The sequence below is a fragment of the Triticum urartu genome, chromosome 5A (genome assembly GCF_056163025.1).
Source record: "Triticum urartu cultivar PI428250 chromosome 5A, HENAU_Tu73, whole genome shotgun sequence".
In the NCBI taxonomy this organism is placed as follows: Eukaryota; Viridiplantae; Streptophyta; class Magnoliopsida; order Poales; family Poaceae; genus Triticum; species Triticum urartu.
The window spans coordinates 134,122,749-134,194,837 of NC_141877.1; the positions used below are offsets into that span (position 1 = coordinate 134,122,749).

Genomic DNA, 72,089 nt, shown 5'->3' on the forward strand with positions numbered 1-72,089 from the left:
AATATGGCTTTGTGGCTCTGGGTCTGAGTTTTTTTTGCATAAAAACTGGTTTTATTCCCTACATCAAAGGAATATCAGGAGTCTGTACTACGGAGTTTTCTATCATGACATGGTTCCGCCAACCGATGTCTCATACCCAAATCATCATAAGTTGCCCACAATTATGTTATCAGTCCGGTGTTGAGAGTTCCGATATAGATCCAAGTCCAGAGGCTCAAATTGTCCGTAACCGGGGACACGGCTAATCGATTAGGTTTTAACCCTCTGCAGAGGTTTGTACACTTTACCCGCAAGATTCGATCCCTCTTTTTATGTTCTCGCACTTCAGGTTGTTTGAGAACAAGACGACCGAAACATGGTCTTCCGAAGAGTTCCCCTGACCACTGTCTGGTGCTCATCCAATCCTACCGTAGTTCTACATCTGCTAGCACCGTCCCAACATGAGTCACAACTAAGGTTAACCAAGCCAGAGCCCATAGTGACTTGCGGTTGCACAGGTAAGCTTCCGGGCATGAAGTATTCTTCCGTCTCTTTGAATCTGGGTGAAGATTTCCGCAAGATGTCATGGCGCTTCTCCATGCATCCCGACCAACCACTGGTTTCTCCAGGGTGCCCGTCAACCATCCTTCACCCAGTAGTGTGTATTGAATTCTTGTCTCGAGTCTCGAAATCTCGAGGTCTTGAAGTCTTGAGGCCTTAAAAATGCAGTCCATGCAAATGCCATCATGGAGTTGTCATCATTGGCGTAGAGTCCTCCATTCTCACACCCCTCTCGTGCACTCATACCAAACCTCGTCTACTATAGCGTAGCATTAAAACTATATAACGTCCCGGGCTTGGTAACAGGGAGATGGGTTTCTACATCATGCATTCTACTCAACTACAAGATTAAATAACACTATTGGAGGGATTGTTGAAAGTGTGCTACTACATGCAAATAAAACATAGGTATGGTAAACATGGTCAAAGTGAACTTGCCTGGTAAGTTGATGAAGATAAATACGCTCTCAAAAATAATGACTTGTAGAACTATTCGTCACTCCGTTGGAATCTATATAATCAAACGTAGTATTCACATAAACAATCAATTCTAGCAATCAATACTATCAATCAAAATAACACTCAACTAAATAAAATAAATAAAGAAAACAATAATGAAATCAAAGAAGACCAAAATAAATATCCAAAGAAAACTTTAAAGAAAACTAGGGAAAACCAACACACTATCAACCAATAACTTTCATAACCACACTAAATGAACCTAAACAATTTCTTAACAGAAAATACCATCTATTTCCATTAAAACAACAAAAATAATTTATCTAAAATAATTTCTACCAAAAATAACTACAATACTAGGTATTACATACACTATATACTAGCTATGCTAAATTGAAATACTAAACAGTAGCAAAACTAATAAAAATAATTTCTAAAATTATGTACTGCAGTCTAACATATGTATATTTCAATCAACAAAACTTTTCAAAAAGAATTAATTAAATCTAAACAAAACTTACTAAGTTACAAGCAAAACAAAACTACATAGAAAACAGTATTTTTTTTGCTAGAACCCTAATTTAAATAAACTAATAATAAATAACTACATGCTTCTAGATAGACAATACAACAACAAAACGGCAGCAAAAAGAATCAATCAAAAATCTATTTTAGAATTCAAACTAGAGCCAAAATAGTGTTTGAAGCATATTTGAAATAATTCAAATTTAGACTACTCAAATTTGAAAACTAAGTACGCAAACAAAAACTTCAACAAATTTGTGACACAGGGCAAAAACAATCACTCAATTTGGATATAAAACATAAAAGTTACAAGTGATCTAAAATCAGAACTGTTTCTGTAAATTAAAACAGAAAAAAACAGAAGCGCTACAAATCGGCCACTGCTACGTGGCGGCTTCTGACTAGCTACGGGCATGCGCTGCTAGAGCTAAACGGGCGGATGGCCACTGTTTAAAAAAAGGTACACGACGCGACTAAAAGAAAAACCGATGAGGCCGGTTCGATCTAAGCCATAGAATAAACCGTACTGAACCGATTTAATCTAAAAAAACTACCCGTCCGCTGCGATCTAATCTACAACGTCGAAGGGAGATCGGACGGTCGAGGGCTTACCACAGCAGTGGAAAAGCTCTGGCGAGGTCGTCGCCGGCGGTGGCCGCTCGCGGATGACGCAGGCGAGGCCTCCGGTGGTCCTCGGCGACGGAGAAGGAGATGGGCGGCCGCGGCGCATCGCTGTGGTATTAATGGTGGTGGAGTTTGTCTCTTGGGAGGTCCGAGGCGAGCGAGGCGAGTTTGGAGGGCTTCGGCTCCGGTGGTGGGCGCCGGTGGTGTTGCGGAGCACGGGCTCTAGTGCTCCTCGAGCTCCGGGAGATGGTCGAAGTGGCGCAGAAGGTCAAGGGAAGGCCGTGGGTGAGCGTTGGAGGTGATGGGGAGTTGTGGGGTGCTCGGGTGGGCGGAAATGGCGGCGGTGGCCGAGGTGAGCTCCGACGAGCGATTGGGCGAGGCAGAGGGCACGGGGAAGAGGGGTTTTGCGCACAGAGGGTCGAGGGAGCGTCCTTATATAGAGGGGGGTCTTCTTGGAGGAGGGGGCGAGAGGGATTCGGGACCCCGAGAAGATCGGGATTTCCGGCAGCGCGGCGGCGGTGGGCTCTACCCCGCGTCTTGGAGAAGAAGAAGGTGGGCGCGAGGTTTCGTGCGGACAGGTGGGCCCCGCAAGTTAGCGTCAGTGAGAGAGAGAGAGAGGAGGTAGCGGGCGACCGGGGCGAAGCGGTTACGGGAGCGAGGCCGTGGGGAACGTGGCCATGGGCCAGCCTGGTGCGGTAGGGCAGTGGGACTCAGGCATTTTTTTGTTTTTTTAACCATAGCAAGGAAAACTAAAACAAAGTAAATATAAGAAAAATTATATATAGGAATATTACGTCAAAGTGTTCAGAAAATAAATCCTAAAAGATGAAGATTTCTAAAAGGTCAAATAAAATACATAAAAGTATAAATAAAACAAACAGTGCTACTGTTGCATTAAAACCGAACAAAAATCATTTTGAAAATACCAAAATTATTTCAAATTTATTTTCTCCTAATTTTTCATGGAAGGGAATCATTTTACCCTTATTTCAATATATTTTATTTTTGGAGAAAATAATTTGAATAAAAACCAAATAGCTACAAATTGAAAAGGGGTTTTCAAAATACTTCCAAATGACTTTCAATTTGATTCTTTGTAACTTCCAACTCATATTTTATATAACTGAAGAAGTCATTTTATCTTTTCTCATGAAAATCATTGAGTTGCATAAAGTTTGTGAATTTGAAATATTTTCAAGTGGAATTCAAATCCTTTCAAACCCCTTTTCATTTCTTTAAATGGAAGAAGTCATATTATCTTCACTCTAGGGTTTTGCGATGAAATCAATTTGAATGCATGGAGATCAAAATGGAAGGATGAAAGTTTGGGAAAGTCATTTCATTCCTTCTCATTCAACTTTCAAAAAGTTTCAAATTCCATTCAAATTCACGCAATCAATCACACAAACAATCAAATCTATTTAATTAATATAAAATTCCAAAATTTAGAATTTTGGGATGTTACAAAGAATCAACGCGAGAAGGTGCCCGAGGGGGCCACGAGGCAAGGGGGCGCGCCCCTGACCCTCGTGGGCCCCCCGTAAGGCGGTTGCTGCTCTTCTTTGGCCACAGGAAAGCTAATTTTTGGGGGGAAATCTTGGCAAAGGTTTCAATCCAATCGGAGTTACGGGTCTCCGGATATATAAGAAGGCGGCTGCTACAAATCAGGCGGATGATTTCCTAGAGAAATCATCCGCCCAGGCAGCAGTTCGATCCTGCACCGATGCCCGTTCGATCGAGCCACCACAGGTTGGGCCTTTCTCCTCTAATCCCCATCCATCTAATTCTTGTATAGAGCAACACTGCCTGATGCAAGCGCAGCATCCCCTCCCCTCCAGCAGCCCGCTTAGGTGACCTCGCGTCACCGGAGCCGCCGGCAGCTGCTGCATTGCAGCTACAAGAGTCGCCGGCAACCACTACATCGCACCACTGGGAGCCACCGGGTGCTGCTCCATAGCAACATCGAGCGTGATGAAAAAACTTGGATGCAGAACCGACGAGCTCCAGCGAAGCTTCATTGACGCACCGGCGAAGCTTCATTGGAGCTCCGGCGAAGTTTCATTGGAGCATCGCTTGCTACGATGCAGCTCTGCCGCCCTCCATGGCAGCAGCTCATAGCTCTCTTCTGCTGCAACGCAGCTTCACCATCGTCATGCAGCAGCGCAGCTCTGCGGCCGGCCATGGCAGCAGATTGTAGCACCTCGGCACCTCCTGCTCCAACACAGCTCCGCCGTCGACATGGCTACATTGTCGTCGGGCATTGCCTGCTGCAAAGCAGCTTTGCCACCGGCCATGGCAGTAGCGTCCTCTCAGCCTAGCCCTACAGCAAACACGAGGTGAGGGACGACTTGGATTGCAGGAGAGCGCCATCCCTTGGGAAAGTAGGTTTGCAATGATGACGACGGTTTGCAGCAGCGGTGCAGCGACGCGATCGACGGCGGTTTGCAGTAGCGGTGCAGCGACGCGAGCCACAACAGTTTTGCAGCAGCGATGCGGAGCGTTGGTAAGGTAGGGACAGCCGATGCAGCAACACGAGTCGTGGCGGCGCCGGTCTATGACGACGGGCAATGATGCTAGTGTGTTTTGTCGTGTGCTCGGAGGAAGAAGAAAGGGAGGAAAATAAATGAGTGGCTCACGCTTCTTCAGGGAAGAAGATAGGATAAGGGGCGAGCGACCCGCGGGACACGTGGCGCTCGTCAGAGGCGGTTTACATCTGACGAGAAATCAATCGGATGATTTTAAACGTTTTCCATATAAGAAACGGTGAAAGGGCAGAATCCCAGAACGCAGAAACAGAGAGAGACAGAGAGATAGATCCAATCTCGAAGGGGCTCTTGCCCCTACCATGCCATGGAGACCAAGGACCAGAGGGGAAACCCTTCTCCCATCTAGGGAGGAGGTCAAGGAAGAAGAAGAAGAAGAAGGGGGGCCCTCTCCCCCTCTCTTCCGGTGGCGTCGGAACGTCGTCGGGGCCACAATCATCACCGTGTTCTTCACCAACACCTCCGTCATATTCACCAACATCTCCATCACCTTCCCCCCTCTATCTACAGCGGTCCACTCTCCCGCAACCCGCTGTACCCTCTACTTGAACATGGTGCTTTATGCTTCATATTATTATCCTATGATGTGTTTCCATCCTATGATGTCTGAGTAGATTTTCGTTGTCCTATCGGTGATTGGTGAATTACTATGATTGATTTAATTTGCTTGTGGTTATGTTGTTGTCCTTTGGTGCCCATCATATGAGCGTGCACGTGGATCACACCATAGGGTTAGTTGTATGTTGATAGGACTATGTATTGGAGGGCAAGAGTGATAGAAGCTTCAACCTAGCATAGAAATTGATGCATACGGGATTGAAGGGGGACCAATATATCTTAATGCTATGGTTGGGTTTTACCTTAATGAAAGTTAGTAGTTGCGGATGCTTGCTAATAGTTCCAATCATAAGTGCATAGAATTCGAAGTCAGGGATGACATGCTAGCAGTGGCCTCTCCCACATAAAACTTGCTATCGGTCTAGTAAAGTAGTCAATTGCTTAGGGACAATTTTGCAACTCCTACCACCACTTTTCCACACTCGCTATACTAACTTTATTGTTTATTTACCTAAAACAGCCCCTAGTTTTTATTTATGTACTCTTTATATTCTTGCAAACATATCCAAAAACACCTACAAAGTATTTCTAGTTTCATACTTGTTTTAGGTAAAGCGAGTGTCAAGCGTGCTTAGAGTTGTATCGGTGGTCGATAGAACTTGAGGGAATATTTGTTCTACCTTTAGCTCCTCATTGGGTTCGACACTCTTACTTATCGAAAGAGGCTACAATTGATCCCCTATACTTGTGGGTTATCAAGACCTTTTTCTGGCGCCGTTGCCGGGGAGCAATAGCGTGGGGTGAATATTCTCGTGTGTGGGTGTTTGCTTTATCACTAAGTAGTTTTTATTTGCTATTCTAATTTGTTCTTTATCTTTAGTTATGGATATGGAACACGAAATACCAAAAAAATTTAGGTGTACCTGCTACTCATGGAGATGGGGAACCTCCTAAAACCCTCGATGCTGGTTATGTGAAAAAATATTATGTGCTACTTTGATAATCCTGAGAAAACCCCATTCAATTATGTAATGGGAGACATGTTGGATCAACGTGAATACTTTAGGGATTATCGCTTGACTCAAAAAGGGAAACTATTATGGGATCAAATTCATATGTTGCATTGGTATGCTCGGGAACTATGCTTGAGATATGATTATACTTGTTGCTCTAGGATGAAGGCTCCACACCTTCCCTTTTCATGCAAATTTAATGATGATAAAACCTTGGCTTCTTACGTTAATGGTATATATGATTACTATGATGTGGAACAAATAGAAGAATTTGTTGCTTTTATGGGTGCTTGCGAAACTGAATCTTTGTTTAAAGAGTGTGAAAATTTTGATGATTCAGTTTATAGACCTGAAAATTTATCTATCCTTAAATATTGCTATGAGAATTATGAATTCAATTCCGATATTGGTGATTTTATTGAGAGAGTCTCCGCTGTCCAAGATGAGACTAATATTTTGCAGGAGTCTATGGAAGAAGAAATTGATGAAACTGTGAGCTCATTGGATGAAAAAGATGAGGATGAGAGCGAAGAACAAAAGGAGGAAGAGCGTATTGATCACCCGTGCCCACCTTCTAATGAGAGTAACTCTTTATCCCATACAATGTTTAATTTCCCTTTGTGCTTGCCGAAGGATGAATGCTATGATGATTGTTATGATCCCGTTGATTCTTTTGAAATATCCCTTTTCGATGATGCTTGCTATGCCTGTGGCCAAGATGCCAATATGAATTATTCTTATGGAGATGAAATTGCTATAGTTCCTTATGTTAAACATGAAATTGTTGCTATTGCACCCACGCATGATAGTCCTATTATCTTTTTGAATTCTCCCAACTACACTATATCGGAGAAGTTTACCCTTATTAAGGATTATATTGATGGGTTGCGTTTTACTATTACACATGATGATTTTTATAGATATAATATGCATGTGCTTGCTTCTCCTACTTGCAATTATTATGAGAGAGGAACTACATCTCCGCCTTTTTATGTTTCCAACACGAAAAAATTGCAAGAAACTGTTTATACTATGCATTGGCCTTTACTTTGTGTGAATGAATTGTTCTTTTATGACATGCCAATGCATAGGAAGAGAGTTAGACTTCGTCATTACATGATATATGTTACTTTGTGCTTACTACTAAATTACAAATCATTGTTAATTAAAATTGGCTTTGATATACCTTGGGATCCGGGTGGATCCATTACTTGAGCACTATATGCCTAGCTTAATGGCTTTAAAGAAAGCACTACCAGGGAGACAACCCGGAAGTTTTAGAGAGTCATTTATTTCTGTTGAGTGCTTTCATATAGTTTAAAAACAAAAAAAATAAAGAGGGGAACCCAAAACTTTTCAAAAAGGAAACTGAAAGTGAGAGAGAGACAAGCATTGTTGAAGTGGGGGAGCTCCTTGAACTTTGTTCATGCTCACGGGAACTTTGTGAATCTTGATTACAGAAACTTTTCAACAAAAATAATTATCCCATTTTACAATTCCATTGTATTATAAAAATAATGTGCCAAGGTTTGCCTTTAGGATGTTTACAATGCTTGTTGGTTTGTACGGTGCAGGACAGAAACTTTTGCTGTAGTGCACGATTTTACATTTTCTTACTGGAACGTCAAACGGTTCACAAACTTTTTGCACTATCTTTCTATACGAATTTTTTATTTTTGCTAATTTTGGTAGAATTTTTGGAGTACCAGAGGTATGGTGAACGTTCAGATTATTACATACTGCTCTGTTTTACACAGATTCTATTTTTGATGCATAGTTTGCTTGCTTTGATGAAACTATCAATTTATATCAGTGGATTAAGCCATGGAAAAGTTATATTACAGTAGCTAAAATGCAAAAACAAAATATGAATTGGTTTGCAACAGTACTTAGAGTAGTGATTTGCTTTATTATACTAACGGATCTTAGCAAATTTTCTGTTGAGTTTTGTGTGATTGAAGTTTTCAAGTTTTGGGAGAGATCACGATGGATGAAGGAATAAAGAGTGGCAAGAGCCTAAGCTTGGGGATGCCCGAGGCACCCCAAGGAAATATCCAAGGACTCCCAAGCAACCAAGCTTGGGGATGCCCCAGAAGGCATCCCCTCTTTCTTCTAATGATCATCGGTAATTTTACTTGGAGCTATATTTTTATTCGTCACATGATACGCGTAAATCTTGGAGCGTCTTTTGCATTTAGTTTTCACTTTTCTTTGATGCACCATGCTGGTATGAAATAGTCCTTGGTTGATTTATAGAATGCTCATTGCACTTCACTTATATGTTTTGAGTATGGCTTTATAGAATGCTTCATGTGCTTCACTTATATCATTTGAAGTTTGGATTGCCTCTTTCTCTTCACATAGAAAACTGCCATTTATAGAATGCTCTTTTGCTTCACTTATATTTGTTAGAGCGTGGGCATATCTTTTGTAGAAAGAATTAAACTTTCTTGCTTCACTTATATCTATTTAGAGAGATGACAGGAACTGGTCATTCACATGGTTAGTCATAAAATCCTACATAAAACTTGTAGATCACTGAATATGATATGTTTGATTCCTTGCAATAGTTTTGCGATATAAAGATGGTGATATTAGAGTCATGCTAGTGGGTAGTTGTGGATTGTAGAAATACTTGTGTTGAAGTTTGTGATTCCTGTAGCATGCACGTATGGTGAACCATTATGTAATGAAGTTGGAGCATGAGGTATTTATTGATTGTCTTCCTTATGAGTGGCGGTCAGGGACGAGCGATGGTCTTTTCCTACCAATCTATCCCCCTAGGAGCATGTGCGTAGTACTTTGTTTCAATGACTAATAGATTGTAGGATCGAAAGTATGTCTAGAGGGGGGTGATTAGACTACTTGACCTAATAAAAATCTAGCCTTTTCCCAATTTTAATTCTTGGCAGATTTTAGCAACTTAGCACAAGTCAAGCAAACAACCTACACATGCAATTCTAAGAGTATAGCAGCGGAATGTAAAACAATCGCATATGAAGGTAAAGGGAGGAGTTTGGAGGGAGCAAACGCAATGTAGACACGGAGATTTTTGGCGTGGTTCCGATAGGTGGTGCTATCGTACATCCACGTTGATGGAGACTTCAACCCATGAAGGGTAACGGTTGCGCGAGTCCACGGAGGGCTCCACCCATGAAGGGTCCACGAAGAAGCAACCTTGTCTATCCCACCATGGCCATCACCCACGAAGGACTTGCCTCACTCGGGTAGATCTTCACGAGGTAGGCGATCTCCTTGCCCGTACAAACTCCTTGGTTTAACTCCACAATATTGACGGAGGCTCCCAAGTGACACCTAACCAATCTAGGAGACACCACTCTCCAAGAGGTAACAAATGGTGTGTTGATGATGAACTCTGTGCTCTTGTGCTTCAAATTATAGTCTCCCAACACTCAACTCTCTCTCATAGGATAGGATTTGGTGAAAAGATGATTTGAGTGGAAAGCAACTTGGGGAAGGCTAGAGATCGAGATTTATGTGGTTGGAGTGAAGTATCTTGACCTCAACACAAGTGTAGGTGGTTCTCTCTCAGAAAATGTATGTTGGAAGTGTAGGCATGTTCTGATGGCTCTCTCCACGAATGAAGAGTGGGTGTAGGGGTGTATATAGCCTCCACACAAAATCTAACCGTTACACACAAATCACCAAACTTGGTGGGACCGAATCATATAACTCGGTCAAACCGATTTAGTTCATAATGTGACCGTTAGGGTTTTTGGTGGGACCGACATGTCAACTCGGTGGGACCGATATCATTAGGGTTAGGGCATAACGTAATATCAGTGAAACCACTTACACAAACTCGGTGAGACCGATTTTGGTAATAGACTAACCAGAGAGTTGGTCAGGCAATCTCGGTGGGACCGATTCGCTCTCTCGGTAGGACCAAAACGTTATGGAAGGGAAACAGAGAGTTTGCATTGCAATCTCGGTGCGACCGATCGCTCATCTCGTTTGGACCAGAACGTTACGAAGCAAAAACAGAGATATTACAATCCCATCTTGGTGAGACCGAGATCCCTATCGGTGGGACCGAAAAGACTAGGGTTTGTGGCAGTGGCTATGTCAAGTAAACTTGGTGGCGCCGGCTAGATCAAATCGGTGGGGCCGAGTTTGAATTTTGGTTTGGGATATATTTGGATATGAGAAAGTGGTTGAGGATTGTGGAGCATATCACTAAGCACTTTGAGCAAGAACCTCATTAAGCATCACCTCATCCCCTCTTGACAGTATTGGCTTTTCCTATGGACTCAATGTGATCTTGGATCACTAAAAATGAAATGTAGAGTCTTGTGCTTTTGAGCTTGAGCCAATCCTTTTGTCCTTAGCATTTTGAGGGGTCCACTTTCTAATCCCTGACATGCCAATCATTGAGCTTTTCCTGAAATATTTATCTTCAAGTAGCATTAGCTCAATGAGCTATATGTTGTTAGGAATTACCAAGACCACCCAGGGATAGTTGCACTTTCAATCTCCCCCTTTTTGGTAATTGATGACAACATATAGATCAAAGCTTCACAAAGATTATAAGATTGAAAAACATCGTCACTTTGAGAAGTATGTGATAAGCAAGAGCTCCCCCTAAATTTGTGCATTATTTAAAATTTGCTTTTGAATGCAAATGCACAATCGATTAGGATCATGGGTTACTCTTCCATGTCACATACATTTTGGTGGAACGCTCAAATGATAAAAATTAAAAACATGCACTCATCACCAAGCAAGTGAATGTTCATATATGGAATATAAAGGATAGCATCATTCAACCAAACATTAAGGTAGCATATGATCAACCACATGATCATATAAGTATCTCACAAGGACATAAAGTATCTCACACAAGCACACAATAAAGTAGTTCAACCAAAATAGCAAGAGAGATAAAAAGCAAGGCACTCTCTCTCAAAGCCTATGATCTATACATATTTCTCCCCCTTTGGCAACAAGTTACCAAATTTTTTTGAAAATGCATAGTGCTATGCATCTCTCAGGCTTGGTCTTCGGGAGGTGGTGTAGATAGAACTCCAAGGACGAAGGCTTCCGATGAAGTAGTTGGAGCTGATGGAGTGGGTGCTTGAGGTGGCACTAGAGCTGTAGTTGTAGGTGCTGACACTGAAGCTCTAGCATCTGAGACTGGCATTGCAGCAGAACTTGGACCTCGTGGCACACGCTTAAAAGCTAGTGGTTGCTTTTCCTCTCCTCTCCTCTGCTTCTTCCTGAAGCTGCTCAACTGCAGTCTGAATCTCAGTCACCTTCATATCAAGATCATAGAATTTTGTTTCCACAATCCTCTCCAGGCTCTCCTGATTCTGAGTCAGGGTGGCCAAGCCCTTCTCAATCCTTAGTGTAGCTTGAATCAGATGGCCTAACTGATCTTGCTTGCTCTTCAGGAAGACTCGAGATGCCTCTTCAACACTTGTCATCTGGGCAGCTTTCTTAGCCTTTTCCTTGGCTCTCTTCTCCTGGACTTGAGCTGATGATGGTTCTTCCTCATTCATCACAATAGTGTTGTCTTCAAACTTAGGATATAGAGGTAGATGCTCCTTGTCCAGCAAGTAAGTCCTTGTGCCCATTTTAGAGTTGATGAGCTCCTGAATGTGCGGAGCATATCCACAACTCCTCTTTTCATCAGCAGCAGTCCTTTTGATCGTTTCTACAATCAAGCTCATTACTTTGAACTTCTGGGGGACATCAAAAATTTGCGGCATGTTGATGGAGTGTCCTCTGATCATCTTGTGATCTCCTGACTTGGGTAGCAATGTGTGCCCTAAGATCCAGTTAATGGTAGGCAGACCAGACAATAAGAAATGTACAGATCCAAACTTATGTGTTTCTAAAGCCTTATCAGGGATCTCCTTGTACATGTTTGCCATTGAGTTGTGGTCTTTCTTCTTGGTGGCATACACATCCAAGTCATCTTCATGTTCCTTTGGGGAATTAATTAGCTTGGCCCATTCATCAACTATAGACTGGTACCTAGTACCCTCAGACATCCAAACTATCCTCCCATCTGGATAGAAGTGGGCAGTGGAGTAGAACTGCATGATCAACTCATCATTCCATTTGGTGAGCTTTTGTCCAACGAATTCATCTACTCCACAAGCCTTAAAGCTGTCATACACTCCAGGGAAGTGATCTTCATTTTCCCGGATGAACTCCCAGTCCACCCATTTCATGTCACACACTATGGGCTTCTTGTCAACCAGAATGGTCTCATAGAAATCTTGTTGTTCCTTTGTGTGGAACCTGTAGTCAACTGCAGTCCTCCTCCTAACAGCATAGGGATCAGAATGTCTCCACAACCTTAATCCTGCATCTTTCCTGATGTGCATGTCCTCAGCGACTGGGTGAGCATCATTGTGGTCGGGAATTTTGGGCTTCAACTTCCTCAAGACAAGAGAATCTTCTTCTTCTTCTTCAGCTTCAGGCACTAGGGCCTTGTTCTTCTCCTCAGCAGGTATACTCCTGGTGTTCCTCTTGGGTTTTGGGGGTTTCTGAGCAGCAGCCTTGGGAGCAGATTTGGGCTTATATGGAGCAGCCCCTGACTTGATTACATCTCCCATAAGTTTCTGAGCCTTAGGAGCTGGTGCAACATCCTCTTCCTCCTCCTCTTCTTCTGAATCTCTCATAATGGAGGATCTACCAAGTACTCTGGCAGTGGTCTTCTTGACCCTTTCTTTTCTTTTCTTTCCTTCTCCAGCAGCCTCTCCAGTTGGCTTGGAGGTTTCAACAGTTGAGGCTCTAACTTTTAAGGTTGGCACCCTCTTGGCAGGGGCTTTTGTGCAATCCAAGCTTAGTTGATGCAACTGTGCCATACTCTTTCTTCAGCACCTTTTTCTTTGAGCTGACTTCTTCCTCAATAGCCACATAATCCTCATCCTCAAAATCTGAGGTCTTCTTCTTCCTTGTTCTGGTGGCTGCCTTGGGCAAGTTGCTTGGTGTGCTCCTTCTGCCCTCATCAGAAGTGCTAGAGGGACTAGTGCCCTCACTCATATGAACCTGCTCCTCAGACTTGTTCTGGCTGTCACTTTGATCAGACATCTTGCAGGCAAACTGTCAGTAGACCCTGTGAATAGATTGTAGATGGGGTAGAGTAGATGAGCATCACAAAGTGCATAATTTTTGCAAAACAGATGACTTAAAAACTTAGTTTTAGTTCTTCACGTAAAGCATTTCGGATATACCGATTTGTAAACTCGGTGATACCGAAGCAGCTTTTGGAACCTAAACTAGTAAACTCGGTTAGACCGAGTCACAATTTGGTGGCACCGAGACTGCTATGGTTTCACAGAGAATCGAACTCGGTCACACCGATTTGCAATTTTTGGTTAGACTGAAAATGCATGTGCAATGGCCTAAGCCAAATCGGTGAGACCGATTTCTACAACTCCGTCGGTCCGAATGAGTCCAGCGGAGACCTAACCCTAAAATTTCAAATAAAATCTAATCTACGGGATGCTTTCGCTGGACAGGATGATTTCATACGTGGCAAGAATCATGGCAAAGCAATGTGCTATGAATCGGAGTTAAGGAATAGCACAAAGATCAAGTTCATACCCTACTTCGGCGGTGAACTTTCTACGGTGGCAACGGCGGGGCAGATTGCCGTTGACGGCGGCAGAGACCAGCGGCAGGAGGTTGCTGGCGGCGAGAGGACGATCCGGAGACCCGAGGAGGCAGAGCAGGTCACGTGTAGGTGAAAGGTTTCGTAAAAAATTCCAAAATTTGACCCATCGTCAGTATATATAACCTGACCTTGTCGGTGTGACCGAGTGGAACAACTCGGTGGCACCGAGATGCAGAACTGCAAGCGGTTACTGCAACTCGGTGTGACCGAAAAGTTCTAATCGGTTGCATCGAGATTGAAAACCTAGATCAACTCAGTGATCTCTGTGGGACCGAAATGGATGACTTGGTCAGACCAAAGTGCACAAAGAGGTTTTGGAAGTTTAAGTCTATGATGAATCAGGGACTCCGAGTGCTCCTCACACAGAGTGGTTCGAATCTGACTTGATCAAACTTTGTGATGTAGCATGAATAGAGTTTGAGACGAGGAAAGAGTAGATAGCTAGAGGGAGTTCTTAGGCATTCTTGTCCATCCATTTGGCAAAATAGAAAAAGCCAAACAATCAAAGCAACAAATGGATGTCCTTGAATGAGTAAAATATGCAACCAACATGCTCACACAATAAGATGGCAAAACAAATATGTGACAAAGCATGCACAAATAGTCTAGCATCTATCAAGCAATTTGGCGATGACTAGGTCATCTATATATGAGTATATTGACTTAGGAGTCAAATGAGAACATTTGATCGTAGTTCTACTCATCGTTTAAGCACAAGTGGGGTTGCCACTTTTACATAAAGCATTGTTGTGTTCACACCATTAGAGTTGCTTTAGCTCAATTGATTAGAGTAAAGCTCCCCCTAGATGTGATATCCCCCTTAAGAGGGATGAACTAACCTTTGGGTTTTGTCGATGATGACTTCATGTAGGTGTTGACGATGTAGATGCTCAAAGTTGATGTAGATCCTTTGGAGCAATCCTTTGAAGTGAGTTGCACTTTCAATACCTACACGGGTTAGTCCCACAAGGAACAAACAAGGATATACATAGACATAGAGTGATATTCACATGAGATAATGTCCATGAATGCATTAGGTTACCTTGTCCCTTGTCTTACCAACAAGAGGGTTTGTGACTCCTTGAACTAGTTCAAGATATGGAAGTTGTTTGCACTTGTCCTCGCCAAAATGATATGAGTGAAGTGTGTTGGCGGAGTCACCCTCAAGAACTCTCTAGTTCTTCTTCTTCGGGATCCTCACCATCTTGATGGGAATCCTTGGAGTTATAGTCGTACTTGATGAAGTAGAACTTGATGTAGTCTTGGGAACCCACTTGACCAAGGCTTTGGGAGCTTCTTCAGACGCATCAATCTCCTCTTGAAGCTTGTCCTTGCCTTTTTGCTTGTGGTCTTGTGGTGGAAGATCATCTTGATCTTGTGTTCCTTGGAAAGAAGTAGGATCATACTTCTCTTGTTGAGGAACAAATTTCATCTTGGGGTATTGATCTTCTTCCCACTCAACTCCATTGGCATTGAACTTTCGTTCAAAACCAACACCTTGATTCTTCCGGTGTCTTCCTTGCTTGCGTATAATTTCCTCAAATTGCTTACTTCCGGCAAGGCTCTTGTAAACACCTTTCTCTATAATTCCCTTCAATAAGCTATTTTCTTGCTCAAGTGTAACTTGGATAAGAGAATCATTAGTGGAATCAAGAGAACTACTAGAAGCAACACCATTGAGTTTAGCATGATTATTATTACTACTAGAAGAAGAATCTTTCTTACTCGTGTTGCTAGATTTAACTTGTGGCATGTAAGTAGACAAAAGTAAACGCTTGGCAATGTAAGAAGAAATTTTCTTGCGAAGATCATCATTGATCGATTTTAAGAACCCATGCTCTTGCTCAAGGTTCAACTTTTCAAATCGTAACTTCTCATGAGTCTTTAAAAGCTCTCGATGATTTTCCAAGGTAGTTTCATGAGCTAACTTAAGAGTGTTTAGCTCTTTAGTTAGATGCTCAATCTCCTTATCATCGTCATTCGTTTTGTCTTGATTAGCATGATTAATAGCAAGTTCATCATAGTTTTCATCACTAGAATTGTCAACAAGTAAATCATCATCACTATTGAAATCAACATACTTGGGGTGTGATACCTTTGGGCCTTTAGCCATGAAGCATCTTCCAATCTCTTCATTTGGTGTCTCAAATATGTCGTGGGAGTTGGTTGACACAAGTGCTAGACCGGCAACACCTTCATCTTGAGTATATTCGGAGTCGGAGTGATAACTTCTCCCGGAGTGATCGTCAGAGTTGGAGCCGGATACCCATTCACCAATGTGAGCTTGATGTCTTCGTTTTGTGTAGCCCCTTGATAATTTGTCCTTCCTTTCTGAATCCTTGCTTCTCCATGATGTTCTTCATTCATAACGGTCATCTCTACTCCTTCTCTCTCTTGGTGGTGATTCTTCTCTCCTACTCCTTCTTTTGGGAGAACCTTCTATTCTTTTGTAGGGAGTCGTACACTCATTGGAGTAGTGTCTGGGTCTTCCACAATTGTAGCAATTACGTTCACGACTTGAAGATCTTTTGTCATTGTAGGACCTTGACTTGGAACTTCTTTCCTTGCTTCTACTCTTGTTGAAGTTCTTCACCATTAGGCTCAATTCTTCATTGAAGTTTTGTTTCTCACTTGATGATGTGGGAGCATCACATGAGGCTTTGTAAGCACCACTTGACTTGTTGTGAAGCTCTTCCTTATCCTTGAGTGACATCTCATGAGCAACAATCCTTCCAATGACTTCCGTTGGCTTGAGATCTTTGTAATTGGGCATCATTTGGATCAATGTGCACACGGTATCATATTTTCCATCCAAGGCTCTTAGGATCTTCTTGATGATGAATCTATCGGTCATCACTTCACTTCCTAAGCCAGCAATCTCATCTGTGATGAGAGCAAGCCTAGAGTACATTTCAGCGACACCTTCACATCCTTCATTTTGAACTTATCAAGTTGACTTTGAAGCACATCTAATTTGGATTCCTTGACGGAGTCGGTACCTTTGTGCAATCAAAGTATCCCAAATTTCCTTTGCATTCTCAAGACGGCTGATTTTGTTGAATTCTTCGGGGCATAATCCGTTGAAGAGAATATCACAAGCTTGAGCATTGTATTGCAGAATCTTCAACTCTTCCGCGGTAGCCTCACGGTTCGGTTCCCTCCCATCAAAGAATTCACCTTGCAATCCAATTCACACAATAGCCCAAACGGCGGGGTTATGTCCAAGAATATGCATTTTCATCTTATGCTTCCAACTAGCAAAATTAGTACCATCAAAATAAGGACCTCTACGGTGGTAATTTCCCTCACTAGACGCCATACTCTTCTAGGTTGTGAAACCAAGGTTATGATCACCAAAGCTATGGAAATCAAGGCAAATGGAGACCAAAGCTCTGATACCACTTGTAGGATTGAAAGTATGTCTAGAGGGGGGTGATTAGACTACTTGACCTGATAAAAATCTAGCCTTTTCCCAATTTTAATTCTTGGTAGATTTTATCAACTTAGCACAAGTCAAGCAAACAACCTACACATGAAATTCTAAGAGTATAGCAGTGGAATGTAAAGCAATTGCATATGAAGGTAAAGGGAGGAGTTTGGAGGGAGCAAACACAATGTAGACATGGAGATTTTTGGCGTGGTTCCAATAGGTGGTGCTATCGTACATCCATGTTGATGGATACTTCAACCCACGAAGGGTAACGGTTGCGCGAGTCCACGGAGGGCTCCACCCATGAAGGGTCCATGAAGAAGCAACCTTGTCTATCCCACCATGGCCATCGCCCACGAAGGACTTGCCTCACTAGGGTAGATCTTCACGAAGTAGGCGATCTCCTTGCCCATACCAACTCCTTGGTTCAACTCCACAATCTTGACAGAGGCTCCCAAGTGACACCTAACAAATCTAGGAGACACCACTCTCCAAGAGGAAACAAATGGTGTGTTGATGATGAACTCCTTGCTCTTGTGCTTCAAATGATAATCTCCCCAACACTCAACTCTCTCTCATAGGATAGGATTTGGTGAAAAGATGATTTGAGTGGAAAGCAACTTGGGGAAGACTAGAGATCAAGATTTATGTGGTTGGAGTGAAGTATCTTGACCTCAACACAAGTGTAGGTGGTTCTCTCTCATAAAATGTATGTTGGAAGTCTAGGAATGTTCTGATGGCTCTCTCCATGAATGAAGAGTGGGTGGAGGGGTATATATAGCCTCCACACAAAATGTAACCGTTACACACAAATCACCAAACTCGGTGGGACCGAATCATACAACTCGGTCAGACCGATTTAGTTCATAATGTGACCGTTAGGGTTTCCGGTGGGACCGACATGTCAACTCGGTGGGACCGATATCATTAGGGTTAGGGCATAACGTAATCTCGGTGAGACCAATTTTGGTAATAGACTAACCAGAGAGTTGGTCAGGCAATCTCGATTGGACTGATTCGCTCTCTCGGTAGGACCGAAACGTTATGAAAGGGAAACAGAGAGTTTGCATTGCAATCTCGGTGGGACCGATCGCTCATCTCGGTTGGACCAAAACGTTACGAAGGGAAACGGAGAGATTACAATCCCATCTCGGTGAGACCAAGATCCCTATCGGTGGGACCGAAAAGACTAGGGTTTGTGGCAGTGTCTATGTGATGTCTACTACACAACCTTCTTCTTGTAGACGTTGTTGGGCCTGCAAGTGCATAGGTTTGTAGGACAGTAGCAAATTTCCCTCAAGTGGATGACCTAAGGTTTATCAATCCGTAGGAGGCATAGGATGAAGATGGTCTCTCTCAAGCAACCCTGCAACCAAATAACAAAGAGTCTCTTGTGTCCCCAACACACCCAATACAATGGTAAATTGTATAGGTGCACTAGTTCGGCGAAGAGATGATGATACAAGTGGTATATGGATAGTATATAAAGGTATTTGTAATCTGAAATAATAAAAGCAGCAAGGTAGCAAGTGATAAAAGTGAGTGTAAACGGTATTGCAATGTGTGGAAACAAGGCCTAGGGTTCATACTTTCACTAGTGTAAGTCCTCTCAACAATACTAACATAATTGGACAATAAAACTATCCCTCAACATGCAACAAAGAGTCACTCCAAAGTCACTAATAGCGGAGAATGAATGAAGAGATTATGGTAGGGTACGAAACCACCTCAAAGTTATTCTTTCCAATCAATCCGGTGAGCTATTCCTATATGTGTCACAAACAACCCTAGAGTTCGTACTAGAATTACACCTTAAGATACAAATCAACCAAAACCCTAATGTCACCTAGATACTCCAATGTAACCTCAAGTATCCGTGGGTATGATTATACGATATGCATCACACAATCTCAGATTCATCTATTCAACCAACACAAAGGTCCTCAAAGAGTGCCCCAAAGTTCTACCGGAGAATCACGACGAAAACGTGTGCCAACCCCTATGCATAGGTTCCCAATGTCACGAAACCCGCAAGTTGGTCACCTTAACATACATCAAGTGGCACGTGGTATCCCTTTGTCACCACAGATATCCACGGCAAGACATACATCAAGTGTTCTCAAGTCTTTAAAGACTCAATCCGATAAGATTACTTCAAAGGGGAAAATCGATTCATTACAAGAGAGAAGAGGGGGGAAGAAACATCATAGGATCCAAATATAATAGCAAAGCTCGCGATACATCAAGATCGTATCATCTCAAGAACACGAGAGAGAGAGAGATCAAACACATAGCTACTAGTACATACCCTCAGCCCCGAGGGAGAACTACTCCCTCCTCGTCATGGAGAGCGCCGGGATGATGAAGATGGCCACCGGAGAAGGATTGCCCCCTCCGGCAGGGTGCCGGAGCAGGTCTATATTAGTTTTTGGTGGCTACGGAGGCTTCTGGCGGCGGAACTCCCGATCTATTGTGCGTTCTGGAAGTTTTAGGTCACATGGGTATATATGGGTGCGGGGAGGACATCGGAGGAGCCACGGGGGTCCCACGAGACAGGGGGGCGCGCCCTAGGGGGGGGGCGCCCCACCCTCGTGAGCACCTCGTCTCTCCCATGACGTGGGGTCCAAGTCCATCAGGTGTGTTTCCTTCCAAAAATAACTTCTCCAGTTGATTTCATTCCGTTTCGACTCCGTTTGAGATTCCTTTTCTTTGAAACACTGAAATAGGCATAAAACAGCAAATCTGGGCTGGGCCTCCGGTTAATAGGTTAGTCCCAAAAATAATATAAAAGTGGAAAATAAAGCCCAATATTGCCTAAAACAGTAGATAATATAGCATGAAGCAATCAAAAATTATAGATACGTTGGAGACGTATCAGGCATCCCCAAGGTTAATTCCTGCTCGTCCTCGAGTAGGTAAATGACAAAAAGGAATTTTTGATGCGGAGTGCTACTTGGCATAATTTCGATGTAATTCTTCTTAATTGTGGCATGAATATTCAGATCCATAAGATTCAAGACAAAAGTTCATATTAACATAAAAATAATAATACTTCAAGCATATTAACTAAGCAATCATGTCTTCTCAAAATAACATGGCCAAATAAAGTTATCCCTACAAAATCATATAGTCTGGCTATGCTCCATCTTCACCACACAAAATATTTAAATCATGCACAACCCCGATGGCAAGCCAAGAAATTGTTTCATACTTTTGATGTTCTCAAACTTTTTCAATCTTCACGCAATACATGAGCGTGAGCCATGGACATAGCACTATAGGTGGAATAGAATGGTGGTGGTGGAGAAGACAAAAAGGGAGAAGATCGTCTCACATCAACTAGGCGTATCAACGGCTATGGAGATGCCCATCAATAGATATCAATGTGAGTGAGTAGGGATTGCCATGCAACGAATGCACTAGAGCTATAAGTGTATGAAAGCTCAACAAAAGAAACTAGTGGGTGTGCATCCAACTCGCTTGCTCACGAAGATCTAGGGCAATTTTGAGGAAGCCCATCATTGGAATATACAAGCCAAGTTCTATAATGTAAAATTCCCACTAGTATATGAAAGTGACAACATATGAGACTCTCTATATGAAGAACATGGTGCTACTTTGAAGCACAATATATGAGACTCGCTATATCACGGTGCTACTTTGAAGCACAAGTGTGGAAAAAAGGATAGTAGCATTGCCCCTTTTTATTTATTTTCTTTTTTTATTTTTTATTTGGCCTTTCTTTTCTTTTTCTTTTTTTATTTGGCCTTTCTTTTTTTTGGCCTTTCCTTTTTTTATTTGGCCTTCCTTTTTTGGGGGGGACAATGCTCTATTGAATGATGATCATCACACTTCTATTTATTTATAACTCGATGATACAACTCGATACTAGAACAAAGATAACTCTATATGAATGCCCCCGGTGGTGTACTGGGATGTGCGATGATGCATGAGTGACATGTATGAAAGAATTGTGAATGGTGGCTTTGCCACAAATACAATGTCAACTACATGATCATGCTAAGCAATATGACAATGATGAAACGTGTCATAATAACAGAACGGTGGAAAGTTGCATGGCAATATATCTCGGAATGGCTATGGAAATGCCATAATAGGTAGGTATGGTGGCTGTTTTGAGGAAGGTATATGGTGGGTTTATGGTACCGGCGAAAGTTGCGTGGTACTAGAGAGGCTAGCAAGGATGGAAGGGTGAGAGTGCATATAATCCATGGACTCAACATTAGTCATAAAGAACTCACATACTTATTGCAAAAATCTATTAGTTATCGAAACAAAGTACTAAGCGCATGCTCTATTGAATGATGCTCCAAGTCCATCTGGTGTGTTTCCTTCCAAAAATAACTTCTCCAGTTGATTTCGTTCCGTTTCGACTCCGTTTGATATTCCTTTTCTTCGAAACACTAAAATAGGCATAAAACAACAAATCTGGGCTGGGCCTCCGGTTAATAGGTTAGTCCCAAAAATAATATAAAAGTGGAAAATAAAGCCCAATATTGCCTAAAACAGTCGATAATATAGCATGGAGCAATCAAAAATTATAGAAACGTTGGAGACATATCACTATGTCAAGTAAACTCGGTGGCGCCAGATAGATCAAGTCGGTGGGGCTGAGTTTGACTTTTGGTTTGGGATATATTTGGATGTGAGAAAGTGGTTGAGGGTTGTGGAGCATATCACTAAGAACTTTGAGCAAGAACCTCATTAAGCAACACCTCATCCCCTCTTAATAGTATTGGCTTTTCCTATGGACTTAATGTGATCTTGGATCACTAAAAATGAAATGTAGAGTCTTGTGCTTCGAGCTTCAGCCAATCCTTTTGTCCTTAGCATTTTGAGGGGTCCACTTTCTAATCCATGCCATGCCAATCATTGAGCTTTTACTGAAATATTTATCTTCAAGTAGCATTAGCTCAATGAGCTATATGTTGTTAGGAATTACCAAAACCACCCAGGGATAGTTGCACTTTCAGTCTCCCCCTTTTTGGTAATTGATGACAACATATAGATCAAAGCTTCGACAAAGATTATAAGATTGAAAAACATCGTCACTTTGAGAAGTATGTGATAAGCAAGAGCTCCCCCTAAATTTGTGCATTATTTAAAATTTGCTTTTGAATGCAAATGCACAATCGATTAGGATCATGGGTTACTCTTCCATGTCACATACATTTTGGTGGAACGCTCAAATGATAAAAATTAAAAGCATGCACTCATCACCAAGCAAGTGAATGATCATATATGGAATATAAAGGATAGCATCATTCAACCAAACATTAAGGTAGCATATGATCAACCACATGATCATATAAGTATCTCACAAGGACATAAAGTATCTCACACAAGCACACAATAAAGTAGTTCAACCAAAATAGCAAGAGAGATAAAAAGCAAGACACTCTCTCTCAAAGCCTATGATCTATACATATTTCTCCCCCTTTGGCAACAAGTTACCAAAAAAATTTGAAAATGCATAGTGCTATGCATCTCTCAGGCTTGGTCTTCGGGAGGTGGTGTAGATAGAACTCCAAGGACGAAGGCTTCCGATGAAGTAGTTGGAGCTGATGGAGTGGGTAGTGTTGTTTATAATGCAATTGTTTCATACTCCATATTGCAACAACTCATACTGCATGAAAGTTGAAAAGGTTTGAGAACGTCAAAAGTATGAAACAATTGCTTGGCTTGTCATCGGGGTTGTGCATGATTTGGATATTTTGTGTGGTGAATATGGAGCATAGCCAGACCATATGATTTTGTAGGGATAACTTTCTTTGGCCATGTTATTTTGAAAAGACACGATTGCTTTATTACTATGCTTGAAGTATTATTGTCTTAATGTCAAATGATAGACTATTGCTGGAATCACTCGTGTCTTAATATTCATGCCATGATTAGATTACATGATAAAGATTATGCTAGGTAGCATTCCACATCAAAAATTATTTTTTTATCATTTACCTGCTCGAGGACGAGCAGGAATTAAGCTTGGGGATGCTGATACGTCTCCGTCGTATCTATAATTTTTGATTGTTCCATGCCAATATTCTACAACTTTCATATAATTTTGGCAACTTTTTATACTATTTTAGGGACTAACATATTGATCCAGTGCCCAGTGCCAGTTCTTGTTTGTTGCATGTTTTTTGTTTCGCAGAAAATCCATATCAAACAGAGTCCAAACGGGATAAAAACAGATTTTTGGAATATTTGTGAAATATGGGAAGAAGAATCAACCCGAGAAGGTGCCCGAGGGGGCCACGAGGCAGGGGGCACGCCCCTGACCCTCGTGCCCCCCGTAAGGCGGTGTTTGCTCTTCTTTGGCCGCAAGATAGCTAATTTTCGGAGAAAAAACTAGGCGAAGGTTTCAATCCAATCGGAGTTACGGATCTCCGGATATACAAGAAACGGTGAAAGGGCAGAATCCCAGAACGCGGAAACAGAGAGAGATAGATCCAATCTCGGAGGGTCTCTCGCCCCTCCCATGCCATGGAGACCAAGGACTAGAGGGGAAACCCTTCTCCCATCTAGGGAGGAGGTCAAGGAAGAATAAGAAGAAGGGGGCCCCTCTCCCCCTCTCTTCCGGTGGCGCCGGAACACCGCCGGGGCCATCATCATCACCGCGATCTTCACCAACACCTCCGTCATCTTCACCAACCTCTCCATCACCTTCCCCCCTCTATCTACAGCAGTCCACTCTCCCGCAACCCGCTGTACCCTCTACTTGAACATGGTGCTTTACGCTTCATATTATTATCCAATGATGTGTTGCCATCCTATGATGTCTGAGTAGATTTTCTTTGTCCTATCGGTGATTGGTGAATTACTATGATTGATTTAATTTGCTTGTGGTTATGTTGCTGTCATTTGGTGCCCATCATATGAGCGCGCGCATGGATCACACCATAGGGTTAGTTGTGTGTTGATAGGACTATGTATTGGAGGGCAAGAGTGACAGAAGCTTCAACCTAGCAAAGAAATTGATGCATACGGGATTGAAGGGGGACCAATATATCTTAATGTTGTGGTTGGGTTTTACCTTAATGGACGTTAGTAGTTGTGGATGCTTGCTAGTAGTTACAATCATAAGTGCATAGAATTCCAAGTCAGGGATACATGCTAGCAATGGCCTCTCCCACATAAAACTTGCTATCGGTCTAGTAAAGTAGTCAATTGCTTAGGGACAATTTCGCAACTCCTACCACCACTTTTCCACACTCGCTATACTAACTTTATTGCTTATTTACCTAAAACAGCCCCTAGTTTTTATTTACGTACTCTTTATATTCTTGCATACCTATCCAAAAACACCTACAAAGTACTGCTAGTTTCATACTTTTTTTAGGTAAAGCGAACGTCAAGCGTGCGTAGAGTTTTTTTGAAACCTAGCGTGCGTAGAGTTGTATCGGTGGTCGATAGAACTTGAGGGAATATTTGTTCTACCTTTAGCTCCTCGTTGGGTTCGACACTATTACTTATCGAAAGAGGCTACAATTGATCCCCTATACTTGTGGGTTATCATGTCTGCATGGTTCCCGAAGCCGTAGGGTCTCCACACTTAAGGTTCGGTGACGCTAGAGTTGTTATGGGGAATATTATGTGGTTACCGAAGGTTGTTCGGAGTCCCAGATGAGATCCCGAACGTCACGAGGAGTTCTAGAGTGGTCGGGAGGTGAAGATTTATATATGGGAAGTCTAGTTTCAGTCGCCAGAATGGTTTTGAGGGTTATCGGTATTGTACCGGGACCACCGGAAGGTGTCCAGGGGTCCACCGGGTGGGGCCACCTACCCCGGTGGGCCTAGTGGGCTGAACAAGGGAGGGAACCAGCCCCTGGTGGGCTGGTGCGCTCTCCCCCCAAGGGGCCTAAGGCGCCTAGGGTTATAAACGCTAGGGGGTGGGGGCGTGTCCACCTTACTTGGGGGGCAAGTTACCCCCCTTGGTCGCCGCCCTCCTTGTAGATGGGATCTGGGGGGTGAAAGTGCGTTATATCAACTAGAGGGGGTGAATAGGCGATTTTTATGAAATTCTTCACTGAGGAATTTGCCGGTGAGGAAATTCCTTAGCGAAGAACTACTAGCAGCGGAATAAGTACTCAACAGTAAACATAACAGAATACAAGCATAGTCATCATGATGAAATGAAGACAGGCACAGAGTACAGGAAGCGTAAGCACAGGATAACACAGGATGAAGACAAACAGACTGAAGAAATTGAATTGAGGAAATTGAGAAAGTCTTCAGTCAAAGTCTTCAAACACAGATATGAACAAGTACACAACTCAATTATGAGGAAATGAAAGAGTTGAGGAAATGAAACCAGTAAGCTTGGTGAAGACAATGATTTGGTAGACCAGTTCCAACTGCTGTCTCAGTTGTACATCTGGTTGGAGCGGGTGAGTATTTAAACTCGAGGACACACAGTCCCGGACACCCAGTCCTGAACACGCAGCTCAGAACACCCAGTCCTCACCGTATTCTCCTTGAGCTAAGGTCACACAGACCGCGCCCAATCACTCGTGGTAAGTCTTCAGGCGACTTCCAAACCTTCACAAACTTGGTCACTCGGCGATCCACAATTCCTCTTGGATGCTCTAGACCATGACGCCTAACCGTCTGGAAGAAGCACAGTCTTCAGAGGTAACAAGCGTCGGATCCACGCAGGATCAATCTCTTCAGTGATGCTCAATCACTTGGGGTTTGTAGGTGTTTGGGTTTTGGGTTTTTCCTCACTTGATGATTTTCGCTCAAAGTCCTCGGAGGATGGGTTGCTCTCAAATGACAAGTGTCAGTTTCTCTCGGAGCAGCCAACCAGCTAGTGGTTGTAGGGGGCGGCTATTTATAGCCTAGGGAGCAGCCCGACATGATAAGACATAAATGCCCTTCAATGATATGACCGTTAGGTTGATAGATATTTTGGGACAGCTGGCGCATAGCACATCAACGGTCGGAATTTTGAGTAGCAAAATCCTCAGGGCTATCATGTTCCTCACTGTGTAGGAAATCCGCACTGGCGAATTCCTAACTCCTCAGTCAGGACAAATTCCTCAGAGACCAGAAGAACTTCATCTCTGTCACTGAAGAAATTGACTGAACTGTATGAGATTTCCAATGGCTTCACTCGAAGGGATTGGTAGGTGTAGGATTTTGAGTTGAGCATCACATGGAAATTTTTCCTTAGTATTTCCTCGACCCCCTTTAACAGTACGGTGTTTCCTATGACTCAAGAAAGAGAAAATGAAATTACGAAAACAAAAGTCTTCACGCTTCATGTTCCTCGAACGAATACCAAGTCTTCAAGGTCACACCAATTTCTTCACTTTCAAAGTCTTTAGAAAGTCTTCAGTGATCCAAAGTCTTCAGTTGAAGAACTTCATTTTTAGGGGTCGACTTTCTCTGTAAATATAAACTCCTCATAGACTTATAGACCTATGTACACTCACAAACGCATTAGTCCCTTAACCTATAAGTCTTCAATACACCAAAATCACTAAGGGGCACTAAATGCACTTACAATCTCCCCCTTTTTGGTGATTGATGACAATATAGGTTAAGTTTTCAACGGGGATAAACATATGAAGTGTAAATACTGATATTGAGGAATTTGATTGCAAAATATAGAAGAGCTCCCCCCGAAGATGTGCATAGTGAGGAATTTGCTTTTGAAGCAATGCACACTTGAAGAATTGAATCATGGAGATCTCCCCCTATATCTTGTAATTCATACACGCATTTGACATATAACAGAGAAGAATTTGAAATGCATGATGAAATATGGTGACTGATGTAATTTAGCATGCGTGCAATAATATTTAACGAGGAATAAGCATGCAGAAAAATGTCTCAAAAGTATCAGAGCACCATCGGGTTTAAGTTTACAACTTGATCCAATAAAGTTTCAGAAGAACGAGAGTTGTAACTTAACAAAAAAACGCCCATATAGAAAGACCCGCTTGAAGACTAACTCAAAATTCTCCCCCTTTGTCATCAAATGACCAAAAGGATCGAATATGAGGACTAACGCCCCTGAAGAATATCAAGTTGATGAAGGAGCGCCAGCGTTGTTGGGGTCGTTTGTTATAGTAGGGCCTGCCGCAGTGTCGTCCAAGTCTTCATTTTCATCAGTGTCGCGCGATGAAGAATATGAGCTGGCCACCAGAGAAGGAACCTTGATCTTCTTGAATTTCTTCGGTGGAGGTGCAGACTAGTCAAAATCTTCATTGAGACCCATTTTTTTCAGATCTTCTTCACCATACAGATGTGACAGGATTGCTCAGGTGCGACCGAAGACTTGATGGAGGTAGTAATGGTTTTTCTTCACTGCATTGTGTGTGGCAGTCATGTTGTGAAGAAGTGAACCAAACTGACGCTTAACCCATTTGTGATTTCGATCCACCTTCTGGTGAAGACTAAGCAGAAGTTCATGGTCATTCATCACGCGCGGAGCAGTGGCTTGAGGAGTGGACTTGGGTGCATTGGCAGAGTCATGTGTGGCAGAGTCATCATTGGTGGAATAAGATGTAGCTTTGTGAAACTGACCATCCAATGGATGAATGCCTTCATCTATTACAGCTGGTGCCTTGCCCTTTCCATCAATTGAGGAATATGTCTGCTTGAGGACTTCAATTGGGGGCAAGTAGCTGAGGTGATTCTGGAAATCAGCTTTGTAGTTGAGTGAAGACCTTGTCCCGAGGAATCTCATAATCCAAGGTGCATAAGGCTTCAGCTCAAACGGAGACAGTGCAACATTTGCCATAGTCCTCATGAAGAAATCGTGATAATTGATAGGAATGCCATGAACGATGTTGAATACCAGATTCTTCATGATGCCAACAATTTCCTCATCAGATGAGTCGTGGCCTTTGATAGGACTGATTGTCCTCATAAGAATATGATAGACAATTCTGGGCACGTACATCAATTCCTTCACGAGGAATTTGGTTCTTGGTGCTTGACCTGGCTTCAAAGGTTTCATCAGCACCTTCATGTAATGATGTGTGAGCTCAGGTTCACTGTAGATGCAGCGAGCTTCTTCAAGGGGAGGACTGAGTGGTAGAGCACAAAGCAATTCAGATGCTGGTGCAGTGTAGTGAGTGTTTTCAGACATCCAGTCCAACACCCATGAATTCACATCTTCAGCATCTCCGGTGATGTGCAGCATTGCATAGAATTGAAGAATCAGTTCTTCATTCCAAACACAGATGTCAGAGCGAAAGTTTAGCAGTCCAGCATCGTGAAGAACACTGAGGACTGGTGCGAAGCACGGAAGAGATTCCATATCCACGTGAGGAATATGCTCATGGTAGAAGATTTTCTCCGTGTTGAACATCACTTAGGAATAGAAATTGGCTTGACTAGCAGTCCAGAAACGCCTCTTCCTAATGCGAGCAGAGTTATAGGGGTTGTAGTCTTCGAAGAATACGTGCTCGCCGAAGAAATCATCAGCCTTGAACTTTTTCTTTCATGAGAATGGATCCTTTGGCTTTGGCAGAGGAGTGTCAGTGAGTTGCATCACAACCTCAGGAATCTCAATCGCAGGTTCTTCAAGTTGAGGAATTTCTGGTTCCTTCTCAGTGGCAGTCTGCGTCGTTGGTTGTTCAGCAGTAGCAGTTTCTTCAGCGCTAGTGGCTGGAATTTCCTCATGGACAGATGTAGTGGGATGAGTTTCTTCATAGCCCATTTGAACAGTTTGTGTGGGGGACTGAGGAATTTGCTGTAGAGGGGTGAACATTGGAGAGTTTGGATGCTGACTTTCCCAGAATTCATCACTGATTATGGGTGTGGAGTAGCCAACGTCCACATCTTCATCTTCCATTTCTTCAACGCCAGCCTCTTCAGCTGTGAACTGAGGCATGGGCGAGGAGATGACAGGTGTTGAAGGGATCGCATCCACTTCAATTTCTTCATCAATCTACTCTGACGAAGTAGCAGAAGGAGTTTCTTCATCTGATCCGTTGGGGATCACATATTCTTCATCAAAAAGAACAAGGTCCTTTGATGGCCTGGTTGAGATGGGAACAACATCAATCGGATTTGCAAATGAACTTGTCATAGGCTTCATTTTTTTCAGAGCTGAAGAATCTGAAGCAGCTGATGCTTTCCTTTTCTGCACTGCAGCACGCTCTGGAGCCTTGGTCTTCTTCACATCTGATGCAGATGGAAGGATTGGAGTTGAAGTTGGTGCAGGAGCAGCTGAGGAATCTGGTTGATTTTCTTCAGGCACAACTGATGTAGTTGCCCTGAGTTTTTCATTTTCTTCAGGCGCACCACTAGTGGGTGCCCTGGCAATTTCTTCAGTGGCTGGAATGCAGTCATCAGCCCTGGAACTCACATTTTCTTCAGCAGCCTGATTGTCATCAGCGGTGCTGGCATTTTCTTCAGTAGGCTGAGCAGATGCTTCAGCCTGAGGAATTTCCTGTTGCGTTGGGGCTGCAACATTGGAAGTGAAGTTATCCGCAAGTTTCACAAAACGAACCTTGGCTCCAAGCCAATCAGTGCGATATGCGTCAAAGTCATCACTGAGTTTCTTGATCTCAGTCTGAATAGTGACAAGTTCTTCAGTTTTCATAGAGACAACGTTTTTCTTCAGATAGCGCTCTTTCTTGTACTGCGCTTTCTTGATCTGCTTGTCCTTCTCAAATTTCCACTTTTCTTCTTGAATGAAGTGGGTTAGCATGTGACTTTGGCCAGGAGTCAGCTTGAAGTCAGGCATGGGAGTGTTGGGGTCCTTGTGCCAGACATCAATATAGTCGAGGATCAACTTGGGATCCAAAAGCAGTGGCACCTCTGATCCTTTGGCTCTAGCGGCTCTGACTTGCCTGTCTCTGATGATTTCTGCAAGTTCATCATCATCAGCTTCGTCTTCTTCAGACGGCACTTGGAAAGCGACTTGTTTCTTTTGAGGACTTGGGCGAGGACCTCGTCCAGCAGTGGTCTTTGTCTTCAGCAGTGAGGGGACAGCTGAGGAACTTCGTGCAGCCGAGGAACTAGCTGAGACACCTGAGGCAATGGAGATGCTTGCAGTCCTTTGGCATGAGGCGAGATGCACAGGTGCTGAGGATTTAGTCGGAACAACTGAAGGCTTTGGTGGAGGAGCTTAGCACTTTGAAGGAACAGGAGCAGCATGAGGAATTGGCCGTGAGGGCTTTGAGGATTCTGGCCGTGAGGGCATTGCTGAGGAATTTGGCCTTGAGGGCATTGTTGGTGAAGCACTTGGCTTGCGCGTAGGCTTCTTTGACATAGCCTTCTTTGGCTTGACAGCAAAGGCCTCAGCAGAGGCAGCAGCAGCAGCAGAGTCTTCATTGAATTTCCTCACTGCTTCTTTGGCTTGCTTAGCCAACTTGGCTTGGCGCTTCGCCCATTTATCAGGATAGTCCTCACCGCGCTTGAGGCTGGTGGGATCAGCGATTTGGCCAGGTGCCAATGGAGCTTTTGGGCATGGAGGATTGAGTGCGAATTTCTTCATGTACTTTGGAGTTACATACATGTACTCCCTCCATTCTCTTGCCCATCTCCTTTCTATCCTCTGGATGCGCACCTTGCACTGATTTTTGTCCTCTTTTCCAAACTTGGCCTCATCAGGAGTGCAGTAATCTTTGTATATGTCCTCAGGGATTTCAAAGGCAGTCATGACCTCAGGCTTCTTTCCTCCTTTCTGTGGCCTTTTACCATCAGCCATTTTCTTCAGTTGAGGAATTTGAACAATCGAATTCTTTGAAGAAGTATGCAATTTTTCTTCGAGGAACGCTGCAAATGAGTTAAGTTGATGAGAACCTAGTGATTCAGCAGCTGACATGTGTACCTGTGAACAGAGTATAGTTGCGAGGAATTTGGAGAGGTCATATGCATTCTCAGAGGGTTTTTCAAAAAGAACAAGTTTGAGGAATTTGACCAGATGAGTCTTGAAGAATTTCACTAAGCGTTCTTTGTCTTAGGTTCCAGAGTTGTATAGATTGAAGATCCACACAATTGAGGAATCTTGAAGAAAAATGATGCTTAGAGAAACGAATCAAGAACAGTTGACTTGTGAGGTGTTTAGTGTGTGAAGCTATGAAGAAAAACACCTTTGAAGATTTTGAAGATAATCATTCGAATCAACGAGGGCAGTAAAAGTAACTTTTAATTACCCTGGATGAAGAACACGATGAACAGTGAGGTGTAGAGATGGAGTTCGTCTGTGTAGATCTTCCACGCCCTAACTTGGCGGAGGAAGACGGCTACGGCGGCGGCGGAGTGAAGATTTCCGCGGTCGGCACGAGTACGTCGGCGACGAGGTCGAGGCAGTGAAGCTCTTCCTCACCGGTGGCGATGAAGTAGCGGTGGCGCTAGGGTTTGAGAAGCTCGAGCTGGAGAGAGAGATCGAGCGGAGTAAAAGAAGTGAGGAATGGAAGGAGGGGTATTTATAGCCATGGTGAAAAACTGCTCGCCCGAAGAAATTGGACGAATGTGCCCCTGACCCTTCTCATTCGCATGACATGTATCACCCACGTACTGAGAGGTGGAGATCGTGTGTGATCGTGGGTGAATGGATAAGTGTATCGTGGGATGCGGAACGGTTTGAGCGGCAAAGCCGAAAATTTAGATAAGATAGGTTTTAAAGTTTTGTTCGCAATTTCTTCAGCTGACAAGGACACAGTGAAGATTTTGAACGAGTTTCAAATAGAACGCACATGAAGAATTTGTGAATAGATTGGGTTGAGTATAGCATAGAGGGGAAGGGTCCGATCACATTCACTTAACAGAAAAACCAACTTGGAGAATTAGCAATAAGTGAATGTTGTAGAGGACATAAACTCATATATAGCCAATGAAGAAAAACGACGGAAACAGTGAAGACAATGCAAAGTTGAAGAATATGAACAATTGAGGAATTTCAACTTTTGGTGGTGGCGTGACCCACCATATAAGAATGATGATTTCAGACACCGCGTACAATTATCGTAGGGTTCTGAGAATCAAATTCTTCGTTAATTTCTTCACACTAAGAGTGTTATTCTTCATTGATTGAAGAAAAACGTTTCTTCATGTGTTGCACATCTAAGTCATCAATTTTGCATAAGTGTTAGGATGAATGTCCTTTTCAAAGAACATTCGAAGATTCTAGGATATTTAGCTCACACCGCAACTTGCTAAATCTCTTCTCATCCAAGGGCTTTGTGAAGATATCGGCTAGCTGTTCTTCAGTCTTCACATGCTCAATAGAAATGTTGCCCTTCAACACATGATCACGAAGAAAATGATGATGAATCTGAATGTGCTTTGTCTTCGAGTGCTGAACTGGGTTGTGAGCAATCTTGATGGCATTCTCATTGTCACAGTAGAGAGGCACATTCTTCATGTTGACGCCGTAGTCCTTGAGAGTTTGCTTCATCCATAGCAATTGGGCACAGCAAGAACCGGCGGCAATGTACTCAGCTTCAGCAGTAGATAGTGAGACGCAGTTCTGTTTCTTCGAGGACCAACAGACCAAAGATCGTCCGAGGAAATGGCATATACCAGATGTTTACTTGCGGTCCACACGATCACCAGCATAGTCAGAGTCAGAATATCCAATGAGATCAAAAGCCGAGCCCTTGGGGTACCATAATCCAAGTGTTGGTGTGTGAGCTAGATATCGAAGAATATGCTTCACAGCCTTATGGTGTGATTCCTTCGGTGTAGCTTGAAATCGGGCACACATGCAAACACTAAGGATTATATCTGGCCTAGATGCACATAAGTACAATAAAGAGCCAATCATGGAGCAGTATACCTTATGATCGAAGTCAATACCATTTTCATCAGTGCACAGATGGCCATTTGTGGGCATAGGAATTTTGACGCATTTGCAATCTTGCGTGCCGAATTTCCTCAGTACATCCTTGAGGTATTTCTCCTGAGATATGAATATGCCATTGCGTTGTTGACGAATTTGAAGACCTAAGAAGAATTTCAACTCTCCCATCATAGACATTTGATATTATTCGCTCATCATATAGGCAAATTCATCACTATAACGTTGGTCAGTACAGCCAAAGATAATATCATCAACATATACTTGACACACAAACAATTCACCATCATAAGATTTAGTGAAAAGACTAGGGTCAAGTGAACCGAGTTTGAAGCCTTTCGTCATGAGGAATTCCTTCAAAGTATCATACCACGCCCGTGGGGCCTGCTTGAGGCCATAGAGGGCCTTGTTGAGTCTGAATACTTTGTCAGGATTCTTTGGATCTTCAAAACCTAGGGGTTGAGCAACATATACTTCTTCCTCAAGCTTACCATTGAGGAATGCACTTTTCACATCCATTTGATATAAAGTGATATCATGATGGTTAGCATAAGCAAGTAATATGCGAATAGCCTCAAGTCTAGCAACAGGTGCAAAAGTTTCATCGAAATCAATTCCTTCAACCTGTGTGTAGCCTTGAGCTACAAGCCGTGCCTTATTCCTCACCACAAGGCCATTTTCATCTTGCTTGTTGCGGTAGATCCACTTTGTGCCGATGATATTGTGCTTGCGAGGATCTGGACGATTGACCAGTTCCCAGACATTGTTGAGCTCGAACTAATGTAATTCTTCTTACATGGCCTGAATCCACTCAGGCTCCAGAAATGCTTCATCTACCTTAGTGGGCTCTGTAATAGAGACAAAAGCATAGTGCCCACAAAATTTAGATAAATGTGAAACTTTTGAGCGTGTGAGAGGACCTGGTGCTTTGATGTCATTGATGATCTTTTCAACTTGCACTTCTTTTGCAATGCGAGTATGAGCTGGTTGTCGTTGAAGAATTTGATCAGCGTTTTCTTCAGCACCATTTTCTTCAGCATTTTCTTCAGGTGCATTAGCTCGACGTTCTTCATGCTCTGGAATGAATTCTTCAGCAGATTCTTCAGTGGGAATGACATCCTCAGTAGCCTTGAACTTGATAGTTTCCTCAGGTGCTGGTTCATCTATCACAGTAGGTAGGTGCTCTCTTTGTGAGCCATTAGTTTCATCAAACCGCACATCTACAGTTTCAACAACCTTGTGAAGAACGTTGTTGAAAATCTGTAGGTGTGCGAGTCCTTTCCGTAACCAAGCATAAAACCTTCATGTGCTTTCAGTGCAAATTTTGAGTTGTGATGAGGATCTCTTATCCAACATTTAGCACCGAAGACTTTGAAATAACTTACATTGGGTTTCTTATCAGTGAGGAGTTCATAGGCAGTCTTCTTGAAGAATTCATGAAGATATACTCTGTTGATGATGTGGCACGCAGTATCAATTGCCTCAGTCCAGAACCGATGAGGCGTTTTGTATTCATCAAGCATAGTGCGAGCCATCTCAGCAAGAGTCCTGTTCTTGCGCTCCACGACGTCGTTCTGCTGAGGACTGTAAGGAGCAGATAACTCATGAGTAATACCAAGTTCATCAAGATAGTCATCGGGACCAGAATTCATGAACTCAGTGCCATTGTCACTTCTGATGTGCTTGATCTTCACACCAAAGTTGGTTGAAGCCCTCGAGGAAAATCGTTTGAAGACTTCCTGCACTTCATGTTTGTAAGTAACAAGGTGTACCCATGTATAACGAGAGTAATCATCAACAATAACAAAGCCATATTGAGATGATTCATTTGAAATAGCAGAATAATGATTAGGACCGAAGAGATCCATGTGAAGCAATTCAAATGGTCGAGTAGTGGTCATGATAGTCTTCGCTGGATGCTTGGCCTTTGTCATCTTCCCAGCTTCACAGGCTCCGCACAGGTGATCCTTGAGGAATTTGACATTCTCGATGCCAATGACATGCTTCTTCTTCGCAAATGTGTGCAAATTTCTCATGCCTGCATGACCAAGTCGTGGCTTTTGCAAGTAAGCACACGGCTGGTTGTGGTCCTGTAGAGAAATCAACAATATACATGTCTCCTCTCCTAAAGCCTTCGAAGACTTTGGAATTGTCAGCTTCCATAACCACAACACAACGGTACTTGCCAAAGACAACATGTGGTTTGTACATCCACTATCGAGGACCCACTCAGTGGCTTTGGGTTGATCATCCTGCAGATGAATTAGTGCAGCTTACAAACTCATATACTTCATAAGTGAAGAATATGACATCAATTCATCAGATCAATTTTATCAAGCAAAAGAACAGATAAAGAAATATGAGGACATGAGAAATGAAAGTTCATTTCTTCATGATTAGCCTACGTCCTATCAGTAATGCTTAGGTCTCTAGCAAATTCTTCAGACGATTACGTACGTCTGGAGACCTGACCCTGCAGAAGAGATTAGTTCTTTTTTCTTCACCACCCAAATCTGAAGGGGTGGCAAAGATTTCATCATTCTGTGAGCTCCATACGAGAAGGATGGCATAGAAGCCAGTCCATTTCGTTTCACATAAGAGGGGTTAGAATAAGCATAAGAGTAAGCAGAGAAATTCTTCGAGGACTTATGGAAATAATAATTTGAAGAATAATGCACATATCCATAATCCTTAGATCTTCCCTGCGAAACAGACGGGTTAGCACGATGATGTTCATATGAGGACTTTGATCCTTTTGAGGAATGTGATCCATGTGAGGAGTTTTGTCCGTATGAGGACTTGGATCCATATGAAGAATTTGGTCCATATGAAGCATTTGATCTGGGGTTCCTATTCTTCACAGGTGGCGTCATGATGACATTCACCTGAAGATTTTCAAGGCATCTTTTGGGAACCCAGATTTTCTTCATAGGGGGACCGTTCCTGCAGTTAGTGCCAACATATCTAGCAAATACTTCACCATTCTGATTTTTGAACAGTTTATAGTTGGAGTCAAATGACTCGTCATCAGAACGAGGAGATTCACAAGTAAATCCAGATAAGTTAGATGGATCAACTGGAGGTCCCTTTGCAGCAACCCATGTAGTTTTGGGGTACTGCTCAGGCTTCCAATATGTACCATCAGCATTGAGTTTTCTCTCAAAAGCAATACCCTCTTTCCTAGGGTTCCTATTGAGGATCTGCTTTTTAAGCACATCACAAAGAGTCTGATGCCCTTTGAGGCTTTTGTACATGCCTGTCATGTACAATTCCTTCAGCCCTACATCGTCAGTGATACTAGCAATGTCCTCAGATGAGGAATTAGTGACAGCAGAGGCATGTGAAGAATTTGAAACATTAGCAGCATTTGAACATTCAGGTGAAGAATTAGCAGATTCACATTCAATGCATTTCAAACATGGAGGAACAAATTCTTCCTGAGAAGCGCTGATTTGTTGAGCAAGTAATGAATCACGCTCCTTCCAAATATCTTCATAACTCACTCTTAGCTTCTCAAGATCTTGCTTTATTTGATGAAATTCATAAGAAAGCTTCTCATGATCAGATAAAAGAGTGTTATGTTGATCTTGAAGGGTGTCATACTTAGTATGAAGTCTCTGAAGACTTTCAGCCAAAGCTTTTGACTGATCCATTTCTTCACCCAACATATCATCGCTCTTATTTAGCATGTAGTAAACTTTTTCCAAAGCTCTTTGTTGTTTAGTGGCAAGGGAAGCAAGTTTGACATAACTGGGTCCAAATTCATCACCAGATTCATCATCACTAGACTCGGATAGGTAGCATTCAGCTACCTCAGCATCTTTTGCCATAAGGCATGATGCAGAAGATGATGATTCTGGTTCGAATGTCATCGCTTTGAGAGATTCCTTGAAGTCCTCAAACCAAGGATCATGATAGGTTCGATGACCTTAATAGACCTCAGAGAGACGGTCCCAGACGAGCTTCGCATGATCGAGATGCATGATATTCCTGAACTGATTTTGTGACAGACTTGAACAGATGACATCCTTCGCCGTGAGGTTGAGAAGAGTGTACTTGTGAATGTCATCAGCTTCTGCCATTTTGCACAGATCGGTCAGACCAATCTCAGTGACGGTCTATAGCTCGCTGTTCATCGCCATGAGGCGTTTCTTCATCATGGCCTTCCACTTTCGTCATACCTTGCTCTGATACCAATTGAAAGTCAAAGATGGGGCATGTCACTTTCATCATACCTGCGGTCGACATAACTAAAACTCCAGACGGTTAAACCAAAATCACACAGAACAAGGGAGTACCTTGCTCTGATACCAATTGAAAGTGCGTTATATCGACTAGAGGGGGGTGAATAGGCGATTTTTATGAAATTCTTCACTGAGGAATTTGCCGGTGAGGAAATTTCTTAGCGAAGAACTACTAGCAGCGGAATAAGTACTCAACAGTAAACATAACAGAATACAAGCATAGTCATCATGATGAAATGAAGACAGGCACAGAGTATAGGAAGCGTAAGCACAGGATAACACAGGATGAAGACAAACAGACTAAAGAAATTGAACTGAGGAAATTGAGAAAGTCTTCAGTTAAAGTCTTCAAACACAGATATGAACAAGTACACAACTCAATTATGAGGAAATGAAAGAGTTGAGGAAATGAAACCAGTAAGCTTGGTGAAGACAATGATTTGGTAGACCAGTTCCAACTGCTGTCTCAGTTGTACGTCTGGTTGGAGCAGCTGAGTATTTAAACTCGAGGACACACAGTCCCGGACACCCAGTCCTAAACACGCAGCTCAGAACACCCAGTCCTCACCGTATTCTCCTTGAGCTAAGGTCACACAGACCTCGCCCAATCACTCGTGGTAAGTCTTCAGGCGACTTCCAAACCTTCACAAACTTGGTCACTCGGCGATCCACAATTCCTCTTGGATGCTCTAGACCATGACGCCTAACCGTCTGGAAGAAGCACAGTCTTCAAAGGTAACAAGCGTCGGATCCACGCAGGATTAATCTCTTCAAGTGATGCTCAATCACTTGGGGTTTGTAGGTGTTTGGGTTTTGGGTTTTTCTCACTTGATGATTTTCGCTCAAAGTCCTCGGAGGATGGGTTGCTCTCAAATGACAAGTGTCAGTTTCTCTCGGAGCAGCCAACCAGCTAGTGGTTGTAGGGGGCGGCTATTTATAGCCTAGGGAGCAGCCCGACATGATAAGACATAAATGCCCTTCAATGATATGACCGTTAGGTTGATAGATATTTTGGGACAGCTAGCGCATAGCACATCAACGGTCGGAATTTTGAGTAGCAAAATCCTCAGGGCTATCATGTTCCTCACTGTGTAGGAAATCCGCACTGGCGAATTCCTAACTCCTCAGTCATGACAAATTCCTTAGAGACCAGAAGAACTTCGTCTCTGTCACTGAAGAAATTGACTGAACTATATGAGATTTCCAATGGCTTCACTCGAAGGGATTGGTAGGTGTAGGATTTTGAGTTGAGCATCACATGGAAATTTGTCCTTAGTATTTCCTCGACCCCCTTTAACAGTACGGTGTTTCCTATGACTCAAGAAAGAGAAAATGAAACTACGAAAACAAAAGTCTTCACGCTTCATGTTCCTCGAACGAATACCAAGTCTTCAAGGTCACACCAATTTCTTCACTTTCAAAGTCTTTAGAAAGTCTTCAATGATCCAAAGTCTTCAGTCGAAGAACTTCATTTTTAGGGGTCGGCTTTGTCTGTAAATATCAAACTCCTCATAGACTTATAGACCCGTGTACACTCACAAATGCATTAGTCCCTTAACCTATAAGTCTTCAATACACCAAAATCACTAAGGGGCACTAGATGCACTTACAGGGGGGGATCTCCCCTTCCCCTATAAATAGTGGGGGGGTGGGAGGGCTGCCAAACCCTTCCCCTGGCACAGCCCTCCCCCTCTCCAACACCTCCTCCTCCGTCACGCTTGGCGAAGCTCTGCCGAAGAACCATGAGCTCCGTCACCACCATGTCGTCATGCTGTCAGAGTTCTCCCTCAACTTATCCTCTCCCCTTGCTGGATCAAGAAGGAGGAGACTTCCCCGGGCTGTACGTGTGTTGAACCCAGAGGCGCCGTTGTTCGGCGCTTAGATCGGAATCGACCGCGATCTGAATCACTGCGTGTACGACTCCACCAACCGCGTTCTTGCAACGCTTCCGCTTAGCGATCTTCAAGGGTTCGAAGATGCACTCCCTCTCTCTCGTTGCTAGCATCTCCTAGATTGATCTTGGTGACACGTAGGAAAATTTTGAATTATTGCTACATTTCCCAACACCGACGGCGACACAGTGGAACTCTCAATGAAAGCACCAATGTCGGTGTCAAAACCGGTGGATCTCGGATAGGGGGTCCCGAACTGTGCGTCTAAGGTTGATGGTAACAGGAGGCAGGGGACATGATGTTTTACCATCGGGCCCTCTTGATGGAGGTAATACCCTACCTCCTTCTTGATTGATATTGATGAGTATGAGGATTACAAGAATTGATCTACCACGAGATCGTAATGGCTAAAACCCTAGAAGTCTAGCCGGTATGATTATGATTGCCTCTACGGACTAAACCCTCCGGTTTATATAGACACCGGAGGGGACTAGGGTTGTACAAAGTCGGTTACAGAGAAAGGAATCTTCATATCCGAACGCAGGCTTGCCATCCACGCCAAGGAGAGTCCCATCCGGTCACGGGAGAGAGTCTTCTATCTTGTATCTTCATAGCCCATTAGTCCGGCCCATGTCACACAGACCGAACGCCCGAGAACCCCTTGATCCAGGACTCCCTCACACGCCGCCACTGCATCGTTATCCATTCCACTGTCCACCACCCCATCCATCAATTTCCACCACATTCTACCCATCGTTCATTGACATAATCATACTTGATGTCGTTGACATCTTCGCTTGATCCAATCTGCATCTTATAGTTTGTTTTGGAAAGTGGGAGTGACAAAAAGAGGAAAAAAGTAAAAGAAAAGTTAGAGAAAAAAAGTAGAGAAAGAGAAAGAAAAAATGTGAGAAAAAAAGAGACAAGAAAAAGAAAATAAAATTCGGATCTATCTAGACCCAATCTCGTACTTGAATTCGGTTTCGAATATGTTTTGCGCACTGTTAAGTAAAGTAGCCATATCTTTTTCATACGAACTCCGTTTTGGCTCCACAAATACTCAAACTAAAGCTAACGACGAGCCCCATCTAGATAATTGCAAAAGCTATGTCAAAATTTGACACCTCAAAATCGGCTTCTAAATAGGTCTTTTTGGCCTCCGAAGTTCGCGAACATAGATTGTTCCAGTTTTTCAGGCTAGTTTTAGAATTTTTTTGACTCCTCATATCAACTCGGAATTGAGTGATTCTTTTTGCGTTTGAAAGCTTGAGTCGGTGTAATTCTTGAGACAAATTATCATAAAATTGGCACAAACTTTTCCAGAGTAAAGTTGGAGAGAGAGTTGTTGGTATATCCTACTTGATAGCTATTTATCATCATTATCTTTACTGCCATTGTGATCTTCACTTATATCTTGTTATCCAGAGCTACTTCATGTTGGGGAACGTAGTATTTCAAAAAAAAAAATCCTACGATCACGCAAGATCTATCTAGGGATGCATAGCAACGAGAGGGGAGAGTGTGTCTACGTACCCTCGTAGACCAAAAGCGGAAGCATTGAGTAACGCGGTTGATGTAGTCGAACGTCTTTGCGATCCAACCGATCAAGTGCCGAACGCACGGCACCTCTGCGATCTGCACACGTTCACCTCGATGACGTCCCTCGAACTCTAGATCCAGCTGAGGCCGAGGGAGAGTTTCGTCAGCTCGATGGCGTGTTGACGGTGATGATGAAGTTACCGACGCAGGGCTTCGCCTAAGCACTACGGCAATATGAACAAGGTGGGAATCTATGGAGGGGGTCACCGCACATGGCTAAGAAATCAACTGTGTGTCTATGGAGTGCCCCCTCCCCCATATATAAAGGAGTGGAGGAGGGGGCCGGCCGACCTCATAGGGCGCGCCCCAAGGGGGGAATCCTACTCCTACCAGGAGTAGGTAGGAGTAGGTTCCCCCCTTTCCTAGTCCAACTAGGAGGGGGGAGGAAAGGGAAGAAGGAAAGGTGGGCCGGCCCCCTCCCAAATTCAGATTGGGCTTGGGGGGGGGCTCCTCTTGGCCGCCTCCTCTCTCTTCCACTAAAGCCCATGAAGGCCCATTAACCCCTCGGGGGGTTCCGATAACCCCCCGGTACTCCGGAAAATGCCCGGACATATCCGAAACCTTTCCGGTGTCCAAACATAACCTTCCAATATATCAATCTTCATGTCTCGACCATTTCGAGACTCCTTGTCATGGTCCGTGATCATATCCGGGACTCTGAACAACCTTCGATACATCAAATCACATAACTCACAATACATATCGTCATCGAACGTTAAGCATGCGGACCCTACGGGTTCGAGAACTATGTAGACATGACCGAGACTCATTTCCGGTCAATAACCAATAGCGGAACCTGGATGCTCATATTGGTTCCTACATATTCTACGAAGATCTTTATCGGTCAAACCGCATAACAACAAACGTTGTTCCCTTTGTCATCTGTATGTTACTTGCCTGAGATTTGATCATCGGTATCTCAATACCTAGTTCAATCTCGTTACCGGCAAGTCTCTTTACTCGTTCCGTAATGCAACATCCCGTAACTAACTCATTAGTCACATTGCTTTCAAGGCTTATAGTGATGTGCATTACCGAGAGGGCCTAGAGATACCTCTCCGACAATCGGAGTGACAAATCATAATCTCGTTCTATGCCAACTCAACAAACACCATCGGAGACACCTGTAGAGCATCTTTACAATCACTCAGTTATGTTGTAACGTTTGATAGCACACAAAGTGTTCCTCCGGTATTCGGGAGTTACATAATCTCATAGTCATAGGAACATGTATAAGTTATGGAGAAAGCAATAGCAATAAACTAAACGATCAAAGTGCTAAGCTAACGGATGGGTCATGTCAATCACATCATTCTCTAATGATGTGATCTCGTTCATCAAATGACAACTCATGTCTATGGCTAGGAAACTTAACCATCTTTGATTAACGAGCTAGTCAAGTAGAGGCATACTAGTGACACTCTATTTGTCTATGTATTCACACATGTACTAAGTTTCCGGTTAATACAATTCTAGCATGAATAATAAACATTTATCATGATATAAGGAAATATAAATAACAACTTTATTATTGCCTCTAGGGCACATTTCCTTCACTTCATATCATTTATTGATGCTAGTTGTGCAACGCCGTGACCTCATTACTGTCTAGGCTCGCGTCCCTAGTCCGGTCTAGTCTAGGACCAGCACAGTACCGTCATTGAGCGTGTATTCAACATTGCATCTCTGAATTGACTATTGCTAATCTTTCACTACCATGTATTTAAGCCTTCCAAACTCCATATATTTCTACACCATATATACACACATTCACCTAGCAATCGTTTTACTCAATCTTCGGAGTTATTCGACACCGCTAGTTGCCGGTCACCACCTGCTGCATGGTAAGAACTTGTAAGACATTGATATTTGCTATGGTGTGAGCGTATTACCATCACATCCTAGTAGTTCATAGGAACATTATTCACGATTTTTTTCTTGTTTTCTACTAATTATGACAGGTTCCAGAGTTGTTAGTTCTCGGGCTTCATCGATCGTGGGAGACTTGCCACCACCTAAGAAAATACAACAACCGTCATAAGAGGAGCAACGACAATAGAATGCGCATAATCAGGTTAATGTTTTCATGCCACCCTTTAATGGTCGTTTTAGGTCTGATTGATATATTGAACGGGAGTACGAAATAAATGCTATATTTGCTTTCCATAATTTTGATGAGCGTGGAAAATTTCAAGCTGCGGTTAGTACTTTCAGTAGCTTTGCTTTAGTTTGGTGCAGTGAATATTGTCGGTTAAACTCTGATTTTATGCCTACTACTTGGGATGATTTAAAACTTGTGATGAGAGATACATTCATTGATGTTTATTATATTTGTGGCATGATTAAAAAATTACAACATTTAAAACAAGGCATTGACACCATAACAAAATATTATGATGATTTACAAACTACTTTGTTGCACTCATTTTTGGAAGAAAGTGAAGAAGATTGTATGGGTAGATTTTGGGAAGGATTAAACCGTGATATTCAAGAGATAGTAATTCATGAAGAGTGTTATCCTATGGACAATTTGTTTCGTCTTGTTTGCAAAGCTAGATAGGAAATAAAACGACGTGTTGCCCATAAGGAGAACAAGCACACGGTGCACATTTCAAGAGTTGATACGATTGTTCCTTCAACTACTAGGCATACTATGACAACCACATACATTGTTGTGAGGACTACATCACCTCCACCATGTGATACATCACCACCAAGAGTGCCTACATCATTAGAGTTGATCATAAGAGGTAATGACAAAGGTACTGATCTTCCACCTCCACATAAGTATCATGAATGCCTTGTAAATTTAAATGCACCATATGATGAGCTATCCACTACTTTGACCACACCATCTATTTTAGAGGATCATGTTGATGATTTGACTTTATCATGTGATCAAACAATTGCAACATCAACAATGTCGAGTGCACCCATTAAATTAACTACAGAAGACCCATGTGAATGAAAAATAATTCAGATTTGGATCAAATACGCTTGAAAATAATTGTGCCAATGTTTAATCATTTTGATATGACCTCTAATCTTGGTGATGATTCTGTGTCAAATGACTTGTTGCATGTTTTTTATTTAAGCATATTGTAGCATGTAAATTTGAAGGAATTAAATTTTATTCACCAATGTTGGGATGGTTTAATGATAAACATTGTCAATCTTTTGATAATAATAAGAGCTACAATTATATGTGCAAACTGAGTTGCAATATTTTGATGCCTTCTACTTCTTGTGATAATATTTTGGCTTTATATTTTATGAAATATGAAAGTTACTCATGTATACATGTGTCATATGTGCAAAAACCGACAGAAGTAAAAATGGATGACATATACATATACAACATGCACATCTTGTCTTTTTTGTTAACCACATTTCAGATTAAGCAACGCCGAGGACAACTTTGGTTTTCAAGAAGGGGTGGATGATGATGACATGACTACCTTGGATACAACCAATAATATTAAATACACATAATTGTGAGGTGATTTCTAACGCAAACTATGCAATAATTTATTTATGTTATCCAACACAAAAATACTTCACAGACTTTTGTGCCATGTGTAATTGCAGGTGTATGGGACATTTGTACAATCCACATATGAAGATAAGGGGAAAAGAAAAGTTTAGGTGGTGTTTAAAAAGTCCTCTCACGACATTTTTGGGCCAAGAGAAGATAGAGTCCAAGTCTCTCACATTCTGGACTCAGATTCGGACTGCATAGACATACCTGACTCATAACGTCAATATCTATTTCATCTACACTCCGAGTTGGGTGATTCTTTTTTTGTAGAAAAGTAGATGTGCTCTTTCCATACCAATTGGATTCACCTTCAAATTCGTCTGGAGCGTTGTGATATTGACAAAACAATGTGACGTTGTAACAGAATTTGAGTCAAACTACAAGTCCAAAGCTGTTGCATCACCTCCACTTGGGCCGATGGGCCTTGTATGACCTAGGGTTAGTTTTAGACTGCCTTGGGACGTCCTCCCACCTCCTTGGCCGCCACCCCTTGCTCCTATATAAGTAGATCAATCTAGTAGCTTTTTCTATACTTCATCTATGTTCACAATATTCAGACATCTTTATCATATTCTTGCTTGCAGGAATAGACCTTCGTGGTCAAGCTGATCGTGCCTCCGGTATTGTCAGATTGTTTTAGCGGTTGCGAAGGCGCAACGTCGTGCACGTTTGTAGTCGAATCGTCTCCACCAAATCAATAGTTATCATCTAATCGAAAGATCGGGACACCCTCACCTCTATCAGCAACTATGTCTCGCACATAGGTAAAGGAGAATCACTAAGGATTGAGTTCCCCTCATGTTCAATGGCACGTGCATGATCTCTCGTCATCGGTCCACTTAGTGCTTGGGGAGTTGATGTAGTGTCCATGGGGATGATCGTAGGGTGCTCCGCACCAATCCTTTATAGGAGTAATGCCCTCTCTCTAAACTATTGTGGCATACAGTTCATGTTGCTTTCAATCTACAACCACCTAGGAGTAGTTTGAATATGTTTGGCCACTAGTTTGAGGGTATTCGTCCTAATAGTAAGGCTTAAATTGGGATTGGGGTTTGCAATTTACTCCGGGCTATATAAAATTGTTGCAATGGTTGTGTGTTTAATGTATCTTTCGTGTGTGTGTTTAGCTCCAAACAATTTGCATCCTTTTCAAGGCTATCAATTGGATCCACGTATGGTCATTATTTGGTAGGATGAGAGCCGGCCGTTAATGATCTCTGAGTGCAACCGATGGGATACTGTCCGGGCTATATTAAGGCGATATGGGTTGTGGCCTAGTAAATGGGTTTGTGATACATGAAGCCTTATATCTTATGTTTACTCTGTGTGTTATTTCTCTCTCTTGCTGCCAAGTGTGGTGTTTATGTCAACTTTATTATCTGGTTGTTGTAAACATTTTGCATAAATAATCAAGTGTTGTGTGCATCAATTGATGCAGAAACCGGGATATATGCTATCCCTCTTTTGGAAACAAGGAAAAAAAATATGAGCAGCCAAGCTAGGCAGGGAACCTAACTTGCAAATTAATAGTGCTAGTTGTAATATATCAGCCAGCAAAGCTCTGAACTTCAACGGGAAATGTCGCATATCTCTCTTTCTTATGGCAGTGGTTACCGGCCGGAATCCTATGCCAACTTCTTCACGCCGTCAATTTGTTAATCTTCATCGTGCTGCAGTGCATGCGATTCTCCCATTATAGAAGTCCGGAAGGGATTCTCCTGCTAAGATGCTCAACATCTATGCAAAGCCATGCCGTTTGCGCTTCACTTGGGCAGGCACTATAAAAGGGACATGGAGTCGAGTCACCGAGACAGGCAAGGCAGCGGCAGAGGCAGAGGCAGAACAAGCCGCTGGCCAGTGGCCATGGAGTGCGGCCAGTGCGGCGCGCGCTTGGCTGTCACGCGGGGCGCGAGCTCCGTTCAGTGCGCGCACTGCCGCAGGGCGACGCGCGTCGAACGGCACGGCGCCGTCGTGCACGGGGCCGTCGGCTTCGTCAGGAGCGTGTTCACGAACATTGGCCGGGCGAGGCCGCACCCGGGGTACCCGCCGGGGCACGGCAACAAGCGCGCTCTCTTGGTCGGCATCAACTACACCGGAACGGCGGCCGAGCTGCCCGGCCCCATCAACGATGTCAAGTGCATGAGCTTCCTGCTCACCCTCAAGTACGGCTTCCCAGGCGATTGCATCCTTGTCCTTACCGGTAAGAGAAAGAATCGCATCCACCAAGTTTTCTCTGTACTTCGAGTTCATGTCCTTGCTCTTGCTAATGCTACGCGCAGATGAAGAGCGCGACCCCTACAGGAGGCCAACAAGGGCCAACATCCTAGTGGCGATGCGGTGGCTGGTGCATGGGTGCAGCTCCGGGGACTCCCTTGTGTTCCACTTCTCCGGCCACGGTGATCAGGAGAAAGACAAGGACGGCGACGAGCAGGACGGCCAGGACGAGAGCATCTGCCCGCTGGACTGGCAGCTGAACGGCGCCATCCTGGACGACGAGATCAACGAGGCCATCGTCCGCCCGCTCGTGCAGGGCGTCAGGCTCCACGCCATCATCGACGCCTGCCGCAGCGGCACCGTCCTTGATCTCCCCAACCTCTGCCAGATCAAAAAGTACCAGTGTTACTACTTTCAATAAATCAGGCGTGCACCATTGATTGTACTATCATTAACACTGATCATATTATTTAGGAACGGGAAACCCCTGTGGATTGATCACAGCGCTTCAAATGGCGCTTGGAAGAACACGAGCGGCGGTCACGCCATCCTGATCAGCGGCTGCACCGACGACGAAGATGCGCAGGACGGTTACGGCCATGAGACCATGGCCATGGGAGCCTTGACGTACAGCTTCTTCGCTGCGGCGTGGTTCGCGCATCGGCCGCCCACCTACGGCCAGCTGCTTCAAAAGACGAAGGCGATCCTCGTAGACTGCAACCGCGACAGCCAGATCCACTGCGACCTCCCTGCGTCGATCTTACCGCACGTCCGGAAGGCGGTGAACTTCAGTGGCGTGCAGGAGCCTCAACTGTCTTCTTCCGACAAGTTCGACATCAACCGGAAGACATTTATGCTATAAAATCAACAAGATGTGTCGGCGGCTGGAGCTGCCATCTAAATGCTACAGGAGACGCAAGCTCGTTGAGTAATTCCATCTCAGCCTTCTCAGCGAGGTGATGGGTAAATAAAACTAGTGCGTCGTGTCATAGGACTAGTCGCACAGAAGTCTCATGTTTCTGAATGAATTTTATGTTCGTGGTACATGTCAATTTCCGATAAAGAAAATATATTAATACCGTAAAGATATCAATTACATCCAGCCTCTGCATCAGTAAAACATCGAAAGACATCAAGGATACACATAGCCAAAAATAAAAATAAAAAAGAGAAATATAAAAATAAAGACCCCGTCGCAGTGATTAAAAACTAACAACACTCTAACCACCACCAAAGACAACACACGGACTACATAAAAGGTTCTCCAAAAACGACGCCTCCAAGAAGGAAACAATGCACAAGCATTGTCGTCACCCGATCAAGGATCTTGACTTTTTACCCTGGAGAAAGTCTGAGATCCCAAAAACAATGCCTTCGCAAGACCATTGCCAGGTACAACCAATGAAGACCAGATCTTGGGCTTTCACCCTGGAGATCTCGGCTCGGTACTCAAGAAGCACCCCCCAAAATGTTGTCCGCCTGTGTTGCTGCCCTCTCCTACCAAGGCCGCTACTGGAAGTCCTCAACACCGGACACACAGGAAAAAACATGTGCCGCCAGTCTTCAACGCAGCCAAAACTCCTCTCCACCATTACAAGTCTCCGATCTCAGCCACCATGACTTTCTTCACCACTGTCAACGCCATGGAAATCTATACTTAGACGTGTCCGACGACACCGACAAGACAGCAAAGCTTCGCGCCATGCCCTCATGAAGACTCTCTGGCCGAAGGTGAGGGCGTGCCCGACCGGATCAATTGCGATATAGATGTCCAGTGATGCCAAGCGCCAAAAGCTGGGATCTCCAAGAGGAAGACCAGACCCCATCGGTGTCCAGATCGAGGAGGCCGGCATGAAGCAGATCGAAATTATGAAGCACGAAGAATAGCAGGGCCAACCACCGCGAGTCTCTCCTGGATCATGATGGCCGGATCTGGCCAGTGTCATGCCTGACAAACTCCCCCGACGCAGCCCCAAACGGCCACGACGTCGGTAACCGCCGCCACACCCATGTGAGGACGCTATGTCAGCCGCTGATCTCCGTGATCCTGAGCCCCAGCGCGTGCCAGCGCACCTCCCAACATGCTGCCCTACAGGATGGAAGCCGCCACGGGAGAGCGCCCCGCCAACGCCGTCGGCCACACGGGCTTCGCCCGGCAGCACAGCGAGAGGAGGGGTAAGAGCGGCGCTGGTGCGTGGATCGCTGGTCGCGCCCGAGTCGCCCTGGGCTGGGAGGGGAAATACACTTTAGTACATGTCAATTATCTTACTCTTTCCTATCCATATTAATTGTCACAACTTTAGTACTACTATATGGATCGGTGGGAGGGGAAATACACTTGTTTTCCTGGTTGTATATGCACTCTATATGGTGATTTTTTTTAAAATATTTTAATAAAAAGTCAAAATAGGTAAGAATTATTTTGACAAAACACTTGACTTACTTTTGCACTAGTATATAAATTTTCACGAAAAAAACAAAAGTTGACCTCACAGCAAAAAAGACAAAATTTATTTGCTATTATAGGTCACTATTCACACTATTTTAGCCAAAAATTTGTCTTTTTTGAAAAGAAGCCAAAGGGAGATTTTCTTTTTGTGGATTTTTTCTCACAAGTACAATAAAAGGTCAAGTTTATTTCAAAAATATTTTCAGGAATTTTTGACTTTTTGTTGAATTACTAAATTTCTTTTTCATATAGGGTGTAGATGTCTCCATAGACCACAAATCCGCCTCCTCGATGGGAATAGCATATTTCACTTGCAGTAATTCAAATCTGCACCTAAGAGCATGAGCTCCGGGGTGTAACTAATGGTCTTCTTATGCTCTATGGAGCATGTTAAACATACACATACGATTGCACCTGTCGCGTCTTTCTCCCCTCTATAACTTGTATCTTGGGAGACAAAACACCAGGCGCACCCCTTGTGTCTATATATGTGCCTAGTGCACAATCAATGAGAATTATTGATGCACACATTTTTTTTCTCCCAAACTAACATGGTATCAGATACCGTATCGATCCCTGCCTAAACCGCTTCTGCAACCCTAGCCGCCGCCACCGCCGCCACCAACCTCCAACGCCGCTGCTCCTCCCCTCGCAGCCGCTCCACCCCAACAGTCGCCGCCTCTCGCTGCGCCGCCGCTTCTCCCTCCCATCTACAACCCTAGCCGCCGCACCTCCTCTTCCCCTCGTGCGCCGCCACCTCTCCCTCACCATGTCCGTCCACTCATCCATCTCCGGCGCCACCAACCCCTTCGCCGGTATGGACCCCGCTGACATCCGCGACATCAACATCCATGACCGCGTTCCCGTGATCCTCGACGCAACCAACTCCACGTACTACACGTGGAAGACCTACTTCTCGCTCCTCTTCCGAGAGAACAATCTCGTGGATCACATTGACGGCATCGTCGACTCTCGCTCCATGGTGGATGACTCTGAGTGGACCGCGATCGACGTTATGCTCATCCGGTAGTTCTTCACCACCATCTCGAAGGACCTGTTTCACACGGTCGTGAGCGATGGTGATGATGCAAGCGCCGTGTGGGTCAAGCTCAACGGCCTCTTCACCGACAACAAGCTTCAGCGTCATGTTTTTCTGCAGCAGGAATTTTTTGACTGTCATCAGGATGATCAATCCATCGATGACTACTGTCGCCGCCTCAAGACGTTATCGGATGAGCTCCGTGACATCGGCACCAAGATTGATGATGATCTCCTCCTCAGCACACTCACCGGTGGCCTCAACGAGGACTTCGGCAACGCCGCCGCCAACCTCACCTTGATGCCGGAGCCCTCCTTCCCCAAGCTTGTGGCGTACTTGCGGTTGAAGGAGTGCCGGATGAAGCAGGTGAAGAAGTGATACGTCTTCAACGTATCTATAATTTTTGATTATTCCATGCTATTATATTATCTGTTTTGGATGTTTTATATGCATTAATATGCTATTTTATATGATTTTTAGGACGAGCATATGATTTTTGGGACTAACCTATTAACCTAGAGCCCAGTGTCAGTTTCTGTTTTTTCCTTGTTTTACAGCTTCGCAGAAAAGGAATACTAAACAGAATAAAACTTTCGCGATGATTTTTCTTGGACCAGAAGACACCCAGGAGACTTGGACTGCAAGTCAGAAGAGCCACGAGGCGGCCACAAGGGTGGAGGGCACGCGCCCCAACCTTGTGGGCCCCTCGGTGGCCTCCTGACCTAGATATTCCTCCTATATATACACATATACCCCCAAAACTTCCAAGATAGCCACGAAACCACTTTTCCACCGCCGCAACCTTCTGTACCCATGAGATCCCATCTTGGGGCCTTTTCTGGCATGCTGTCGGAGGGGGATTCGATCACTGAGGGCTTCTACATCAACACCATTGCCTATCCGATGAAGCATGAGTAGTTTACCACAGACCTACGGGTCCATAGCTAGTAGTTAGATGGCTTCTTTTCTCTCTTTGACTCTCAATACAAAGTTCTCCTCGATGTTCTTGGAGATCTATTCAATGTAATACTCTTTTGTGGTGTGTTTGCCGAGATTCGATGAATTGTGGATTTATGATCAGCTTATCTATGAATATTATTTGAATCTCCTCTAAATTCTTATATGCACGATTTGATATCTTTGCAAGTCTCTACGAACTATCGATTTGGTTTGTCCAACTAGATTTGTTTTTCTTGCAATGGGAGAAGTTCTTAGCTTTGGGTTCAATCTTGCGGTGCTCGATCCTAGTGACAGAAGGGGAACCGACACGTATTGTATTGTTGCCATCGAGGATAAAAAGATGGGGTTTTCATCATATTGCTTGAGTTAATTCCTCTACATCATGTCATCTTGCTTCGGTGTTACTCCATTCTTTATGAACTTAATACTCTAGATGCATGTTGGATAGCGGTCGATGTGTGGAGTAATAGTAGTGGATGCAGAATCGTTCCGGTCTACTTGATACGGACATGATGCCTATATTCATGATCATTGCCTTAGATATCGTCATAACTTTGCGCTTTTCTATCAATTGCTCGACAGTAATTTGTTCACCCACTTTAATATCTTCTATCTTGTGAGAAGCCTCTTGTGAAACCTATGGCCCCCAGGTCTATTTTCCATCATATAAGTTTCCAATCTACAATTCTGGTTTCCTATTTACTTTCTTTTGCAACCTTTTACTTTCCGGTCCATAAACCAAAAATACCAAAAATATTACTTTGCTGTTTATCCTTCTCTATCAGATCTCACGTTGCAAATAACCGTGAAGGGATTGACAACCCCTTTATCGCGTTGGGTGCAAGGTTGGTGTTTGTTTGTGCAGGTATTGGGTGGCTTGCGCGTTGTCTCCTACTGTATTGATACCTTGGTTCTCAAAACTAAGGGAAATACTTACGCTACTTCGCTGCATCACCCTTTCCTCTTCAAGGGAAAAATCAACGCAAGCTCAAGAGGTAGCAAGAATGATTTCTGGCACCATTGCCGGGGTTTTCTACGACAAGCCAAGACATACCAAGTTGTTGGGGAACACAGTATTTCAAAAAAAATCCTACGATCACGCAAGATCTATCTAGGAGATGCATAGCAACGAGAGTGGAGACTGTGTCCACGTACCCTCGTAGACCGAAAGCAGAAGCGTTTATTAACGCGGTTGATGTAGTCGAACGTCTTCACGATCCAACCGATCCAAGTACCCAACGTACGGCACCTCCGTGTTCAGCACATGTTCAGCACGATGATGTCCCTCGAGCTCTTTATTAAGTTGAGGACGAGGGAGAGTTCCGTCAGCACGACGACGTGGTGACGGTGTTGATGATGTGATCCGCGTAGGGCTTCGCCTAAGCACTACGACAATATGTCCGAGGTGGTAAACTGTGGAGGGGGGCACCGCACACGGCTAAGACAATTGATCTTATGTGTTCTAGGGTGCCCCTGCCTCCGTATATAAAGGAGGAGAGGGGGAGGCTGGGCGCACCAGGAGAGAGGAGCCGTGTGCGGTGCAGGCCCATGTTAGCCCATTACTTTCCCGAGGGGGTCCGGTAACCCCTCCAGCACTCCGTTTTTACCCGGTACCTCTCAGAACTCTTCCGGCGTCCAAATAACATCGTCCAATATATCATTCTTTATGTATCGACCATTTCGAGACTCCTCACCATGTCCGTGATCTCATCCGGGACTATGAACAAACTTCGGTCATCAAAAACACATAACTCATAATACAAATCGTCATCGAATGTTAAACGTGCGGACCCTACGGGTTCGAGAACTATGTACACATGATCGAGACATATCTCCGGTCAATAAACAATAGTAGAACCTAGATGCTCATATTGGCTCCTACATATTCTACGAAGATCTTTATCGGTCAAACCGCATAACAACATACGTCATTCCCTTTGTCATCGGTATGTTACTTGCCTGAGATTCGATCATCGGTATCTTCATACCTAGTTCAATCTCGTTACCAGCAAGTCTCTTTACTAGTTCCGCAATGCATCATCCCGTAACTAACTCATTAGTCACACTACTTGCAAGGCTCATAGTGATGTGCATTACCGAGAGGGCCCAGAGATACCTCTCCGATACACAGAGTGACAAATCCTAATCTTGATCTATGCCAACTCAACAAACACCATCGGAGGCACCTGTAGAGCATCTTTATAATCACCCAGTTACGTTGTGGCGTTTGATAGCACACAAGGTGTTCCTCCGGTATTCGGGAGTTGCATAATCTCATAGTCAGAGGAACATGTATAAGTTATGATGAAAGCAATAGCAATAAAACTAAATGATCATTATGCTAAGCTAACGGGTGGGTCTTGTCCATCACATCAATCTCTAATGATGTGATCCCGTTCATCTAATGACAACACATGTCTATGGTCAGGAAACTTAACCATGTTTGATTAATGAGCTAGTCTAGTAGAGGCATACTAGGGACACTCTGTTTGTCTATATATTCACACATGTACTAAGTTTTCGGTTAATACAATTCTAGCATGAATAATAAACATTTATCATGATATAAGGAAATATATATAACAACTTTATTATTGCCTCTGGGGCATATTTCCTTCAGTCTCCCACATTCACTAGAGTCAACAATCTAGATTACATAGTAATGATTCTAACGCCCATGGAGTCTTGGTGTTGATCATGTTTTGCTCGTGAGAGAGGCTTAGTCAATGGGTCTGCAAGATTCAGATCTGTATGTATCTTGCAAATCTCTATGTCTCCCTGCTTGACTTGATCGCGGATGGAATTGAAGCGTCTCTTGATGTGTTTGGTTCCCTTGTGAAATTTGTATTCCTTCGCCAAGGCAATTGCTCCGGTATTGTAACAAAAGATTTTCATTGGACCTGATGCACTAGGTATTACACCTAGATCGGATATGAACTCCTTCATCCAGACTCCTTCATTTGCTACTTCCGAAGCAGCTATGTACTCCGCTTCACACGTCGAGCCCGCCATGATGCTCTGCTTGGAACTGCACCAACTGACAGCTCCACCATTCAATATAAATACGTATCCGGTTGAGTCATCCGGATCAGTGTCAAAGCTTGCTTGACGTAACCATTTACGACGAGCTCTTTGTCACCTCCATAAACCAGAAACATATCCATAGTCCTTAATGGTATTTCAGGATGTTCTTGACCGTTGTCTAGTGATCCACTCCTAGATTACTTTGGTACCTCCCTGCAAAACTAATAGCAAGGCACACATCAGGTCTGGTAAACAACATTGCATACATGATAGAATCTATGGATGAGACATAGGGAATGACTTTCATTTTCTCTCTATCTTCTGTAGTGGTCGGGCATAGAATCTGACTCAACTTCACACCTTGTAACACAGGCAAGAACCCTTTTTTTAACTGATCCATTTTGAACTTCTTCAAAACTTTATCAAGGTATGTGCTTTGTGAAAGTCCAATTAAGCGTCTTGATCTATCTCTATAGATCTTGATGCCCAATATATAAGAAGCTTCACTGAGATCTTTCATTGAAAAATTCTTATTCAAGTATCCTTTTATGCTATCCAGAAATTTTGTATTATTTACAATCGACAATATGCCATCCACATATAATATTAGAAATGCTACAGAGCTCCCACTCACTTTCTTGTAAATACAGGTGAGGGAGTCCTGGACTAAGGGGTCCTCGGACATCCGGCATGTTAGCCATGGGCCGGACTGATGGGCTGTGAAGATACGAAGACCGAAGACTGCACCCGTGTTCGGATGGGACTCTCCTTGGCGTGGAAGGCAAGCTTGGCGACCAAATATGTAGATTCCTTTCTTTGTAACTGACCTTGTGTAACCCTAGATCCTCCTGGTGTCTATATAAACCGGAGGACTTAGTCCGGAGGACAGAGACATTACCATAGCCATACAAGCTAGACTTCTAGGGTTTAGCCGTTATGATCTCGTGGTAGATGAACTCTTGTAATACTCATATTCATCAAGATCAATCAAGCAGGACCTAGGGTATTACCTCCATAGAGAGGGCCCGAACCTGGGTAAAACACTGTGTCCCCTGTCTCTTGTTACCATCGACCTTAGATGCACAGTTCGGGACCCCCTACCCGAGATCCGCCGGTTTTGACACCGACATTGGTGCTTTCATTGAGAGTTCCACTGTGTTGTCATCAAGAGGCTCGATGGCTCCTTCAACCGTCTACAACGATGCTGCCCAAGGGGGAGTTTTCCTTCCCGGACAGATCTTCGTGTTTGACGGCTTAGCTCTGCGGGCCAACTCGCTTGGCCATCTAGAGCAGATCGAAAGCTACGCCCCTGGCTGTCAGGTCAGATTTGGGAGCTTGAACTACATTGCGGACATCCGTGGGGACTTGATCTTCGCCGTATTCGAGACCGCGGCTACCACTCCTGGCCACCCCGAGGGACATGACCTAAATCTGTCATCAGACTGCATCCAGGAGACAGCTCCCATACCCGCTCTGGCCTTAGATCCGGAGCAGACTGCGCCATCCAAGGATGGGAAGTTCAACCCCGCCATGGAGGCCACAGATTCCCCGGCGTTGGAGCCGCACATAGACTTGATCTCACACGATACATGTGCCACTGGAACTCCAGACTCGTCTCCGACCGTAAGTTCCGAACCATGTGAGCCCGCGGACGCCGAACTTCATCGTTTATCGATCTTAGAATTCAGCGCCGCAGACATCTTCTAGCACTCGCCTTTGGGTGACATGCTAAACTCATTGAAAAACATGTCCTTGGCGGGGGACTCACAGTCGAACTATGTTCGGTTCGAACTAGGGGCTGATAATGAAGAATCTTGCTTCCCACCCGCCACCCACTCCAGAGCCACTGTCGAGGACTTAACTGGCATGCTCGATTATGGCTCCGAAGACTTTGAGGGTATAGACGACAATGCCGAAGAAGAGCAGGGCCGAAACCCGCCACTCACCGGACGCGGGGCGGTCACTTCTCCATACGACGTATACATGGTGGATACACCTAAAGAAACTAACGAAGATGACAAAGAAGATCCAGTTGAGGATAAACCTCTGGAGACACCGCCCAGACGCCCGCGTCAGCGACGCCGCTTTAAGTCACGTCGCGCAAAAGACAGTAATACCGGCACCGGAGAAAACAACACCTCGGACGATGCCGACGACAATGAAGCCCCTGTTGGGGCAACATCCAAATAGGATGAACTAGAGGACGGGCACGATAGCCCGCATGAACATGCCATACACGAAGACTCGGAGGACAGTAATTATATTCCGCTCTCTGAGGATGAGGAGAGCCTCGACGACGAGGATTTCATCATGCCCGAGGAACCTCTTAAGTAGGAGCGCTTTAAACGCCGGCTATTAGCCACGGCAAGGAGCCTGAAAAATAAACAGCAGCAGCTTCAAGCTGACCAAGAGCTGCTCAAGGATAAATGGATAAACATCCTAGTGGCCGGAGAATACGGCCCCAAGCACACAACCAAGGGTTACCCGAAGCACATATTGCTACCTCAGTTCGATGAGGAGGCGCCGGCACATGTACCACGCAGTCGGGACAATGCGGCTAACCGACCACTATGTAGTCGGGATAAAGCGGAAGCTCAAGCCGAACAGCAGCCTACCTCACCCCAAAGAAAAAACAGAGACAAAACAGCTTAGGGTCATACATACGACCCTCAGCAGAACCTGGACAGTAGAGCACGACACAACAGGTCGATCTACGGATCGCGAGGACGTGCCTCGACATGCGACATCGGCTACCTATTTGGACGAGACAAGTCTAGTTATGCCCGGCCCGAAAACTACAGACAGACTCCATCTAAGCTACGTCGCGACGTGGGCCAATATAGAGGCACCGCACACCCACTCTGCTTCACTGACAAAGTTATGAAGCATGAATTCCCAGAGGGGTTTAGACCCGTGAATATCGAATCATATGATGGAACAACCAATCCCGCGGTATGGATCGAGAATTTTCTTCTCCATATTCACATGGCTCGCGGAGACGACCTCCATGCCATCAAATATCTCCCACTAAAACTCAGAGGACCAGCAAGGTGCTGGTTAAACAGTCTGCCTGAAAACTCTATCGGCAGCTGGGAGGATCTGGAAGACGCTTTCTGCGATGACTTCCAAGGTACATATGTCCAGCCACCAGACGCTGATGACTTAAGTCACATCATCCAACAGCCCAGAGAGTCAGCCAGAAAGCTCTGGACTAGGTTCTTAGTTAAAAAGAACCAAATCATAGACTGTCCGGACGCGGAAGCCCTAGCGGCCTTTAAACACAGTGTCCGGGACGAGTGGCTCGCCCACCATCTCAGTTAGGAAAAACCAAAATCCATGTCAGCCCTTACCGCTCTGATGACCCGCTTTTGCGCGAGAGAAGACAACTGGCTCGCTGATACGTCTCCAACGTATCTATAATTTTTGATTGCTCCAAGCTATATTATCTACTGTTTTGGACATTATTGGGCTTTATTATCCACTTTTATATTATTTTGGAGACTAACCTATTAACCAGAGGCCCAGCCCACAATTGTTGGTTTTGCCTATTTTAGGGTTTCGAAGAAAAGGAATATCAAACGGAGTCCAAATGGAATGAAACCTTCGGGAACGTGATTTTCTCAACGAACAAGACCCAGGAGACTTGGGCCCTACGTCAAGAAACAAAGGAGGAGGCCACGAGGTAGGGGGCACGCCTACCCCCCCAGGCGCGCCCTCCACCCTCATGGGCCCCCTATTGCTCCACCGACGTACTCCTTCCTCCTATATATACCTACGTACCCCCAAACGATCAGATACGGAGCCAAAACCCTAATTCCACCGCTGCAACTTTCTGTATCCATGAGATCCCATCTTGGGGCCTGTTCCGGAGCTCCGTCGGAGGGGGCATCGATCACGGAGGGCTTCTACATCAACACCATAGCCCCTACGATGAAGTGTGAGTAGTTTACCTTAGACCTTGGAAGTCCATAGTTAGTAGCTAGATGGCTTCTTATCTCTTTTTGGATCTCAATACAATGTTCTCCCCCTCTCTTCTGGAGATCTATTCGATGTAATCTTCTTTTTGCGGTGTGTTTGTTGAGACCGATGAATTGTGGGTTTATGATCAAGTCTATCTATGAAAAATATTTGAATCTTCTCTGAATTCTTTTATGTATGATTGGTTATCTTTGCAAGTCTCTTTGAATTATTAGTTGGGTTTGGCCTACTAGATTGATCTTTCTTGCAATGGGAGAAGTGCTTAGCTTTGGGTTCAATCTTGCGGTGTCCTTTCCCAATGATAGTAGGGGAAGCAAGGCACGTATTGTAATGTTGCCATCGAGGATAACAAGATGGGGTTTTCATCATATTGCATGAGTTTATCCCTCTACATCATGTCATCTTGCTTAAGGTGTTACTCTGTTTTCATGAACTTAATACTCTAGATGCATGCTGGATAGTGGTCGATGAGTGGAGTAATAGTAGTAGATGCAGGCAGGAGTCGGTCTACTTGTCTCGGACGTGATTCCTATATACATGATCATACCTAGATATTCTCATAACTATGCTCAATTCTGTCAATTGCTCAACAGTAATTCATTCACCCACCATAGAATACTTATGCTCTCGAGAGAAGCCACTAGTGAAACCTATGGCCCCCGGGTCTATCTTCATCATATTAATCTTCCAATACTTAGTTATTTCATTTTGCTTTTACTTTGCTTTTATTTTACTTTGCATCTTTATCATAAAAATACCAAAAATATTATCTTATCATATCTATCAGATCTCACTCTCGTAAGTGGCCATGTAGGGATTGACAACCCCTTATCGCGTTGGTTGCAAGGATTTTTTTTTGCAGGTGCGAGGGACTCGCGCATAGCCTCCTACTGGATTGATACCTTGGTTCTCAAAAACTGAGGGAAATACTTATACTACTTTGCTGCATCATCCCTTCCTCTTCAGGGAAAACCAATGCAGTGCTCAAGAGGTAGCAAGAAGGATTTCTGACGCCGTTGCCAGGGACACTACAAAAAAATACACTTCCGTCATGATACGTGTTTGTCACAGTATGTCGCGTTTTTGTCATGCATATACATCCATGACAAATTTATGACAGAATTAAAATAGTCATACCTATTGACGGTGTCCTAGACTAGGGGGTACTCATCACGTCGTCTCCCGATCAGTTGGATTGGGCCGAGGACCCCCATGGCAGTATACTCCTGGGCCAGTCCGGACAGCTGCCGCATACATGGAAGATTCCACAAGACTTGGTGATCAAGACAAGGACTCCTCCCCCACCGGCGTATTCGGCTAGGACTCTTGTTATCCTAGGCCTCTGGTGCATTATATAAACCAGGGCAGGCTAGTCGATAGTTCATATATACAACAATCACACCATAGGCTAGCTTCTAGGGTTTTAGCCTCTACGATCTCGTGGTAGATCAACTCTTGTAATACTCATACCACCAATATCAATTAAGTAGGACGTAGGGTATTACCTCCATCAAGGGGGCCCGAACCTGGGTAAATATCGTGCCCCCTGCCTTCTGTTACCATCGATCCTAGACGCATAATTCGGGACCCCCTACCCGAGATCCGCCGGTTTTGACACCGACATTGGTGCTTTCATTGAGAGTTCCGTTGTGTGATCGGCAAAAGGATCAATGGCTTGCCCGCAGGTCAACTTCAACGCCGGCATCTTCGTCGCCGACTCGACTGGTCACCTTGGCTCGACCGAGGACCGTGCTCCATCTCCGATCGTCATGTTCAGACGGGGTCCTTCTTCAACATCAACTCCGATCTCTATTATGATCATAGAGGAGTCATCCATGGAGCTCGAGGGCTCAACGTCAACATTGCCCTCGGGCGGCCGTGCTATTTTTATGGACAGCGAACTTGTATTCACCGTCACCATCTTCTCGAGCGTTGGTTTGACGATTGCTTCGGTGGAATAGTGCGGGATTACGTCTACAGCATCCATGCAAAATTTCGTCGAGTTCCGATGGAGGAATCTCCGACAATCTACGATATACCGGAGCCCTGTCAAATCTGGACTGGAATCTGGACGAATTTAGGGCGTGGCCTCCAGATCCCAGCTCGGAGGTCCTTTCGAAGATCCAACCGTTCATATACTGCGGAATTCCCATATCTACTACCCCTCCAAATTTCAGCTCGATCCGACGGTTCAAACTCCGGGAACCTTCCGATGAGTGGACCGATTTTTGGATCTGTTTTCTGCGCGAATACGGATCCGACACGAATTCATGTTTCTTTATGAACGTGATATTGGACAACCTTTTTAGAGGAATTCTTTTCTAGGGTATTGAGCGTTGTTTTTAAACACGTGCCCGTAAATTTTAAAGCCTCCCCTGAGGTCATCTTGATCATCATGCTGGTGTCAAACCAGTCCGGCAATATTGCTCCAAGGCTGCCGACCTGCGCTGGACACGTCGTCACTTTGTTGAGCTGAGCTCAACTTCTTCGGATCATCATCTCGGCAAGCCGAACAAGAGTCCGGCATCGCGAAGGATAAATCATCACCAATATCGCCGCCCCACAGATTACACGAAGCGGGCATACCGGCATCGCCGCATGGTCACTTCATCAAGCCGGCATCGACCAGATCACGACCTGCATCGGCAGGGCCGCACTATTGCTTCTTTAAGCTGGTGTCCATCACGCCGACCTACTTCGACTCATCGGCTGACATCGAGGCTTCAACATCTCGGCTGGACCGGGGGCTTCGCCATCTCTTCATCAACCTATACTCCAGAGACTTCGGCGTCACTAGGCGACCAACTCCGTCAGGTTAGCTGGACCGAGGGCTTTGCCTCGGCGAGCCAACATTTGCTAGCATCGCCGTGCCGTCGCTTTATCACCCATCAGGAAATGGGTGTGCGGATCGAGTCCCAATTTTGGGAATCACCTTTCTTCGGATTGCTACAACAAATAAACCAGGTGCTATTAATCCTAGTATTTTTTGCTTGTTTGGGTTCATTTTTCCCAAGGAATTATTACTCTGATTTGTCCATCATATGTACGCAGGTCTATCAAACGGTGTCCGCATTAATGACGATCGCATGGTGGTTCGGTCAGTTTTCGTACATAGTCCGGCGAACGCCGCATCCGGAACTCGGACTGACCTGTGATTTCAGGCTTCGCCACGCCTTTACCATATCACGGCCCTGCATTGACTTCGGCGCCAGGCCATATTTCTTTTATTACTCACTTTGCATAAATTATTTATTATGCAACGATTTTTTATTTATTATTATTACTATTATCTCCGGTTTGCACTATTTTTTGTGCACAGAAAAATGATCCAACCGGACTATATCCTTTGGCGTCACCTCGGCTGGACAGGGGGCTTCGTCAGCACTTCATTACCCCATGTCGGGGACTTCGGCATCACTCTGCCGGCCTGCATTGACCGTGCTATGTCACTACTTCGGAGTGCCGAGCTCTTTGCTCCGCCACCTCGGGACCGGCTTGGGGGATGGAACCTTGTCCCGCACCAAGCTCGGACCGCGTCGTCAATACCGAACACATTAACCAGCAAAGTTGCCTTCATGCTCCAAGTTTTAAATTTTTAACTTGTGTTCGGTTCGACCAAGCATTATACCTTTTTGGAAAAAAATTGCTTGTAAAAAATTTCCTTGTCCAAACTTTGTTTGTGACACACAAATTCAAATACCCCGTTTATTTGGGGGCTTCCTTTATGAAGCTTTTCCTCTTGCATATGATTATACTTGTACGGCTTCGTTCCTTGTTCGTGTATTACGCCACAATATGCACCATATTGACTTAAGCGATTTGCAAGCTGGGTTGCCTGGCTCCTATGCTTACCCCTACGTTCCCGATTGTTCGGCTAGGGAGTAAAGGGAGCACCTCTGCGATTGTCACGACCGGGTCCTCCGAGCTCTGACCTCAGACTGGGTGAAGCCGAAAGCTAGAGCTCTTATTGTTTTCAATCATGGTCGGCACACAACGGAACTCATGAGTACAAAAAATCTATTGCACAAGTCTCATAGTAAGAATGAGCACCGAAGAAAGGTATCAGTGGGGGTACTATTTTCTTCGAAGATGCTTCTTACACTTCGTCTATAATATAGCATAAGTTCCCTGAGAGCGCTTTGTCTGTTATAGCCTTATGGCCCGGTTGCCTGATTATCGGAAACACTGTCGATATTCTCGACAGGTGAAGTACATAACACTTTTCGGTCTTTGACCGAAGAGGAAGAAGCCGACGGTCGGTTAAGACGCGTTTAAAGTTCGGGTGAACAAAGATATGATATTAGTACTTCGGTACATACAATCATTATACATAAAATTATTTTACCCAAGTCACTTGGGGGCTCTTAAATTTATATGAGCCGTTTTATAATAAGTGTTCTTCTTCTCAGTTGTTGCAAAGTTTTTATTACTATTATTATTCATCACTCCTTTTTTCGACATAAGTGTGTGGTCACTAGCCGGGGTGCCTAATTTCTCTCTCAAAGCCGCTAGAGTTTAGTTTGCTAAACTGGCCTAATGAGAAGTACTCCGCCTTCGGGATAGGAGGTTGAAGTTGTAGGCTGACCCGCTTGAAGTCTTGAGATAGGATGTGTCATGTTAAAGCACGACAGAAGCACTCTTTTTTTTCTAAGACCAATTTTCGGATTGGCACCGAACACTTGATCTTTTTCGGACGTCAAGTTTTTACTGACGTTTTTTGGTTTTCCAAGCTTGTGGCACTTTCAAACTATTTGTGTGTTTTCAGCACAAGTCTCGCAGTGCGACGCCGGACACCTTTAGAGATTCGGCAAAAACATTCTCGGATATTGCTATATATGCATCGGTTTTGAATTGTGTGTTCGGTCAATATTGGGTTGCCCGGCTCCTGCACTTGCTTCCTACGTTCCGCTTTGTTCGGCTAGGCGTGCAAAGGGAGAACCACTGTGATTGTGCTTCCAGCTCACATGGTTAAGCACCTAAGTGGAGAAAGCCGAAAACTGACCGTCACAATAAGCGTAAACTGGTCAGCGATCCGATGACTATGTTAAATGACGGGCCATTCATAACAGTGGCCAACGTGTTTACGGCTTGACCTCGACTGTCGCCGAACACTACCGGGGGCTATTAACTGGCCTCCCAAACTAAATCCTCGATATTTTTCTCTTACGTTGGAGCTGAGGTTTGATGATCATGCTTGGCATGACAACCCAAAGAAAGGAACTGATAGCGGGACTATTTTCTTTGGAAGACATTTCTTATGTTAAACAGTAATATAACATATCTCTCTACGTACCTTTGTTTATAAAACCGTATGGACAGATTGCCTTGTTTGTCGTAAATGTTTGCCCTCATAATGGCTTTATAAAGTAGGACAAACACTCCTCGGCTACTGGCCGAGGAGGTGGAAGCCGATGGTCGGTCAACAAAGTTTTGTACAATGCGGATCCGAGCATTAATGACGTAAAGTACTTGGATACATAGAGTCATTACACATAATTTGTGATTTTACTATGGATATCGATCCTTAATTCGGCCACCCGTGCCCGCATTAAGGCTTGGGGGCTACTGGGTTTCGGGCTTATTATTTACAAATATTAAAGGGGCACATCGATCCCCTGATCTGGTGTTGCCACCCGACCGGTGTCTCGGGGGCTACTGCATTGCCTGTCCAATGCAGAAAATTTTATGTGCAATATAGTTTCCGAGGAGATTTTGATCCTCAGGTTGGTCGGCCGCACCCAACCTGAGTCTCGAGGACTGAGCACGCTGCTTTTTGTGTCCTGAAGTATTCTGCCGAGCTAGGACTTGATCCTCAGGCCGATTTTGTAAATCAACCTGAGTCTCAGCGGCTACTAGGATCAGCGGTCTTACGTCATCCTTCAGGTGCATCTCGGGTTTTAGACCGATACACACCTTGAGGGCTACTGACTATATATCTCGGTAGAGAATAAATTGCACCAATCAAAAATATTGACAAAAAATCGGCCCACAGTCGGGGTGGCGCACCACCTCGGAAGCAGTCCGGCATAAAGCTCAGGCGCTAGAGGTAGGCTCCATAGATGGCATTTCCGGCATTAAGCTCGGCTAAACTCCTTCAACTTTTTTGGACCAAGATGATCTATGACATCTTGGACACAGTCCGGCGTTGGAGCTCGGATACATTTCGGCGTTGGAGCTCGGAAGCGGTCCAACATTGGTGCTCGGCTGCAAAAGATACCTCGAATGCAGTCCGGCATTAGAGCTCGGACGCAAGAGGACGCTGCCTCCCGAGAACAACTTCAAACCTGAGGTGTGGCATAAAAATAACAAGGCATTGATAAAGGCCGAAAAATTAAAGGGGCTCCTCGGATACCCAACGAATGCATTTTGGTGATCCTCAAGATCGAAGATGAGAAGATTTGTTGAACCAGTTTTCAAGACCGACGACCGAAGATGAAGAGTAGTTCGGAAGAATCGAGGAGCGTCCCTAACTTGAAGACCGGTTCAGGGGGCTACTGACGGTGTCCTAGACTAGGGGGTACTCATCACGTCGTCTCCCGATCAGTTGGATTGGGCCGAGGATCCCCATGGCCGTATACTCCTGGGCCAGTCCGGACAGCTGCCGCATACAAGGAAGATTCCACAAGACTTGGTGATCAAGACAAGGACTCCTCCCCCACCGACGTATTCAGTTAGGACTCTTGTTATCCTAGGCCTCTGGTACATTATATAAACTAGGGCGAGGCTAGTCGATAGATCATATATACAACAATCATACCATAGGCTAGCTTCTAGGGTTTTAGCCTCTACGATCTCGTGGTAGATCAACTCTTGTAATACTCATACCACCAATATCAATCAAGCAGGACGTAGGGTATTACCTCCATCAAGAGGGCCCGAACCTGGGTAAATATCGTGTCCCCTGCCTCCTGTTACCATCGATCCTAGACGCACAGTTCGGGACCCCCTACCCGAGATCCGCCGGTTTTGACACCGACACCTGTGCTGTCGTAGAAGTGTTCCATGACATTACCAAAATTATCATCACGGAAGTGTCCACTTCCATGATGATAAATCACGCGTCACAGAAGTGCTTTCGTCAAGGGTGACCGACACGTGGCATCCACCATAACGGAACGCCGTTAAGCTATCGGGTCGGGTTTTGGATCCGATAACCCGTTAACAGCCCCGACCAATGGGGATTTTCCACGTGTAAAATCATCATTGGCTAGAGGAAACACGTGTCGGCTCATCGTTGGGACAGATGTCATCCACTCACTGGACAGAAGGCGCCTATGATACATCGACACGTGGCACGGCCCAACAGTGGCCCATTCCTGTGAAAAGGTCGGCCTGTTTGACCTGGTCAAAAGCTGGCGGCCTGGCCCATGGAAAGTCTGTTAACGGCCTATTCGCATATAGCCCATTTATAGCCCGCTAACCCAAGGCCCGTTATGCCCTATCCGAATTAGGCCCAGTAGCGTTATCTGGGCCATCCAATATGATTCCAGCCCATTTTCACTTCTGGCCCATGTATAGCCCATGACGTCTTTCGGCCCATATGAGGCCCTTTGTAACTCTTGGCCCATTAGCGGCCCATGCTGAAACTGGCCCGTAATGAATAGTGTATTACTTTACACTCATTAACGGCCCATGGTGAAACTGGCCCGTATTGAACAGTGTATCACTTTATACCCATTAACGGCCCGTTATTCCGTTGGGCCGTTTCCATCCCAAGTTAACTTTCGGCCTTTTGAGGGCCCATTTATTCTTGGGCTCATTTGCATCATTCAGTTACTTACGACCCGTTACTGTCATTTTCTGCTTGTGGGCCAAATTCAGCCCGTCATTACAGTCAGCCCGTTTGTGGACCGTTAGTCTATTGGCCATTTTCATAGCATCACCAAATACGGCCTATTAACGACCCGTTATGGTCAGCCCATAAAACGTATGATTTTCATTAAAGGCCCGTCTACGGCCCATTAAAGGCCCGTACAAGACCCATAAATGAGTCGGCGGCCCATGGATCCTACGAGACGTAGAAGGCCCATGGATCCTACGAGACGTAGAAGGCCCATGGATCCTACGAGATATAGAAGGCCCATGGATCCGACGGCCCGTGAATGGCCATGGTCGGGCGAGTTGGCCCCCGTTTGAACGATATAGCATATTCAAAGAATTATCCTACTCAATACTATCACCTCTAAAAAGCATACACTATACAACAAAGAGATCAAGCCATAGAAAGGTAGAATAATCCTACACTATACAATAAAGAAATTACAACCAATTATACCCACTGGGCATTATGGTTCAGCACAGGTGATAATAAAGCATACACAAACAACAAATTACATACACTGGGCAATTACAGCTCATACATCATGGACGCGCATCAACTTAACTTGATTTGAACTATAATCTCTTCAGAAAATAGGATTGGCCGGACTCAGATAGCACAAATTTCAGTCTGCAAAATCTCCAATTCCTTCATGGTTACCTCAGTGTCTTGTTTCATTTTTTGACTCCTGCATCTAATAACTGCATGTCCAGTCTCAACTTGTTGATTATACGTTGGCAATCATGTACACGTTGTCTTGCCACCTCTAGTTGATGCTCGAGAACATCAGCACATTCCAATTCCAATCCATAATCATTCGGTAACGACCATGCCGCACTGCTGGCAGATCTTTGTGTTGATGTCACTTCATCCAGAAATGTTTCTGTAAGTACACATGACTAGGGCAAAAATATAGTTACAATAGTGAAGCGAACAAGACACTATTTTGTACTACATGGCAAAACAGGACTAACAATAATGTTACACATCACTTTCAAAAAAATGTTACACATCATGAAGCATAAGCAGGTGATATTTTAAAAATTATAAAAAGGATAGTCTGTCCAGCCTGCATACAGAAATCCCTCTTAGCTCACCAGAGGAGCATGATGTTGGGGCCCAATCGAAAACACAGCCAAGTTACAAATTTAGACAGCACGTTGCATATAAGTAAGCAAGCAGTTGGCCATTCTGTGCCTCAATTAAAGTCTTAGGGAGCATAATGAAGAACAGAGGGTTTCATACAAACATACTACAGTATGCAAAACTATGCAATCATTAGCGTAGTATAAACTAGATTGTGAGCCCCGTGCAATAATAGTTGGTTAATAGACTTCAAAGCTTCAGGCACACTTCGGCAGAGTAATTAAATGCTAAGGCCTTTAATTATGTCAACTAATAGTGATACAAGTACCGAACATCAGGCATGATTATTTGGGCATCTCATTAACTGAGGACAAATAAAGCAATTGAAAAGAGAAAATTAACTATGCCTGAAACAAACAAGGAATTGAACTGTTGAGTTGCATAAAGTGACTTACCTTAGCAGGTTGAAGAGGCTCAGCGCAGCTCCTACTTCTCTTGCAAGGCTCCTTCCTAACATCTTGTACTTGGAAATCCTCAATCTTATCTTCATTGCACCCTCTCTGCAAGGTGACACAAACTAGTTACTCGTCTCCTTGGAAGATAAATATGCATACTTTCCAGTCCGTGAACACAAAAGAATGAGATTATAACAAAAAAACACCACATAATGAAACATGCCGCATCTCTTGCACTTGCACACAATGAAATGAGCATTTACTATGTCTGCACTATGTAAAAACTAGGCATACCTTCAAACTGGATCTCCAGGTACTCTTGGAGAGCCTACTGTAATATACAGCCAAACCTTTATGTCACCTATGAGTTAGACAAGGCCCCACAACAGCAGCCCTTAGTGTTTAAAATCGTTGACAAGCTCTGTTAGAGTGTTAGGTCAAGAACAGCAAGTAATCAAAGCAAACAGTCCTAGTATGGTTGGCTGATGCAAACAAGCAATTGAACAGATGTGTGAGCAAATCTTACATATCAAGAAAAGAAGCAAAGAAGAAGGCTTAAAGACCATCACTTGACTGACCAGATTTAAGGGGCATTTAAACATCATGTGCAACGTATGAACTAACATAAACATTGCACATTCCAGATTCTACAATGGAATGCACATGTATTAGGTTATGCCATGTATGATGATGCCAAAATGTACAGATAGCAGGCAGGAGTGATTCATCATTGCACGCACAATTGAATTGCAGGTTAAGGGCCAGTTCGATTCCGTCTTTTCAGAGCATATTGTCAAAATAAGCCATAAAAGATGTAAAGAAGTCATTTTTGAGTTATGGGCTTGGGCTTAACTAATTTTGCTTTGGAGGGGAGTGTTTCGGGTAGAACCTCACTAAAAATTGAAGGGAAGGGGAATAGTGAAATGACTCTGTTGTCTGCCTATAGTACACTCAAAATGCAACTACTGACGCCCGTGTCACACCTGACCCTCAAGTAAAAACAAACACGCAAGCATTCATTGCCCTGCCCGCTTACATCTCCTCTCCCCTTTCCCTCTACCTCGATCCCCTGCCTGTAGCACTAGGGTTCCTCCAGCGAGCCGTCACCACTGGTCCCATCTGGCCTGGTCCTCAATGATGCTATGTCCAGCTAGGCTACATGGTCGGCGGGTAGGGGAAAATCTCCCTGGCTACTCCTCCCTCTGGCGCCGCCCCTCATTCTCATGGTCTCCAGCAGCTGCTCCACTGTGGTTCATCCAACGCACTACTCCGGCGGGCGCTGCACAACTACGGCTGATGCCACACTGCGGCAGAAGGCACCTCATTCCCCCTCCCCTCCTCCCAGGCCATGGCCTTGAGGTGCTGTTGAAGGATGAGCTCATCCAACAAGGTGAGGATCTCCTCTGATTTTTTGCCAATTTTTCATTCTGATCCACTATACGATGAATTGCTATGAGCTGCTTCTGCTGCTGCTATATGATGCATTGCTATGAGTTGCTCCTGCTGTTGCTATATGATGAATTGCTATCAGCAGCTGCTGTTGTATGATGAGTTGCTATGAGCTGCTGCTGCTGCTATATGATGAATTGCTATGAGCTGCTGTGGCTATATGATGAGTTGCTACAAGCTGCTCCTGCTGCTGCTATATGATGAATTGCTATGAGCTGCTCCTGCTGCTGCTATATGATGAATTGCTATGAGCTGCTCCTGCTGCTGCTATATGATGAATTGCTATGAGCTGCTCCTACTGCTGCTATATGATGAATTGCTATGAGCTGCTCCTGCTGCTGCTATATGATGAATTGCTATGAGCTGCTCCTACTGCTGCTATATGATGAATTGCTATGAGCTGCTGCTGGTATATGATGAATTGCAGACTGCTGCTGCTGTATGATGAGTTGCTATGAGCTGCTGCTGCTGCTGCTATATGATGCTTTCAGGTGGTGCTGCTATACGACAATAACCAGCCACTTGGACCATCGAATTACAATAAATAAGTGTTCTTCATTTAAATGTGGGTCATGCGTTCTTTGTTTAAATTAGGCAATGGGATCTCTGTGGAAAATATTGACCAAAGTAGATTATGCCAAGTAGATGGTATCTTTGTATTTGCATTTTGAGCAATAGTGATGGTCTGTTTTCCTATCATATTAATTACTGCACTGGGTTCAATTTGTGATGTTTGCAAGTCAAATTAATTTCCATATGGGCAGCAAAATGAAACAAATATAATGCAATCTAGACTGTCCACTGATCATACCAAAGATAAGCTGAAAACGCAATGAAAAGAACTGGTTGGCTTATTACATGGAGCTTATATTCACAGGTGCTTATTTTCTTAGGATAACTCATAATAACTGTCCCTAAGAAACTTGGCTAATAGAACCGGCATACAAATAAGATGTCACAATGATTGCAATGGAGGAGTGACGTACCATAGCACACTGTATAGGCTCACCGCTGCCTCTCCTTTTTTTGCAATGTTCCATGAAATTGCCACATACATCTTGTACTTCTTCATTGTGTAACCCTATCTGCAAGTTGACACGGCTAATTTCAGACATCTCTACATGATACTACATTGCATATCCCTTGCGCATATTTAAACCACCAATTAACGATTGTGTGCGTACCATAAACTAGCCATGACTCTGTATGCTGGACTAGCAGGCACTCTAAGGGAGCCTAATGTAGTGCACTGGAATTCCTACATGCCACCTACGATTTTGTGTAATGTACTGCCCCTGTTCCTAAATATATGTCTTTGTAGAGATTCCAGTATGGACTACATACAGATGTATATAGATGCATTTTTGAGTGTAGATTCACTCATTTTGCTCCGTATGTAGCCTATAGTGGAATCTCTAGAAAGACTTATATTTAGGAACGGAGGTACGAGGTAGTATCATGTATGCCATCTACTTATCTAATTTAGCAGCCAGTAGTAGAAATCATTGTCTGCACATAGGGATTACTGGTCGAAAATCCTAGCAAAGCACGCTGGCAGGCACAGAACAATACAAGAGAGAGAGAGAGAGAGACGCTTACAAGATCATAGCAATGCCTCAGTCTAGGATCTTGGTTGGCCAAGCTGTTAGATCCAGAAGAAACATCGTCCTTGTAGTTTTTGCCAGCTGCATAACAGGTAACAGCGACCGGTTAGTATATTTGAAGTACATCGGGCAGGTGATGTTGGACGGGTTTAAAGGTGACAAGTACCTAGGTCGTGGCGGGTGCTTGGCATCTCTCCAGACGGTGGGAATCAGGTTAGAAACGTCGAGGGTGATGACGCTGCGCTGGCTGTCGGGGTCCAGTTGTCGGCGTTCTGGGAACGGGGGTCCCCAGACTTGCCTGCCTGCGGCCTGCGGCGTGGCTCAAAGGGGGGCCCAGCACGGCCCATCTTCACCAACACAAACCCAAGACCCTCGCGAGGGGCCAAGCCTCGCGGGGCGGACGACGCGGAGCTTCCTCAGGCACGGCCTCATCAGGCTGGCTCACGAGGGGGCGGAGAGATCAAGGCGGGGTACCTCACGAGGTGCCCGTGATGCAAGCCATGACGATTCAGGGCGCCAGGCGGGTGCCAGCACGCGCAGCGTCCTCCTTCCCTCTTTGGTGCAAAGGGGGCAAGCGCAGCCGCGGAGTACCGAGGCATTAGGCAAAGGTTGCCATTTCGGTGCAACGAGACCAAGACCAGGAGGACTACAAGATGGAGGTCACCGTGGAGCCCAAGACGGCGTCATCACCAGAGCTTTGCACAGGCGAAGACTGCTTTTGTCAGGATAGCTGATACTTGCTGTCCCCCTTCAAATTAGCTCGCCATTGTTGGCTCCCTTCCCGCTCAATATTTGGGGAGAGGACCAGGGCCTCTATAAATAGGACTAGCCACCCCCAGGGTAGGGAGGATCGAGAATCAGCCAACCCAGAAACAAGCTGGGGTCGAAATCAGGTAGGTCAGTTGGTTGGGAGCAGAGAGAGAGAGAGAGAGAGAGAGAAAGGTGACTGAACTCCTCCGAGCAGTTCATTGCCCCAGCCAAGAACAGACCCTCGCGAGGCTGTTCTTCCTTGTATTGTTCATCATCATCAGCCCGAGAGGCAATCCACCACACCACACACTGGAGTAGGGTATTACACCACAACGGTGGCCCGAACCAGTATAAACCCTGTGTCTCTTGTGTTGTTCTTTCCTTAGTTTAGATCCTAGCATGGCGGAGGGGTGCAGGTAGGTAGGGGCGAAATCTCCGCGCGCACCCCAGTGTTCGAACCTCAAGGGTCTGCCGGAACCCGAAATCCGACATTTGGCGCGCAAGGTAGGGGTGCGCCGGAATTTGTCTTCCACCGCCCTGTTCTCCTCCGACCGTCATGCCCATGTCTGACGCTCGTCGGGCCCGCGCTGAGTGCCGGGCCGCACTTGCTTCCCGCGTCGCCCAGACGGCCCCTGTCGGCGGGCATCCACGCCGTTCCCCGTCACCTGCCATCAACGCCGCCACCGTCCCGGCGGGGGACGAGCGTCAAGCATCGTCCCAGCATCCGTAGTGCGGCAAGACGGCCGCACCGCAACTCCCTCGCTCACCCCAGCTGGTTCTTCGCCCCGCGCGCTCCGCGCGCCCATGGAGCCCCGCAACCTCTCCCCCGTCTATCGCGCTACGTCGACACCCCCGGTCGTCG

The 72,089-nt window shown here is 44.5% G+C and overlaps 2 protein-coding genes across 2 annotated transcripts; both read left to right on the forward strand.

Moving 5' to 3' along the window:
• The first annotated feature begins 46,203 nt into the window (after positions 1 to 46,203).
• LOC125555762 (metacaspase-1) lies at positions 46,204 to 47,710 on the forward strand. The gene is made up of 3 exons (XM_048718617.2): positions 46,204 to 46,600; positions 46,680 to 47,010; positions 47,089 to 47,710. Exons 1-3 carry the CDS (start codon positions 46,264 to 46,266, stop codon positions 47,474 to 47,476), a joined length of 1,056 nt encoding a protein of 351 aa, XP_048574574.1. The 5' UTR covers positions 46,204 to 46,263; the 3' UTR covers positions 47,477 to 47,710.
• A 2,122-nt stretch (positions 47,711 to 49,832) lies between these two features.
• LOC147970590 (uncharacterized) lies at positions 49,833 to 50,480 on the forward strand. Its single transcript, XM_087523503.1, has 2 exons — positions 49,833 to 50,045; positions 50,094 to 50,480. Exons 1-2 carry the CDS (start codon positions 49,833 to 49,835, stop codon positions 50,478 to 50,480), a joined length of 600 nt encoding a protein of 199 aa, XP_087379629.1.
• Positions 50,481 to 72,089: the final 21,609 nt, after the last annotated feature.

What these genes read in the sequence shown, in the direction of transcription:
- LOC147970590 (XM_087523503.1), top strand. Translation starts at nt 49,833, where the DNA reads ATGTCCGTCCACTCATCCATCTCCGGCGCCACCAACCCCTTCGCCGGT. An exon ending in TCGTCGACTCTCGCTCCATG is followed by an intron (nt 50,046 to 50,093) that starts GTGGATGACTCT and finishes CTCATCCGGTAG; the next exon opens with TTCTTCACCACCATCTCGAA.
- LOC125555762 (XM_048718617.2), top strand. Translation starts at nt 46,264, where the DNA reads ATGGAGTGCGGCCAGTGCGGCGCGCGCTTGGCTGTCACGCGGGGCGCG. An exon ending in TTGCATCCTTGTCCTTACCG is followed by an intron (nt 46,601 to 46,679) that starts GTAAGAGAAAGA and finishes TGCTACGCGCAG; the next exon opens with ATGAAGAGCGCGACCCCTAC. An exon ending in AACCTCTGCCAGATCAAAAA is followed by an intron (nt 47,011 to 47,088) that starts GTACCAGTGTTA and finishes CATATTATTTAG; the next exon opens with GAACGGGAAACCCCTGTGGA.